The sequence below is a fragment of the Carya illinoinensis genome, chromosome 16 (genome assembly GCF_018687715.1).
Source record: "Carya illinoinensis cultivar Pawnee chromosome 16, C.illinoinensisPawnee_v1, whole genome shotgun sequence".
Taxonomy (NCBI): Eukaryota; Viridiplantae; Streptophyta; class Magnoliopsida; order Fagales; family Juglandaceae; genus Carya; species Carya illinoinensis.
The window spans coordinates 28,340,001-28,400,855 of NC_056767.1; the positions used below are offsets into that span (position 1 = coordinate 28,340,001).

The 60,855-nt window shown below is 35.5% G+C and overlaps 2 protein-coding genes, 1 long non-coding RNA gene and 1 pseudogene across 7 annotated transcripts; 1 reads left to right on the top strand and 3 right to left on the bottom strand.

Annotated features, from left to right (window-relative positions):
• Positions 1-7,254: 7,254 nt before the first annotated feature.
• LOC122299526 (gamma-glutamyl peptidase 5-like) lies at positions 7,255-8,468 on the top strand. Its single transcript, XM_043109883.1, has 3 exons — positions 7,255-7,624; positions 7,732-8,064; positions 8,188-8,468. Exons 1-3 carry the CDS (start codon positions 7,304-7,306, stop codon positions 8,281-8,283), a joined length of 750 nt encoding a protein of 249 aa, XP_042965817.1. The 5' UTR covers positions 7,255-7,303; the 3' UTR covers positions 8,284-8,468.
• A 122-nt stretch (positions 8,469-8,590) lies between these two features.
• Positions 8,591-10,722, bottom strand: LOC122298998. The gene has a single exon (XM_043108839.1). The coding sequence runs from the start codon at positions 10,720-10,722 to the stop codon at positions 8,716-8,718; it is 2,007 nt and encodes a 668-aa protein (XP_042964773.1). The 3' UTR covers positions 8,591-8,715.
• Positions 10,723-24,727: 14,005 nt separating this feature from the next.
• On the bottom strand, positions 24,728-27,482 carry LOC122298999 (annotated as a pseudogene).
• Positions 27,483-37,378: 9,896 nt separating this feature from the next.
• LOC122298375 lies at positions 37,379-46,243 on the bottom strand. Of its 5 annotated transcripts, XR_006239400.1 has the most exons (8): positions 41,749-46,243; positions 40,252-41,639; positions 39,899-40,174; positions 39,651-39,786; positions 39,302-39,358; positions 38,621-39,185; positions 38,148-38,243; positions 37,379-38,021 (listed from the first exon to the last, which is right to left on the bottom strand). It is a non-coding gene; the product is annotated as an uncharacterized LOC122298375 (long non-coding RNA). The 5 variants fall into 5 exon arrangements; XR_006239402.1 differs by having other exon boundaries at positions 39,899-40,165; positions 40,252-46,243; XR_006239403.1 differs by having other exon boundaries at positions 39,657-39,786; positions 40,252-46,243.
• Positions 46,244-60,855: the final 14,612 nt, after the last annotated feature.

Here is a 60,855-nt window from a genome sequence, read left to right on the forward strand (position 1 = left end):
AGAACAAAGCAACATTCATTGATGGTACAATTCTTACTCCTGTTACTCAGCGTGTTCTTCACACTGCTTGGTTACGTGCCAATAACTTGGTTCTCTCATGGTTAATGAATTCTATTTCGAAAGAAATAAGAAATAGTCTTCTTTATGTTGCATCTGCTGTTGATCTTTGGAAAGAACTGAAAACCAGATACTTAAGAAGCGATGGTCCTAGAGTTTTTCATCTTGAAAAATCTCTAAGTTCTATTACTCAGGGTTCTTTGTCTATCACTGAGTATTTCAGTTCTTTCAAGACCTTATGGGATGAGTATGTGAATTACAGACCATTTCCAACTTGTAGCTGTGGAAAGATGGCAACCTGTACATGCAACTTGTTTGATTTTCTGCTTGCCAGACAGCAGTCTGATTATGTGCTAAAATTCTTGGTTGGCTTAAATGACTCTTATGCCTCAATTCGAAGTCAGTTACTTATGGCTTCACCATTGCCATGTATGGCAAAAGTATTCTCTTTACTACTTCAAGAGGAAAGCTAGAGACAACTCAACAATTCTGTTAGCAATGAAACTCATGCCTTTCTTGCAAAACAGAATAGTCAGCCATCTATTCCATCGAAGTTTCTCAAAGATAAACAGAAGAGATCATCTTTATATTGCACTCATTGTGGGTACAATGGACATACAATAGAGAAATGCTTCCAACTTCATGGTTACCCTCCTGGCTGGACTGGACCAAAAGGGAAGAGAAGTTCACCCACTGCTCATGCTGCTATATCAACCTCTGAGGTCTATATTCAAAACAGTAATGAGGATCAAAAGTTTTCTTTAACCTCTGAGGAATTCAATAAATTGCTAGCACTTGCAAATTCTAACTCATATCCAATACCTACTCAAACATCTCCACCAGCTGTAAACATTGTTACTTCTGAATTTTCTGGTAAACCCTTAAACCTTTGCTATTCTGTTTCTTCATCCTTACAATCAGCTTCTTCATGGATTCTAGATACAGGTGCAACAGATCATATGATCTGTTCACCACTATTATATTCCTCACCACCTAAGTCCATAAATACTTCTATAAATTTGCCAAATGGAAACTCTGTTCCAGCTTCACACATTGGCAATATTTGTCTCACAAACACACTATATTTGCATGATGTGTTATGTGTTCCCAGTTTCTCATTCAACCTACTTTCAGTTTCTAAACTAACAAAGCAGTCTAATGTTTGTGTCTCTTTCTTTGACTCCTATTGCCTTTTACAGGACCAATCAACAAAGAAGATGATTGGGATTGCCTTTGAGAAGCATGGACTGTACCACCTACCTCAAGCTACTTCAAAAGATGTTACCTGCAATAAACCCAAGTTTAATTCTTCATCTTTTGTCTCAGCTATTACTCAAAATCAATTAGATACTTGGCATTACAGATTAGGTCATGTATCTAACTCAAGATTACCTTTTCTTAGACGACTAGAATCCTCTATATCTTTCAATTCTACCAATATCTGTGATGTATGTCAGTTAGCAAAACAAAGAAAGCTTTCATTTCCTGTATCTCAAACTAGTTCAAATAAAATGTTCGACTTGATCCATTGTGACATATGGGGTCCCTTTAATGTTGTTTCCTACTCAGGTTTTAAATACTTCCTTACTATAGTTGATGACTATACACGTTGTACTTGGGTATACATGCTCAAACTGAAATCTGAAGTTCCTTCTATCCTCAAGAATTTCTGTAAAATGATAGAAACTCAGTTTAGTATTCCTATCAAAACAGTAAGGTCAGACAATGGACCTGAATTCTTTTTGACCCAATTCTATAATGATAAAGGAATCATACATCAAAGAAGTTGTGTGGAAACTCCACAACAAAATGGAGTTGTGGAAAGGAAACATCAACATTTATTAAACACTGCAAGTGCTTTAATGTTTCAGTCAAACTTGCCTCTAACTTTTTGGAGTGAATGTGTGTTAACTGCAGCACACATTATAAACAGAATTCCTACTCCCCTTCTAAAAAACAAAACACCATTCGAAATGTTATTTGGTAAACCACCTGATCTTTCCCACCTCAAAGTATTTGGCTGTCTTTGTTTTGCATCAACTCTCACAAATCACAGACATAAATTTGATCCAAGAGCTACAAAATGTATATTCTTAGGTTATCCTTCTGCATAAAAGGCTACAAATTAATGGATCTTAATACAAATAAGGTATTAATTTCCAGAAATGTAGTCTTTTCTGAAAATGTTTTTCCTTTCAAGGCTTTTCCATCCAATCCTGAAACACATACATTCCTATTTCCACCAACAAATTCTGTTTCAGGTTCCTATTCTCATTCTTTTGATATTCATTCTGATCAAAACCTTAATTCAGATCAGACTCACCTCACCTCAGATCCTAATCTCACCTCAGATCCTAATCTCATCTCAGATCCCAACCTCACCTCAGATCCTAACCTCAACTCAGATCAGAATCATACAAACCCTCAACTATCTTCAGACCAGACTCTTACAAATACTCAACTATCTTTGGAAAATGAATCTGTTCCTCAGATAGCTTCACAAACTCTTAGAAAATCCTCAAGAATTAAACAAATGCCAATTTACTTATAGGATTATTATTGTGGTACTGCTTCAGAAGCTCCAAATGCAACTCACTCATCTTCTATTGATGGTTGCTCTCATAATAAAGGTATTCTATATCCCATATCTGATTTCCTTTCTGTACATCGATTGTCCAGTTCTCATAAAGCTTTTCTAGTATCTCTTTCAGCCTTTCAAGAGCCTAAAAGTTATAAATTGGCTGCTAAAATTCCTGAATGGCAAGCTGCAATGCAAAATGAAATAAATGCCTTAGAGTTAAATAAAACTTGGGAACTTGTTACTCTTCCCAAAAATAAACAGACCATAGGTTGTAAGTGGGTATTTCGAATCAAGTATAAGGCAGATGGAACTATAGAAAGACACAAAGCAAGATTGGTAGCTAAAGGCTACACTCAACAGGAGGGATTAGACTTCTTTGATACTTTCTCTCCAGTAGCAAAGATCACTTCCATTTGGCTACTGCTTGCTGTAGTTGCTATCAAAAATTTGCATATTCACCAATTGGATGTTAATAATGCATTTTTACATGGTGAATTGCATGAAGAAGTTTACATGGAGTTGCCTCCTGGTTTGGTTGTCAAAGGAGAAAATAAAGTTTGTAAGCTTTTAAAAAGTCTCTATGGTTTGAAGCAAGCATCTAGGCAATGGTTTGCTAAACTGTCCACAGCATTGCTTGATTATGGCTTTACTCAAAGTACTTCAGATTGCTCTTTGTTTATCAAGAAATCTGAATCATCCTTCATAGCCTTACTAGTCTATGTAGATGACATTCTTTTAGCAAGTGACAGCTTACTTGAAATACAATTACTCAAGACTTTTCTACATGATAAGTTTACAATTAAAGACTTGGGGGAACTCAAGTATTTTCTCGGATTGGAGGTGGCAAGATCCAAAACTGGCATATCAATTTGCCAAAGGAAGTATGCTCTAGACATACTTGAACAAGCTGGAGTTCTTGCTGCAAAACCTGCAGCTTTCCCAATGGAATCGAACTTGAAGCTCACTGCTTCAGATGCTGATTTATATGAAGATCCTTCAGCCTACAGAAGATTAGTTGGGAGGTTGTTATACTTAACAATAACTCGACCTGACCTTGCCTATTCAGTCCAAGTTCTTAGTCAATTTCTAGCAAAACCAGCTGTTAGTCATTACCAAGCAGCCATTCGAGTTCTCAGATATTTAAAGGCAACTCCTGGACAAGGTTTATTCTTCCCAGTTTCATCAGAATTGCAGCTCAAGGCTTTCTCAGACAGTGATTGGGCAGGGTGTGTTGACACTCGAAGGAGTGTAACAGGTTTTGCCATTTTTGTGGGTGATTCACTAATTTCATGGAAGAGTAAAAAGCAAGCTACAATAAGCAGATCCTCTACAGAAGCAGAATATAGGGCCCTTGCCTCAACAGCTTGTGAGATTCAATGGCTCCTTTATGCACTACAGGACCTAAATGTTACCCATAAGCAGCCAACTTTGGTTTATACAGACAGCAAATCGGCATTATCCATTGCAACAAATCTAGTCCAACATGAGAGAACAAAGCACATACAGATAGACTGTCATCTTATTCGAGAAAAGCTGCAACAAAACATCATCAAGCTCTTTCATGTTCCTTCAAGACTACAACTAGCAGATATCTTTACAAAGCCTTTAGGCTCTCTTCCATTTCATCATACTCTCCGCAAGATGAACATCCTAAATATACATGTTCATCTTAAGGGGGGGTGTTGGAATATAGCCTCAAGAATTGAACAAATGGAGTTAAAATCTAAAGCTACACGTGTACTGGAAGAAGGAAAGAAAAGTTAGTTAAAACAGTTAGTCTATTATTTCCTACTTTGCCTTGTATAAATAGATGGTAGTACTCTGTAATAATTAATTCATTCAAGCATTTTTTTCATCTCTTTTTCATCTCAATAGTTCTGCTTTCATCTTCAATTCTTTGCTCACAAATCAGAACCTCAATTCATCTAAGATTTGACAGCTATATATACATCTCTGAAATTTTCTCTTCCTGGATAAATCCCAGTACTACTGCATGCCTATCGGAATATGTTCTGTTTCCAATATATAAACTAGCCCATCAACGGTGGCCTTTTTCATCCGATGAAATAATATCAATATTATGTGCAAGTTCAGTTCGAACTTCTCAGCCTCTCATCATCAGGCCAACTAGCCAACCTCCAAAAAGAAGTTTATAATTAAATTGGAAAAAGAGAAGGGTAGAGATCAAAGGCAAGAAAATTAAAGTATACTGTTCATGTAAACTTGTGGGACCAAAAAAGCCATTAACGATATATAGCAAGTTCTTGTAACCTGCATGCACACCATTAATTTACCTGGATGAAAAATAAGACTTTTGTTGCTTTCATGTTTATATTGCACATGATCTAGATCTAGATCAAGGTAGCTAGGAACATTCATGATCTCAGAACAAGAATTAAAGCTTAACTGCTATTTCCTTGGAGAATGATCCAAACATGATTTTGGCTGATTTTCCATGCATGTTCACGATGAGCATTTTGACACTTGCATAAAGACGTATATCTGTTACTTTGCAACAATTGTTCAATATCAAACTGCCCACTAATTGTCTCTCCCATCCTTTAAAGATGCTCTAAGCTAGTTATTCTCCCTTTTATTTTTTATGCTCTCTGATCGTGCCTAAGGATTCCAGCACTTCACAGCTGGGAGAATAATTTCCCCTTACGGCAGCTTACATGATATTTTTTTGTCAAATGAAAATCTGGGAATGTATGTATCGAAGGGCTACAAATACATAAAAATTAATTTTGCATACCAAAATTAAAAAAAAAAAAAAAAAAAAAAAACGTTATATATACACTTGATATTATACCCACATTAACAGAACTTATATGTTTCTTCTCAACAATTGACCCTCTTTTAATCTTTTTTATTTCAGCTGGAGTGTACCAATTCGAATTTTGTAAGAGATAATTAGCAAGGTTGTTTTGAAAATTATGTGGATTAAAATGCAAACAATATTGTGTACGTGAATCCCATGCATGCAGTACAGCTAGGCCAATACAAGTAATGTTTCATATTATCCATCTTAGTGGAAAAGCAAGGCAAGGAAGCATATATGCAGCAGGCTTGGTGGGTATTAAGTTGATTTCAGACGGACAATAGATCATGATCAGCGTAAACATATATAGCTAGAGGTATATATATATATATATGTGTGTGTGTGTGTGTGTGTGATAGAAATGATCATTAAAATGAGATAAGAGAATGAAACAGAACAAAATATTTATACATGAATGAAATGAACATGAGGTCTTCTAAATATGTCGAGTCATTGTAGCAAGAAGGCAAATTATTATTATTATTTTTTAACGTAAACAATATATCATAGAAAACATATTTTCAACCATTTAGATCAAACTATATATATATACGACTCAGTTTTGCTTGAGGAAATACCCATGTAAGGAACCCTGAACTGCTTATGTTCAGTACCAACCAGTTAAGTATGGTTCTACATCATGATACACGTTGTTACGGGACTTCAATCTTAGGTCGTCTATTTTTTCCACTACTTTCCTTTACCCTTAATGGATCATCTCTTATTAATAAATAAATACATAAATACTGATAGGCAATGCCAGTACCTTATGATCATAGTGAGATAAGATTGTGATGATGATGTAGTATGTAAAATTTTCCTAATATGGAAGAGGAGGATGTGAAAAATAAAAGATATTCTCTATGTATAATTAGTTTCAAACTTAATATATTCTCCATTTTGTAATGTGAATTTTTCCCACTTTCTAGGGAAAGTTCATAGTTACGACAAATTGATGATAAGAAGCGAATATAAACAAGAACCAAAAAGAAAATCCTTACGATATCATCCGCAGATGCAATTAAGAGGATCAGTGGAACAAATTGCTTAAAGAACTAGCATATTCCAGTGGCAAAATCCTAAGATCATCATCTACTTTCCCCACTACGAATTGGAATAATCCTAATTCATCAACAAGGAAACAGAACCTAATACTTCGAACTTGCTCGAATCAGACCCAACAATTTCTTGCACCACAAACACTGTCTTGGTACTTTATGATCTGCATATATATTCTAACAAAAAATTAAGCATCGAAGGATGGATGGAGAAATTTGTTTCCAATTAATGGGGCCGAAATGATTCGAATTTATCCTGGGATTTCCCAAGACGTCATTGATTACCCAACTGTGTTAGAATCCTAATCTCTAGTGAGAGGCACATAACGTTACATTTCAAGTACTATGCATAAAAGTCTTATGTTAGGGGAAGATTCTGCACTAGCAGCCGAAATATTGCTGCCCCAAATATTTAAAGAATGAAGTAAATCTCTCAAGACATACGTCTCATGCATGGGATGTTAATTAAGAATCATTCTCCAAAGTGAAACCATCGCGGAATCCGTCAAATCAGATAGGGGACGTACGTGGACTTGTCCAAAGAAAAGTAGTGTATACGGTATACGGTCTCACTTTTGATTAGCATTATCAGGTCCCAGATGCCTGATCTACAGAATATGTTACAATGGCTATCCCAGATGCCTCTGCGTAATTCAATTTTCCATCACATGATGTAAATGGGTTTTGCTTCTATAAAAGGGGGCCACTCCCTCTGCAAACTCCAACACCCTAAATATTCCTGAATTTCTTGATAACGAAAGAAAATTCTAATTAAGTTTCTAGGAGATGAAGGTCGACGGAGGAGAGAGGAGATATGCTCTTCTTCTAGCTGCAAAGGACTCCGACTATGTCAAGAAAGTGTATGATGGGTACTTCAACGTGTTTGTTGCAGCTTTTGGGGAAGAAGGAGAGAGTTGGGACCTGTACAGAGTCATAGAGGGGGAGTTCCCACACATGAATGAACTCCGAAACTATGATGGGTTTGTGGTAAGTGGCAGCCCTAGTGATGCTTATGGGAATGATTCCTGGATCCTCAAGCTTTGCTTGCTTCTCCAAACTTTGTATGCCATGCAGAAAAAAGTCCTTGGGATTTGCTTCGGTCATCAGGTAATTAATGTACCTTAACCTAAATTTTTTGGTGATTTCATACGATAATGTTAGAAAATTTTAAAACTTATTATTATTATTATTATTATTATTATTATTGGTTCTAGGTCTTGTGCAGAGCCTTGGGTGGAAAGGTGGGCAAAGCCTATACAGGGTGGGATGTGGGGCTGAGGAAAGTGAACATAGTGAAGGACTTGGCACCATGCTGCTTCCTTGATGACTTGGGTGAAATGCCAACTTCACTTTCCATTATTGAGTGCCACCAAGATGAGGTTTTTGAGGTTCCTCCAGGAGGTGAAGTGATTGCATTCTCAGACAAAACAGGTGTGGAAATGTTCACTATTGGAGACCATATTTTAGGCATTCAAGGCCATCCTGAGTACACCCAAGACATTCTTCATAATCTCATTGATCGCCTTCTCAATATGGATGCCTTCGAGGTAGTCAACCAAGTTCTTCTATTTTGGGATCTTTTCTTTTTAGGTCTTTTTCATAGACGGTCTAACTTCTTTTTCCACTACATATATTCACACTTATGTTTGAGAAAATTTTAATAATTGCAGAGAGGTTTTGCCGACAAAGTAAGGTTTATTTTACAAACAGCTGAACCGGATAGAAAGTACTGGGAAAGAATATGCAGGAACTTTCTCAAGGGATGATAGTTTCGCCTCCTTTCTGAAGATCAACTTGGGCGTTCTCAATTATCTGTTCTGCTCACTGTTTCTTATCCGGTTTCTTTCTCTGTCGACTAACCTAACATGGTTAGCATAAACATGTCGTAGCCTGTGTACTTAAACTTTTGTCCATATGTTGAGGGAATATATACCAATATATGATTTTCAAAGAGGAATATTTATTCTTGTTGAGTCACATCATTCGTTTCGCTCTTAAATAAACATAATACTTGCATGTCATTTAGCTATAACTTCATCTCCTAAAAATAAACATAAACATAGACACATTAATCCATTGATCATTTGAAAGTTTTTAACTAAAAAACTTTCATGGCCATTTATTTTGCTGCAATATATATATAGGATAATCGACCTGATCATAACATAGAGATGAGTAGTTAGTCACTGGTATAAAATTTATGTCTTCATGTGGGCAAGAAGAAGCCAGATATGAGTAATCAACCCTCCCCCTCGCCTGAGCTGCTCTGCGTGGCACTCCAACGGGCAGTTGCTTGCCGCATAGCACAGCATCTCCACCCACACGCTACTCATGAGTTCCCATTTGTTCTCCAGTTTCATCAAACTCCTGGTTAGTCTTTCCACATCCTGCAACAGGTGCCAGTTGGATGTTACCACAGTTTCCATCCTTTTACTGGAGTCCGATTCCTTGGGAATTTCTTCATTCATCCAAATCCAACAGAACTCGCCTTCATCCTCTCTCGTTACCGATAGTCCAGTAGACGTTGTTGATAAGAATGTTTTGAGTTTAGTAAGAGCATGCTCGAATATTATGTCAGCTGTTGTGGCGCATAACATTTGAGGGCGCAATGCTAGAAGATACATCATGTAATTTGAGAGTGTTTTGCTCATTTCCATATGCCTATTTGCAGTACTCATGCATTGAACATCTGCACGATAGCAGATGTCTGTTGCAAGATGCCATATGGTAATGCTCTTATCGAAATCTCTCATAACACTCCATCTGAAATCATGGCTAGGGCATCCATACCTTTCAAGTGCCCAGTGACCTCTTTTCGTGATAGGCTTGGAATTTCTCACATTATCCACCTTTTTCAACTCTTCCACAATCAGTTCTTTCAATTCGTTGGAAAAGTCCAAGCGGCTCCTACTCATGCTCTTTTTGAACTCCATTTCCTTGCCAAAAAACTTCATTATTTTACTACAGTACTTGAACTGCTTGTCATGAAGGCTGAAGCTTAATAAATTGAATTGTCCCAATGAATGGGACCACCGTTTCCACTTTCTTGACTTTGGGCCAAGAACTCGCAAACAATGCATCACAACAGGAGAAGAATTATGGTGCTTGATCATTTGAATTATAGCCCAGTCCGAGAAAGGTAGAAGTATGATCTGATAAACCTCTAAAATCATGGCTGCAACTATTAGTACCACCAAGATACAGAAATGAGAATGACCATCTTTTAAAGACTTTGTCAAGTACAAGATCACGAGGCCACATAAAGTAGATGCTAAACTCAAGAAATAAAGGATACGGAGAATACAGCCTGTCCTCGAATATATGATAGGAGACTTTGTGTAGAGCACATCATACATGAAGCCAAGTTCAACATCTGTGATTTTGAAGATGTCCTCAGGCGAATATGCATCAATGGACATCCAGGGAAGAGATTCATAAAAAGGCTTGTAAAGCCAGTTCTCAAGGTGAGGCTTCAAGCAATCAAAGCGGCAATAAGCCTTTAAGATTAGTTCTAGACCAGGAATGCCCCAGCTGGTTAGTTGTCGGAATAAAGAAGGAACGTGATCATCTGCTTCTTGGTGAATTTCCTTGATGCTTAGACCAGAGTTCTTCAGTGATGAATTGAGAGCCCATATGAACTCTTCATACTTGATTATTCCAGCCAGAAACAAGAGCATGTATAGGAATGAGAACCAATTTATAATACTCTCGAAACTGAGAATGATAGAAGCTGTAACACCCACTTGAATTACTAGGTTATGAAACTGCCCCAATCCCAACTTATCATCTTCTATTGAGTATGCAGTAATGGTATCCGGGTTTCCAGCCTGAGCTAAAATTAAAGGTGCCAACAGTAATTTTAGCTCCCAATTGGCAGCATGCTTAAAACTTTCGAGTTCGGTTGCAGCGAGTTTGCAGAGTGTTTCTGCATCCATTGCATCAACCTTGCCAAGGTTATAATCTCTGACTGAGATTGCAGCGAGCTTGCCAATAACAATCTTTGCAACAGAACCTGACAGCAAGTAGGCGGACAAAACTGTGAATCTTATCCACAATCCTGGGATATATTTTCTGCGACTGCCATAGAACGTGAGGACAATTTGCAAGGCCAAGTTCACAAAAAATAGCACTTCAATCTCAGGCCATGAATCCCACGGTAGCTTCTCATGTATTACTAGATCGTCGTCCAAAATGAATGGGGCCATATATATTTTCTCTATCAAAACAATGTAATTTTCCTTCATTTATTTATTTTGTGTAACTAGAGGAAAAGTGGAGGAATTAATTAAACAGCCAAATTGAAGTTAAAAGACAGAAAAATGGGCATGCACATAACTAATTATATTACAAATAGCTAGCCAGTGCTAGCTGGAACTCAAGCTTATAATTAATTTAATGTTGAAAGAGTAATGCTATATACAATTTTGAATTGTGCAAGTATCATGTAACCATTTTAAAAAATTAATTTTCTTTTTATGAAAGTTATGTATTTATTTATTTTTTTAAGTAATTACGTAATGCTTGCATACTCACAACTGCAAGTATCATTTCTAATATTGAAAATTAAACTTGACTTTATTGCTCAAATTGAAGGGTTATTTTCGGTCAGGATTTGAAGGGGCTACAGTTATTCAACTTATCAATTGGATTTTTATTCATAAAGTTATGGCCAATTAAGAAATCGTGAAAACCGAAAAGTGCGTCTTTTATTAGCATGTGGTTGTCATGTAAATTAAAACATCCAGAGGACTTGAATAGCTAGCATTAGATGTCATTAATTTAGACTCTAGAATTTTCTTTTGAATTTTTATAGCCATGTACTACTCAAGCTAGCTAGCTATGATTCGGTGAATAGAATTGAGTGTTGTATTCCTCTTCCATTTTCCTCTTTCCTTGTGTGTTTTGTCCCCACCTTGTTTCCAACAAAGTGGTATAAGAACATTGGTTCAAGAGAATGTCTTCTAAAGAAGCAAGTCTTTCTTTCCATGTACCCACAACTCACCAAGCTCAATTATGAGAATTGGGCAATTCGAATGAAGGCTATCCTTGGTTCCCAAGGATTATGGGAGATTGTTGAGAAAGATTTTGTTGAACCTCAAAATGAGGAGTCTTTGAATTGAATCGAGCCAAAAAGGAAGCCTTGGAGAAAGAAAGGAAAAAAGATCAATGCGCGCTCACTGTTATTCATCAAGGCTTAGATGATGACATGTTTGAGAAGGTTGCCAACGAAACAAACTCCAAGCAAGCATGGGATACTCTTCAAAATTCTGTCATGGGAGTTGGAAAAGTGAAGAAAGTGTGTCTTCAAACTCTAAGGGTTGTGTGATACCCCATATGATAAGAATAAGGGTAAATAGTGTATGGGATCCCACAGTACTTGAGAATGAGATGTTCTTGTTCTTTATAAGATTCCAATAGAATTATAACGTCTCAATGGAAAACCCAAACTATATGGCATATGCTCCAAAAGTACTAATCAATAATACAATTGAAGCTCATTAGAAACTTATAAAAAGCAAAAATTTCTCATTCCTAAGTAATGTATGATCTCATGCACCACTTAATCTTATTCTTATCATATAGGGTATCACAGGCTGAGTTTGAATCTCTTTTGATGAAAGAGAGTGAATCCATTTCAGATCACTAGGTCTTGGTGGTGGTGAATAAACTAAAGAGGCTTGCAGAAAAATTAGAAGATGCAGTTCGTGTTGCTGAAAAGATTCTTTGCTATCTTAACTTCAAATTTGACCATGTAGTGGTAGCCATTGAAAAACCTAAAGATTTGAAAGTCATGTCCATCGATGAGTTAAATGCATCCTTATGGGCTCATGAAGAAAAAATGAACTGAGGCAAGCAAGAGCAAGTGGAGCAAACCTTGCAAGCAAAGCTTTCATTGAAAGCTACAGGAGAAGCTTATGAAAACAGTAGAAGAGGCCAAGGACACAGAAGAGGTGGAGGCCATGGATGAGGATATGATTGTGGAAGAGGAAAAGTTGAGCAACATTATTAAGAGGGAATAAATCAAAATTCTTTAAGAGGTCGTGGAAGAGGAAGAGGCAATCATAAAAAGATACAATGAGGTAAAGAATGACAAAAGTCAAATTACATGTTATTCTTGTGGAAAATATGGGCATTATTTTTGGGAGTGTCAAACCAAGAAAGTAGAAGAGGAGACAAAGCTCATTTTGCACAAGGAAGATGTGGAGGAGCCGGCATTATTATTCCTTATGCTTAAGGAAGAACCCAATAGTGAGAAGAGTATGTGGTACCTAAATAATGGAGCTAGCAACCACATGACGGGTGATATAAGCAAATTCGTGGAACTTGACACGAAAGTGATGGGCCATGTATGCTTTGGTGATGAATCAAAGGTGGAGATTAAAGGCAAAGGCACAATTTTGTTTGAGGTAAAGAACGGGAGCCATAAGATTCTACCTAATGTTTATTACATTCCTAAGATGAAAAATAATGTTTTGAGTATTGGGCAATTTATGGAGAATGGTTACAAAATAAACATGAAAGATTGCTTTCTTTAGCTTAGATATAAAGAAGGGAATCTTATTGCTAAGGTTTCTATTAAAATCACATGTTATTGTTGGATATGAAGACCATCGGAGCCATGTGTTTAAAGACTTGTGTTAAAGATCCATCATGGATTTGGCACATGAGATATGGAATCTAAATTTTAGGGGGTTAGAGATTTGGGAGCAAGGAAGATAGTGAAAGGTATTCCAACAATTGATCACCCCAATCATTTATGTGAAGCTTGCTTACTAGGCAAGCATTCAAGAAAGAGTTTTCCCAAGCAATCCAATTCAAGAGCTACTGAGCCACTTCAACTTATTCATGCAAATGTTTGTGGTCTAATCAAGCCCTCATCTCTTGGTAAAAGCTCTTTTTTTTGCTTTTTATTGATAACTATGCACGAAAAACATAGGTTTATTTCTTGAAGCAAAAGAGTGAGGCTTTTGAGGCATTAAAAAAGTTCAATGCTTGTGTTGAAAAAGAAAGTGGCTACAAGATCAAATCTTTAAGAACCTATAGAGGTGGAGAGTTCACTTCCAACGAATTCAAGGCCTTTTGTGAGACATGGAATTCATTGTCCCTTGACCGTTCCTAGATCGTCACAACAAAATAGAGTTGTTAAAAGGAAGAACCGAACAATCCTCAATATAGCAAGAACCATGTTGAAAAGCAAGTCGATGCCAAAAGAGTTTTGGGTTGAAGCAATTGCATGTGCAGTTTATCTCTCTAACTATTCACCTACCAAAAATTTAAAAGATGTGACACCCAAAAAGCATGAAGTGGAGGGAAGCCAAATGTGGCATGCTTGCAAGTCTTTGGGTCTATTGCCTATGTTCAAGTTCCGGAGCAAGAGAGGTCAAAGCTTGATGATAGGAGTAAGAAGTTTGTGTTTCTCAACTATGATGAGAACTCTAAAGGCTATAAGTTCTTCAATCCAAGCAACAACAAATTAGTCATAATTAGTAGAGATGTTGAATTTAAAAAAGATGTAACATGGGATTGGAGTTCATAGAATGAAATTGCTTATGATTTTCTCCCCTATTTTAATGAAGAAGAAACTCCAATACAAGGAGCCCAAGGCGAAATTGTATCTCCAACAACGCCAACATTGTCCTTCGTCCTCTATAGCATCATCATCATCATCTTCTCCTTCATTTACCTCAAGTGAAGGTCCTCATAGATATCAAAGCCTCATGGATCTCTATGAAGACACTGAAAGTCTAGAAGATGAGAATATATCATACTTATACTCTAGTGACGAGCCTTTGAGTTTTGAAGAAGCTATGAAAGATAAGAAATGTCATGTAGGAGGAAATCCGACTATGCAGAGTTCTTTTTTTTTTTTTTTTTTTGCCCCTTTGGAGAGAATCCGATTACTACTATCACTTGCAACACAAAATCAATGGAAGATTCATCATATGGATGTTAAGTCCGCTTTCTTGAACAGTCATCTTGAGGAAGAGGTTTATATTGATCAAAGGTTATGAAGACAAGGTGCTTAGGTTAAAGAAGGCCTTATATGGATTAAAGCAAACTCTAAAAGCTTGGAACAGTCGTCTTGATTATAAGTATTTTAAAGAGAATGGCTTCACTAGATGCATTCACGAATATTCACTCTATGTGAAAAAGGAACATGAAGATCTATTATTTGTTTGTGTCTATGTGGATGATCTTATATTCACAGGAAACAATCAAATGATGTTTGAAGGTTTTAAGAAGGCTATGGCTCAAGAGTTTCATGAGATGAGTGATATGGGACTCATGTCCTATTATTTGAGAATTGAAATCAAGCAAAGCATGACCGAATATATTATATATTATATATATATATATATACACACACACGCACGCTTTTGTATTTTTCATTGTACGTGTTAATTTGCTGTTTAAGTTACCTACCTAGCTTTGATATCAAAGCAACCTTTATGCAGCTTCTCTTTTAATTCAGTGTCATTTTTAGTTCTGATAACATTATTGTCGGCATATATACGAAGGGTAAGAAATTTAAATGAAAAATACGATGACTCTAAATTTAAATTAGCTCCTGGCCGGGGATCCAGTGCGGACTGTTTGCACAGGACGACATGCATGCATAGACGCAAGCTAGATAGCTAGCTAGAAGCATCATGAGTTGGGTCTCATATTGAGTGACCATGTGACAGTACCACTTGAAACACTGAAATTGGGTTATCTAAAATGATAATAAGACACTAGCTTTAACAATGATTCCCTTTTGGGTACTGTAGCAAAATAGTTCTATCTAGCTAGCTAGGGTTACAATTAAGTTTGAACCCTTGTTCCGTACGGTTCCTTTTTGGTGTTTCGAGCTAGATCTAGGTTAGCAAAATGTACTAAGCTCTCACATGAGTAAAATGTGATGAAGCTTAATTCCACAAATATGCAATATATAATTAAATGTGATCAGATATAGAAAATAAAGCAAGTTCATGATGATCATACGTGTATATAGCTATATATATATATAATATACTTAACGATGATATTCATGATATATACTTGTAAAATGAAAGCCCTAAGCAAACCTGAATATGTATATATAGCTGAGTTAATGCTCCAAGCCTCCAACTGCGTACCGAATTGAATATTGGCGTTTGGAGATCAAGATCGAACTAGCTCTAAACAAAGGAGTAGTGTAATTAATTACTAGTACTCCTTTGTTTAGGGTTTCGGATATATATATATATATATATATATATGGATGTTGCAGATCAAAGACTCATCAGTATTGCAGTGCTTGGCCAAGAGTCCAGGACCGTGATATAAAAATGATCATCAAAGTGAGCTCAAAACCCAATAAATAAAACAAAGTAAGAATAAAATATTAAATTTTTGACCCCATAAAGTCTTCATAGTAATTCTTCGGAAAAGAAATCATCATGATCTGGCAAGCACTATGTTGGCCTTTGTATTAAAAAATGGATACGGTCAGTCCTCGGATCTGAGTTTGCTAAAAAGACAATCTTGATGAGACCTTTTTCCTAATTTATAATTAAGTGCATGCATTAATGTACTGTTCTACAGCTAGTTATTATAAGCTAATTAAATTAGAGTCTTTTTGGATAGTGAGATAAGATAAGATGGTTTTAGATTATAAAAGTTGAATAAAATATTATTAAAATATTATTTTTTAATATTATTATTGTTTTAAAATTTAAAAAAGTTAAATTATTTATTATATGTTATGTGAGAATTTAAAAAAATTATAATAATAAGATGAGATGAGATGATTTCTGAATCCAAATAACCTGGCCTCTTAGTGTTCCTCAACAGCTAGCTTAATTAATATTAACTTTTTAGGTAGGAATTAATGAATCAAATGTAATTTCTTTAGATGACGAGGATTCAATTAATAATAATAATTAACATATATATTTGTAATTTATTTAATTAGATTATAATTAACAAATTAGAGAACCTTGATTAGCTAGGCTTGGGCCAGTACTACATGCGCATGCAAGTACTTCCTCATAGTATCTGCATGGTCTATCCATTTGTTGTCTTGTTTCTTTGTTTGTTTTTTTATTTATTTATTTTTTCTTTTTGAGTTTGCATTCTAAATTACCTAGCTATTTGGAGGAGGAAAATTTTGATATCCTTGTAATGCCTAGGGAAAAACTAGGTATCAAAAGAGTGATCAGAGGGAAATATTCTCGCATCAAAAGAGTACGTCATCATGATAATATAAATATATATATATATATATATATATTTATATCATGTATAAGATCTCCTATATGTAAGGGTTGACTGATCATCACTTTCTAGATCGACCACATGCATCAAATGCAAAGTACATGACCCAAATGCCCAAAAGCTATATGTATATATATATATATATATATATTAATTAAACAACGGTCGGTTACCCTAATTAGTACTCATGGTGCCTTAAACAAGACGGCCTGATAAAACAAATAAAGAGCTTCTTCTTTCGTAAAAAGGGAATCAGGTATACTAGAGTCATGAAGATCAACCAATTAGCTTCATGATGCATTGGCTGAAACATGACCAATATTTTCTTGTCAAAAGTTACATCCTGTAATCTCCTTTTATTTATAGTACCACTAGCTAGGTATCTATATATAAAACTTAATTATGAAGGCAGTGGGCTCGGTGTCGAACCACGTTAATATTTATCTATTATTTATTATGATGTGATATTTTTGGCTCCTCAACGATACCCAAAACCATTTAGTCATATATAGGTTTATAATTTTGTTTTAAAAGATCAGGACTATACATATCTTATGTGCTACAAAAATGCGAAGATCTAAGATTTAGGAAGCGTTTAGATGTTGGATTAAGTTGAGCTAAGACGAGTTAAGTTTTTTATGAATATTAGTGAGATGAGATGATGAAATAATTTTTGTGAGGCCTATCTAAAATGAGTTTAAATATATTTAGATGTTAAGATAAGTTTAGATTTATTTATAAGAAATTGAAAAATATTGTAGATCCTGCTTGTAAAGAGGTATTAAGTTAAAAAAAGATATGGGTACGTATCATATATAAGAAAGTTTTGAATTAAAATAAGTTTAATAATTTGAGAATTATGTATTTGGATATTAGACTCAGCTTAAAATTAGACTGAACTGACATACATGAGTTGATCTCAATGCAGTACTCCAACAACCAAATGGGGCCTGAAAAATGATATTTAATTACAAACTTCACAATATATATATGTACAAAACCAACGTATATACTCTATTACTATGAAAAAGAGTTTACACATTAATTGATCTATTGCCTTATATGCCTAAACTACTGCCTTTGACAAATCATGAGAAGACTCGTGAAAGACAGTACTAGTGGTTGAATTAGTACCCCGGGCACCAGATCGTTTAGCAAGACGATCGGCTAGCTAGCCACTGTACGCGCGTATTCCATAATTGGTCTATCATCATGTGTATATATATCTACACACATACGCGTACATATATTAATAACGTACAAATGTGTGTATGTGTGTGTTGAGTACTGATGAAAAGATAACGTACACATGTTGAAAAGTTATAAAATGTCCTAGCTAGCTACCTAGCTCCCAGATATCATATATACTAGTAATATTGCTAATTAAGATGCATGATCAGTCAGTTTCAAATTCTTCTGCCATATATATAAATATATATATATATATATATATATATATATATTTATATATATAAGCAGCCCAGCTGCTTGCTTGGTTTAAATTCGACATATATCATAATCACTGCAAATGAATTTGTCCCATGCATATGCATGCATGTCCCAATCAAGGGAAATTTTGGATTAGTTTTCTGTCATGATCATGTTAGTAAAACGTACAAATTAAATACTAAAAAAATAATTAAAAAAGCCGATGTTATTGTCAATGGGAGGCAGCGCATCATGTGTGCAGTCCCTACTAATACTCCAATAAGAAAAGAATAATTTACAGGGTGTAAAGAACAGGCAATTTTCACTGTCTTCTTATCAACTCAGAATGAATTATTAAGCGTATAAAGCAACTCGTGAAACATTAGAAAATTATAGTCTTTCCTTCTCACTCCATTAACGTCTTCATTTTCTTTAAAGCAATATTATCCTTTTGTTTTGTGATTAGTTCAAGATTCATAGTGCTGATATCTAATAATATTCAGTTGGTTCGACTTTAATTCGGCCATGATTAAAACAGTCATCCAATTCAACCTAGAAAGTAACCGTAAGCATAAAATTAATTATAGAATTCAGGTGCTAATCATCGATCAATGGCTTAAAGGCAAGGCAACTGATGCACCTCAATTGAGGCTGGCCCCGGCCACTCCCCAAGCCTCATGTTGTCTCCTCCTCTATTCTCTCTCGCCCTCCACCATTCAACTTTGACACCCCATCTCTCAATCTCTTCTCTCTTCTTTATATCCTCCTTTGTCACCTCCCCAACCGCGCAACACTAGGTAACATGTCTTGATCTCCTCCCCCTCCTCTTTTTCTTCTTTCTCTTCTCTTGTCCTCCTTCTTCTCCACTTTTTCTTCTTCAAGGTTGTGAGACACTCACAGGTTACAGCATGACCATGGGTCAGAGGCCACAAATGGCGTGGATTTGTAAAGAGACTCACGGCCACTTGTGCCCATGGTTCTCTACCTTGAGCCACAAGCCACAACGTGGCCATGGATTTGCTATGAGAACCATAGCGTGGCCATGGGTCTCTCTACAAACCCACAACCACTTGTGGCCAAGGTTAATATTTGCTTAGACCCACGACCACGTTGTGGTCTTGCATCGCAATGCTTTTTTTAATATGATATTTTTGGATCTACGTTTGTATAGTTGTGGTTTGATGATTGATTTGTGAGGGCTCAAGTTTATCTTGTGTGTGTGTGTGTGTTTTTTTTTTATCCTTTTAGTGTGTGAGGCCCAAGTTTGATTTTAAGTGGGTTCTTTTTTTAGTTGTTGTGCTGGTATATGTGAATTGTGGGCCCAGCCCGTCAGACTAGGCCCCTTGTTGCAAATAGAGCCCTTTTTGGGCTTGAGGGGTGAAAACCCTAGTTCTTTTCTTTTCTTCTTCTCCCCCCCGCACCGCCCACTCCTTCTTCCTTTTTTTTTCATTTTCCTTTTCCCCTAGCAGGCAACAGTTATGCCACCACCCATATCCACCCCCATGCCAACTCCACATATCGGCATGGTTTGTGCCTTCTATACCACAGTTAGACCACTGCCCGTCGTCCCCAATCACTATCGAGTTCGCCACACTCTGCGCATGGCTTCTTTCAACATGTGAGCACTGCTGATCACACCCATCTTTCTCTCTCTCTCTCTCTCTCTCTCTCTCTCTCTCTCACACACACACACACACACACAGAGACCCACATCTGGTCACTGCGAGCCCCTTCTCTATGGTCTGCACACTGCCTGGTGTGCCCAATGGCCGCCGAAGATGGGTTTTATTGTGGGTGGGTCTCTCAGCCTATAAATAGGCAAAACCTCTCCCTCTATGAAACCATTCCAAAAACACCATCTCCGTCTCTAAAAAATTGTCTCATCACCTTCCTCCCCCTCTGATCTTCATTTCTATTGCCTTTAAAAGATTTTTTTTTTTTTTTCTTCAAGCTCCATTGTGCGCAGCCACCACTCTCAGGCACGTTCCAGTGGTCGTTCAACCACTTCCTAATCTTCCCCTTCCCATTCCTAACCTCCTTCTTCCTTGATTTCACCCAACCTATGAGCTAAGGCTCACTTTAGACACTGCTCCACCATACTTTACCACTTTCCATCACAAAAATCCCCTCATCCACCCTATATCACAACAGATCTGCCTCCCTTTAATTTTCCTATTCGTAGATCCCCTTTAATCTATCCAGATCCACCTCTACCTCTGTTGCGCCTCCACTACTACCATAGTGCTTTGCCCCTCTAGACGCCACCACAGTAAGCCACATGCCACTCACCTAATATATTAATCTTTAGGTAGCGCTAGATTTGAATAACTATTTTTCTTCCATTTGTGTAGTGACATGCTCACATGCACGCTCACAGTATACTTAAATTCATCTCACTTAATCATCCAGAAATTGCCCTTCTGCTGTTGTAAGTAAATTTTCAGATTGACCCTTGAAATACTAATGTGGAATAAATTATTATCTGAATGTTGTTTTAATCTGGTTGTGAATGAGAAGTGGCTGAGGACCTTGTGGAGCGTTGGGTTATATTATTGTAGTTGGTGATGAGTGTCAACCTAGGGCCGGGTGGAGCGTTGAGAATCACGTGTAGTTTGAAAAATTATGAGATTGTTGGAACTGTGACAACTGTGATGTCTATATGATGAATTGTATGTTGTTTGTTTGTACTATACCATGCCATCTAATAACTTTCATGCATTTGCATTTTTATTCTTATTGATTGTCATGATTTTATTAATTGTGCACAACCCTATGGTTAGGGGTGTAAAAAAAAAACTAGTGAACGGGTAAACTAGACCAAACCGGTAGGTTAGGTCAGGTACAGATTTTATTTTTCTTAAAACTAGTTAAAATTGGTCCAGTTCTGATTTTTCTTTTCTAAAACCAGACTAGACCTATTCATAGATAAATCTTAATTTTTTATATTTTATATAATTTTATTTAAAATATATAATTATATATAAAATAGTTTTATATTATATGATAAATTATTAATTAATATAATATTAAATTTTAAAATCTTATATAAGTATATATTATAATATACTATAAAATATCACTAGATTATATATTATAATATATCACTATAGTCTATAATATACTTATAATATATATTATAACATACTACAATATATTATCACTATAGTATTATATACTATAATATATTATATTATATATTATATAGTATATAGTATATTAAAATTAGAAAAATGGACCAAATCGGAAGAATTGGTTTAGAGGTGTAACTAATGAGAAATTGATTCTTAAAAATGTAAAACCGATTCACACTGGTTCAGTCCCAAATGTTATCCAAAACCGGACCAAACTGGACAGGTTACATCCCTACCTATGGTTATGCTATAAAACTAAAAAATTGGGATTTTTAGTATTATAACCAAAATAATGATTTTGTGGGTATGTGCGTATCACGAACCTAAGCCGAGATGAGGTATTATCTTGGTGGAGTTCCTCTGGTCATTTGGGAGCGTGTAAAACTGTGTGACGACAGCAAGCTCGGCCAAGATGGTAACGCTTTTGGTACGACTCTATAGCCCATTTGCTAGTGGGGACTAGAGAATGTCTGGTTATGTATGCACCGAACGCGGAGCTGGACATTACTCGTATGAAGTGACACACACAGTCGTTATCCATGGTGTGACGAAGAGAGTCAGAGTGTGCGAATGGTCCCTAGGGGAGACTATGGTGCACATTGTAATAAATGAATGTCATCTGTGTATAAATGTGATTTTTGGCATGAGTGACTATAATTGGAACACTTTTGGTACTGGTTACAAAAAAGGGTATTTTGGATAATCTCTTATGATTGTTGTATGTGTTTTTTTGTATGCTTCCATATTTGAAATTCCTAGTTGTTGATATGTGGATGTACTTGTTGAGATTACAGGTCTCATTATGATATTCCCATCTACGGTTCACGAAACCATAGACTTTGATGCAGAGGATGGATTTGAGCATGAAGGACTGACCTTACCTGAGGAGTGATGACCTGAGGTTTATTTCTGTTGTAGTTGATGGACTTTTATTTTATTTTTTTAATCAACTGAATAACTGTAATAACCTTATGGAAACTTTTTGTTGGGTTGTATTTTAATTTTTCTGGTACTTTGTTTTGGACTGCCTTATTTTTTTTCCTCTGCGTTTATAAACTGTACACATATTGTATGTCCGCACACACTTGCACTTGGTGTTGGAGTGTATGACCCAAGTTGCTATCACTCCGATGTTGCGACTCCTACCAAATCAAACATAGGGTTAAGGGCGCCACATGATCTATAGATTTGATAGATATATCTATAGAAAATTTCAAATAGTTTGCACGATAATCCGTTTACCCAAAAGCCAAATGGGATCACCCACCCATGAGGACGTGATTAGGTGTCAAGGTCCATATGTAGCCCCCCGCCCGTGTGTGGGGGTTAGGGTGGCCGGCTACATCCTATCCACTGGGGAAGGGTAGCAAGCTTACCTACTTGAGTCTTCCAATCCCCAAGCGTCAACCAAAGAGTCCCTGTAAGTGCTTTATTCAAAAAAAAAAAAAAAATGAAATTGAAAATAGAACTTGTTTTGCTCAAAAAATTGAAGCCAACCATTTATATTCTATAAAAGAATAAAATTTGCATAGAAGAGATATTAAAAAAAAAAAAAGTTAGTATTGTAATGAACACACTTTGTATATTCTTTAATATTCTCATCAGTTCTAAATAAATTAAAGCAATATATCCATTTAGAAGTCTCTGGTAATATAGAAAGTGTGTAGTTATATAATGAGGAGATACTGCACTAAATGATGAGGAGTACAAAATCTCGGAATTTAAAAAATCAAAACTTTAGATCGATAATATGATGATTTGGAAAAGAAAGGTTTTCTGATTTGAAACTTCAATAAAACAAAATTGCATACATGCATTAATAGAATCAGGATCATGTTTGTTTTATTTTTCTTATACTTAGTTGGAAAATTTAATGAATTATTATATTATAATCTTGGGAGGCTACAACGACCGGAAAGGTTTCCTTTGTTGAGTGTTTGTGCACTCTCAAGATTAGTCGGAAATTTGGAATTACCCCGTAACAATAAAAAAAAAAAACATCAAATCAGTCGTGACACTACTTTTTTTAACATGCAGAGCTAATTATCTCCAATCAAATGGTTAGGGCTTCTGAGATACGTACACAAAAAGCAAACATAGAGAAAATAATATGGAACAAAGCTTTTCTCTAAATTAGGTTTATAAATTTGTCACGTCTTTTAAGATCTTGTACGAAGCATTTTTTTTTTTTAATGAAATTGAAAACAGTCGTTCTCGCTTGCATATTCAAGGAATATTAATACAAGAGTACGTACAATTTGATCTTAAATTAGACTTTTAAAGTAGTATGTGCTTCCCATATGTTTTAAGAGTTCTGCTATGTATTAATATACATACGTAATGTCACTTTTATGTACACTTTATGTATTCTATTAATGTGATTGATCAAAACAGTTATTTTATATTAAAAAATATGACGCAGCCAATCATATTAATCGAGTGTGTAAAAAATACATAAAAGTAATTGCACATAGAATTTTTGATGTTTTAATATGGACACATGCATGACAAATTTATTGAATAAGTACGTAGTACGTATAAAAGCATGCAGCTGGCAGGCCAGAGCTAGCAAATCTCTATGGATCCAATAGTTTACGACCTTTTTTTTTTAATTATTATTGAAAATTCTTTGGAGCAAATAGAGAAACCATTTTCCACAAGAATTTTTTGGTCATGAAGAAGAACGTCTTTTGTACTATATATGGAGATACTTCGTGAAAGAGGAGGGTAACTAATGTCATCAGGCTGAAAAATCAATACATATAATATGCATGTGAATCAATTAATGACGGTCAATATCGTCAATATCATCAATAAGAATACCCCAGCTTAGACTTGTTATCCAGAAACTTGTTCAGAAATACTGCAATGAAAAGAACATAGGAGTTTTCCGCTAGGTATTTGACCAAATAGGATTGTTCAATTCCTACAGAACCTATCACTAAAATACTCCTAGAGAGGGATAGGGCTAAGCGGATCATCAAAGCGAAAAGGGTTTTCCATGAGATGGGAAATGATCAAAACGATTAGCCCCACATGGGGCCATTTGTGAATAAGTGATTGTCTGATAATGAGTAAGGAATTGATTATAATTAATTCATATAGTGTTTTTCTACTCAAGGCTGATGATGAGAAAAAAAAAAACCATGCAAAAGCTTCATTATTCTTGGAATTAACAATATCTACGTACAAGGAACGAACCCAATAATAAAGTTAGCGGCCTACTTCTGGAAAATTACCCCATTTAGTATTAGCCATCAACATCTGAAATTCATAATTAACCAGAAAAATTCAAAATAATATATATCGCATGCATGCAAGAATTAATTAGTTGCTCCTTCGATCGCTAGCTAGCTGATCCCTGGCCAGCCAGCTTCATTAATGTGATCTCTTCCAGCTCTAAGCGTCAAGATCATATATAGTTAAATATGGAAGGCACCATTGAGTTTAGCTCATCGAAGATAGTATCGTCTCCTTCAGCATAAACAGTACTAGAATCCTGCAGACAATCGAAATATGTTTGGATGTCATCGATCAGGAAAGGCCATGCACTGTGGCAGGTCAAACTCCGATGGCATTGAAGGAGTGTACTCATCAGCCGTTGATGTCATCTCCATCATTTCTCTAAACTTTGATGATTGAAGAAGAAGCCCTAGGGCTGATGTGGCATTAGTACTAGTACTACTGGATGGCTGTGGCTGATGAGTCAGCTGCAAATTATTTTCTTCTGGTGTACTGATATTATATGTTGGGTTGTTCAACAAACTTATGAATCCAAGACGTTCTTCATTAGGGTTTGGGGATAAATTAATATCGGCATTAGGTCGATTATCCACACATGGAATATAGTTGTCATTGTTATTACTATTTTGAATGTTGGGTTTGAGCCATCTGATATAACGACTGAGATCAAAGTTGGTGACTGCATTGAGTCCACGGTATTGATATATGGCTGCCATATCATATGCAGTGGCAGCTTCTTCTTGGGTGGCCGCAAAAATTCAAGATGATATTAATTATGAGATTAATATTTCATGAAATATCACATATATAACAAATTAAACGTACATGAAATAAAAGGATATAGTTATTTTTGCACATTCTTTGCGTACTCTACTAATGTGATTGGTCAAAATAATTATTTTATATTAAAAAAATATGAGGCAGCCAATCAAATCAATAGATCAATATATAAAAAATACGCAAAAATAACTATATATTTATAATTTTTATATTCTTGTTCAGGATGATTTCGACATGCCCAAACTGAAAAAGAGTGGTTCCAGCTCAAGAAGCAAATATTATTAACATAACATAATGGGAATCTGAAAGTTGTCTTTTTCTCTCGTAATTAGTAGTAGCTTGCTTGTCCATTATTGCAGGAACTTCGGATCAAAGTAAATAATTTAAATAATTTTCAAGGGGATGTCTTTTTCTAGCTATAGGTAAATGACAATACTGCATTATGTCATTATAATTTGCAAATTAAGGCCTAGAAATTATACAATTACTGAACAAATTTATTATTATTTTCTTACATTTATTTTTTTAAAATTAGTTGATTAATTAATAAAATTAGGGGGGATATTGAGGAGGAATATGTATACCATATGTCCCTAGATAGAGATATTTGTTTCCAAAGACTCTGCCAATCCGAGCTTCCCATCTTCCATTGTGATGATGTCTGCGATCATCATCATTGACAAAGAAGAAAAATGACATTTCAGATTAAATATTAGGTAAAAATAAAATAAAATTGCGGTATATAATATTAATATTGTGCGTGCTTATGCATGCATTTTTGATCGATCAATCTTATGACATCTGTTAAATTCTGTAAAAAAAGGTTTAAATAGATATATATTATAAAGAGATATCATTAATGGTTTATCTTGTTGATCTTCATGAAGTAAACTTCAAGAAAGAAATGGAAACTACATGAATAATCAGCTTGAATAGAGCAAGCAGTATATAATTTTCAATAGCAATTCATCATGAGATTTGAATAATTACCTTGCAACACCTCTATATTTCGAGACTCCTCGAGAAAAACCACTGCTTTTCCTGCAAATTCGACATATATTATATATTATACAATATTGAACGTGTATATATATATATATATATTATACGTACGTAGATGTTGAATGATACTGATCGAATTACCTTCTCAATGATCCAATATATTCTTCTCTTGACAGGCCATCCATTTCTTTCAGTTCTTTCTCGTACGTGGATAACTGTAATATTAATTACTGTGGATTAGTATATGTACATCTTCCTAGATAAAATGATCTTCCAGTGATTTATTATTGATCAAAGAAAATGAAGCATGATTAATTACAGGAAAGTTGAGAATGGTTTCTTGACCCCAATACTTCAGAGCAGCTAGGTCATGATATGCATGTGCTGCTGCGTCTTCATCGACATAGGCACCTGAAAATTAATCCAACATGATCGGAAAAGAATCAGAAACATTTATATATATATATATATATATATATATATACACATATGTTTATATAGTTCTTGTTTTTATTTTCGATGATAATATTGCATGCATGTAGCAGAAGAAGTCATAAATTCATACATACCAAGGTAAACTGCATTCAAGCAAGTTTTCCCCCCGATCGCAAGACGTTAACAGGCCACAACCGAGAACGGAAAGACAAACCCCATCAGTAATAGCACCATGTAAATATATATAAATATATATGATTATTAACGAGGAAAGAAGAGATCATTTCTATATATATATATATATATATATATGGATCCGACTATGAATTAAGTACCTTGCCATCCTTTCTTACTTTGTGATTCATTCCAACAATTCTTATCCCATAAATGAGCTTCATATCGGCCTGTCCATCGATGTCTGAAATGATCACGAGGCACCCAGTACACTTCAGAAAAGAAAAAAATAAAGCAAATCCAGAAAATAAAAACTATCTAATATTTCGATGAATGAAACAAAAAGTTTGAGTGGTTGTTGACCTAGTAACCCCTCGATATATTGAGCTACGTTGAGGAGGAGAGTCTCTTGGAACACTTCTCCTAGTCCGTTTCACCTTTTTCACAGTAGAACTGTTATTGACATTAGTATTAATAGTACTGCTGCTGTTTCCTGCATTGTTTTTCTGGTTTTGTGCTGACAATTTAGCCATGAAAATACAGCACGTACAGAACAAGCTAGCTAGAAGGGGAATGCGAGTTGAAAATATCGATATATGACTGAAGTCCTACAACGGGAATGGCTTTTTATATAAAGGGGATTAGATCGAAGAGGATGATGGAGAGGGAAATTAAAGGATGAGAGCACGTACTATGGGTTGGCATATTAGATATCATAGCCGGCAGAAGAGATAGTTTGTGACCGTCTCGAACCGGCTTATATGGCCATTTTCTTCTTGTCCTCGCCTAAGTTCTTTGTGCCATGCGCTGTTTCAATCAATCAAAATATTGCTTTCTTGATTAATCATCGATCTACCCTTTTATGCCATTGCAATTTAATTTTAAAGGCTAATTAATTAAGCCCTTTTATCGGCCTCTACATTAATATATATATAAGATCGATCTTTTGGTAATAAAATATGGATATAGTAATTCCATCGATCGTTGGATAATATACATGAACACATACATACAAATATAAATACATGATTCATATATATATATATATATACATATTTATGGTGGATCACGGAGACACTACAAGAAAAACGTTTATTTCTATTTTATTTGTAATAAAAATCATGACAATTTTCTTCACAAAATAAATCAATTCTTGTCATGATTAATAATCCATCACAAATAATCGCATATGAGAGAGATGAAAATAGAAAGGTTAATTCGAGTTCGATCTCTGTGTTTTTCATTTTTTTCTTTTTTGCATGTGATGTATAATTTCTTCTTCTTTATATGAGTTTTTAAACGTTATAGAAATGCATGGCTAAACTAGTGGTTACCAAAATGAGGATCAGGTAATTTTAGGGTTTAGTCGTTGATCGAGGCTGCCTAGCTACCAACTAAACCACCATATCATCATCATGTTCATGGAGATCAAAATAGGCAATACCACCTCATATATCCTGGCCTATCTAGCTAGCTAGCTAGCGTAGAAATATATATATTATTATAAGAAAAATGATCTATAATTTGTGACGGATTATATATGAAGAATTAGAATGATTATTTACGATCAACATAGATTCATTTTGACAAAAAATAATTATTTTTATAAAAAATAACGTAATTAGCAATAATTGAGCAGCTTTCTTATAGTATACATATGGGTGTGTGTCCTTAATTAGTTTTGGGAAAGAAAGCTGCCGACCTTTGCGACATATAAATAAGTAGTATAATATTAGTAGAAAGAAATAATTCAATTATGGATTAGGTATATACTATATATATAGGTATATACTATATATATATCTAAGTACTCAAGAAAATGCGCCTTTTACAGCGCTAAAAATAGTCACAAAAGACCCCAAAAATCGCTGGGAATGAATATTATCATGAGCGATTTTTGGTGCGCCGGACGTTAGTCACAATTGTATACTCACTTATAAATTAATCTAATGATAGACCAAAATCGCTGGAAATATTCGAATATTTTCAACAATTTTTACTGCTGTAAATAGAAAAAAAATCGCCACCATTATGCTTCCGATGTTGGTTATAAATCGCTGAGAAAAAAATTTGCAACGTAATACAATTGTCGAAAATAACTATAAATTCACTGCAAATAAACTTAATTATTTGCAGCACATTGTGAGAACGCTGCAAATATTACTATATTATTTGCAGCGTTTTAAGATTACGTTGAAAATAAGATTATTCCCAGCATTTTATAATGCTGGTAATACTATTGCTACATATGCCAAAATATTACTCTCAGCGGTGAGCAGTTCACTACAAATAACTTTTCAACATCAATTTTTTTCCCAGTGAGTGATGCAGCACCGATAATTGTCTTTTTGTAAACATGCCCAGTACGTAAATGTTACAAACTTTTGGGTACCTAATTCAAATCCAACTCAAATCACAACATATATTTCCAAAATATATTTACAAACATTCCATTCATCCAAATACTTGCCATTTAACAACCATATCATTTTCAAATAATATAAATTCAATCATCCAATACAACATTGTGCTGATTCTTTCACTACAAGAAATTGTTCCATTTCCGGCGGCAAAAGTCGCCGGAAATAATACCTAAGTTAGCCGCTATTAGTTATTAGCCGCTATTTCTAATTGCCAACAGATAGTCGCTATTATAGAGCCAAGTAAAAGTTTTTCCGGCTACTTTGAGAATAGCCAGAAATACACATTATTTCCGACAATAATAATAGCCGCAAATGAATAAAATTTTGTCACAATAATTTTTGCCAAGATCCATCATCTATGGCCAAAATTATTTCCGGCTATATTTTTTAGCCGGAAATATATATTTGCGGCTACTTTTTTAAAGCCGCAAATAAATGCTGGCTTGGTTGACCTGGCCAATTTTTTTTCCGGCTATATGTTTTTTTATTCATACGTTTTTTTTTTATCTGAAACGTAAAGGTACTTGTTCTTAATAAACAAAAAAATACTATATTTGAAAAAATTCAGTTTTTGCTTGAAACATCATTCATATAACCTCAAAGTACATATTTGAAATTCACCACTGCACTGCCATTGTTTTTAAGTTTTACATAAAACCATCCAACATATCACAATGGAATATAAATTTACAAGTGAAATTTTTTCTATATGGGTTTAACTTTAATTCCATCAATCTTTGACAGCTTCTGAAATGTTTTTGCTCTATATTTCTTCATATCTTGGTTCAATCCTGTGAGAAATAAGAACAAAAAATAGATCATAAGATTTTAGAGATGTCATCAAACACAAGCTAGCTAGCATGCACAAGCAACCAGATAGAATGCAAAATGCAATAAATCAAAGTATAAGTATTCAACAATGTTGTTCATTTTTGTCGCACATATTTTCTATACCAACTATGCATGCAGATTTTCTAATCATATTTAAATCATAATTTGTAAAGGAAGCAATTGGGAGTTAAATTGCTCCTTCCAAGTGTGCGAATTGCATGAATTTATATCTAAAACATTGTTCAGTCCGCTAGCTGTTTCTTAGAGAAAACTGACATGAAACAAGCTGCCAGCAACTCTCATCATCACTTCAATCTTCTGCACGTTTTATTATTATATTATTATAGATATCTAGGTGCAATGCTACCAAATCCTCTAATATTCATGACGGTTTGCTTAAAAACAGACGAAAAAGACATTAATACTCTGTCGATCTCTGAAGTTTCAACGTCATTAAACCAGATATTGTAACTCTAATTATATAATGGGTTATTGTAACTCTAATTGGGCACATGTGCAGTGCACGTTGTGCCCTTCCTAGTGTACATCTCGGCTGAAAAGCATTGTGGGGTGTCCAAATGGATAGATAAACTTCCAAGCCTGGGATCCACAGTGGACCAAGCAGGAATGCTTACTTGAGGTGATGAAATTTATAGCTTAAACTATCAGAATTGTCAAGGTAAAACTACAATGACTCTAATATTAGCTATATTAGAAAAATTATACCATCTCAAATAGCTCTTCCTTTTTCTCCTCAAAAGACACCTGAAACATTAAGAATAAAAAACATGAATGATTATGGTGTTCACCCAAAGCAAAATTTACTGATTAGTAATATATAAATAATTTTCAACAAGTAACTAGTACAATTACAGGCCCTTGTGCAAGCATTAGTGGCATGTCAACAGTAATATCTTTCTAATCATACACAAGTACATAGAAAAAGAACAAATGAAACCTTCCCATATATTATCATCTTGTAAAGCCAATTGCAGAATGGGGTGTTCCCCTGTGCAGAGCAAAAGACTCTCTCTCTTTGCCAAGTCTGTCAAGTATAACTGAATATACAAACAGAATTGGGCATAAAAAAGATGAGCACCAAAGCTAAATAGGATAAGACATTTAACAAAAGGAAGACAATGCAAGAGGATTTGCATCAGTTAATTTACAAGAAAACTTTACTCACAGAAAGATCTCTCCCACCACTATAAACATGACTAAATGTTGGAGTGCTGGCAAGAGTCCAAACAGAATCTGTATGGACATCATAGGAGTGCACACAGCGCTGCTGACCAAGATCCCAGAGTCTATATATGAGAGCTCAAATAATTAGTTAACAACCAAAGAATATTGTGACACTCTTATATACATAAGTGCTTGTATGTTTACTTATGATGCATGATTATTTTACAGTAAGAAGATAGGTGTGATATGTACCTGATCATAGAATCAGAAGATCCTGATAGGCAAAGTCTGCAATAATGACATTTACCAGAACCATCAAAAACTTGCAAGAGAGCACAAAGTTATACTAGTGCCCATTTGCCGAGATCACTCATCATTCAACCAGTTAAGATATTCAACTCATCACTCAAGCACACCATCTGCAAAATCTTCATGTCATCGCAACAGATCTGCTTTGGAAGAAAAAAAACTAATAGTTTTAAAAAGACTTGTAAATAGATTCATTTTTAAAACAATGCATCCAATGTATCCATCTTTTTGTAACTTATCAAACTGCTAAGACAGTGCCAAAACAGAACCAAATTAATTAATCCCCATCCAAAAAATAAATGAAACAATGAAAAGACAGCATCATTCATTTTCTTAACTATATATACAAAGAAGATATACATACACAATATGGCTAAATAACACAAGTACACTATGGTTAAATTAATTCTAAGAATATGACACTTACTTTGAGAATAGATATCCTTCAACGACAAAGATGACATCTGCAATCTCTATCTCTAAGGAATTAGTTTCCTGATCCTCATAGATTAGGAGCAATATACTTCTACTACATTCTAATCAAGAAAATTGTTTGCATCAGACAGAAACAAATGAACTGCACAGACCTGATGAAAAACTATAGAAAAGAATAGTTCTATAGAAGCAATCTATAGAAAACATTGGGGACTGAACCAATCGTGAGGGCATTCCATTTAACAATCTTTGAGGCTTTCAAAAGTCGCACAGGACCACAATAATAACAATCAGCAGGGGAAGTAATATGTTGAATTCATATGTCATTTGAAATATCCAAGTTTAGGTTGCTAGCAAACATCTTGTTTTTATCCATATTGAAGAAGGCCATACAACCACTGCGAGGTAATATTAATTAATGTTATCAAGAAGAATGATCCCCACCTAAGGCGAGCAAGCAATAGACTAAATAAATAAGAACTGCAGAAAAAAAAATAGAAAACTACTGCATGGAGAGGAGAGCCCCCATAGAAAAGTACTATGTAGAAGTACACGAGACCAAAGCTACTGCATGGAGAGGAGAGCCCCCATTATGGGGATAAAGAACATATGAAAGTTGGCAGCATCTTCTTGGTTAACTCCCACTGCAAGAATTGCACCATATGTTAGAAAATGAGCTAAGAGAATTGTTGGGGACCCAATTCGTGGGTAAAAACAAATATTTCCATTTCAAAGATACGGGCAAAGCTGCCCCTGTTATTTATTTTTGGGCCCTGACCATCTTATCTTTTCTTCTTATTCTTCTTCTTATTCTTCCTTATCTATTATTAGTTTTGAGCTTATAATAATCTTGCTTTCTAGACATAAAACTATTGGGTACGTACTTATAGAATATGAATAATATGGTTGCTGGATTTATACATAGATTTTATAAACAAGTGTCAGTTCTAGGACTGTTAGCACAGATGACTTTTCTCATATTACCTTTACTTTTCTCATTTTGATTTTTCAAGCATACACAACACAAAAAACTAAATCAGTTAGAATATATTACACATTAAGGTATTTGTTTGGATGAATCATATATACAAAGTTAAGACAAAATCAACTTTCACATGTACAGAATTTTGCTATTACATTTTAAGTATTTTGATTTTTTTTTCCCCTTCCCACCAAACATTTCTACTGACAAAGATATATACCACAATCCTCTGCATCAATAGGCAGTGCATACATCTAAATGTAAAGGGCTTTGCTAGAAGAACGCTCTGTTTTGGGGGAGTTTAATGGAGTGGTTGAATTGTGTGAATAAGGAGAGGGTATTGACAAAATCAAAACTTTCAGACAAAAATTTCAGGGCCTAGCTAGCTTTTCTGTTTCATCTAAAATTCCAAGCTCACCAACACTACTGAAAGAGTTATTGTTGCTTTGATTTAAAGAACCATTCAAAGTTGGACAGATTTTTTGTTATATGTTAAGGTCTTGGCATAGAACACAGGAAGTTAAAAGTTTATCCTGGTAACACAATTTCATTTGCACATTTATATTTTAAATCTCCTAAACTGCCCATCCACTAGAAACCAAGCAAAGAGGACAAACATTTTCCAGAATAATGTAATAATGCCACAGAAAACATTACAACCTGAGTTCGCCAGAAAATAGCATATTTAGGCATTGCATATGCATTTACATGTGTATTTGTAGGAATGAAGCACCATAGTCGCAGGCCAATCGTACAGGATTCGAACCAAATCCTTGAATACCTTCTGCGATTTTTTCCCCTTAGTTAAGCAAACAAGACAATCCATATGGCAAAATCACGAGACTACATTTTCAAATCAAAGACAAAAAAGCAAAACAACTAAACTCTTTACATCTATCAACCCCAAAGTTACAACCGAATCGAGCGAGAGTAATGTGCGGCACAGAGAAACGAATGAGAGTTAGAGAGAGAGAGAGAGAGAGAGAGTGATGGAGCATAAAAGAAACTCACCGGCGAGAAGACGGTGGCGACAACACGGCGAGAAGACGGCGGCGCTAGCAAGGAACAGAAACCCCTGTGTAGAACCGGGGAGAGAGAGAGAGAGAGAGAGAGAGAGAGAGAGAGAGAGAGAGAGAGAGGGAAAATGGGGTCCCGCGTGGGAAAAGGGAAAATAAGAAGCGGAAGGATTTAAGGGTAGAAAAGTTATTAAGGCGAATTAAAGTCGCCTTAATAAATCAAAAAGTCGCCGTAACATATATATGTAACGGCAAGAAAGTTATTATGACGATATTGAATTATAAAAACGACTTATTTGCGGCTATACTTATTCCGGCGCACTAAACTCGCCGAAAATAACTGATTTTCCCAGCTACTTTCAAAGTTGACACAAACATTTTTTCCAAATTTAAAAACAGGCTTTTTGCGACCATAATTCCATCGCCGGAAATAAAAATAGCCGCAAATAGTGTTTTTTCTTGTAGTGTTTTAGTAATCAATACATTGGCTTGGTGCATTAATGGAAGGGAATTTTAAGTAGTATAAATCGGAGCAACTAATCTCTTACAGGAAATACATATGTAAATTTTCTCTAAGTTATTCTCTCAATAAACACACAATGGCCAGCAGGTTCAGGGTGTTCATGGAAGTGGAGATCATGAAGCTTCAACACCTTGTTGGCTGGAACATCTACAGCACAGCTGCACCCATGCGACTATACAAAGGTTACGTACCCCTTCAATCAGTGCTGTGCAAACAAAGATCCAGCTAGTAGGAACAAAATAATTTTTTCAGTACATCAACATTTTGCCTTCACAGCCTCTGCATATTATATATATGCACCTAAAAATGTATGGATACACTGACAGCATTACACCAATGTTTTCTACGTGGGTTAAACATTTGTCTACTTAATTACTTTGCATTTAAGATCTAATTAAAAACTTCCTGACTCTATATAGACACATTTCAAACTTATTAATAAAAGCATAAACAGATTTCAACCTCTTCTAACTGGCAATAATACTTAGAGATTAAGGCCTTTATTGCATGTATGTTTCGGGCATGAATGGCATTCTAGGTGGGTAGTGCATATAATGAATATTTTTAACCAAACTGTCCTGTGTGCATGTTTAGAAAACCCATAAAAAAAAATTATTGCATATGATAAAGACCAAATTATGCAATGCTTGTAAAATTAAGATTATATGGAGTTGTGGTAACTGGATTTAAGCAACCTTAAACAGTTTTTTGGGTTTGATTGTCCAAGAAAATCTATAGCATCTTGGATTTGTGTTCAAGTATGAACTTTTCTGCCTGGTTAATTGACTTCCTATAAGTCATACTTTTAGAAGGAAATATCACAACAGAAACACCAATGCATTATGACTAGTAACTCCCTTATTGTTCTTTTCATCTAGCCAATAAAACTGGTCGTGCGTGTGTGTTTCCCACTATGATTTTATAAGCTTTGATCATTTGATATCTTGAAACACCTTAGAATTACAAATTGATCCTAGGATTTATGCAGCAACTCAATGAAATAATAATAGGATCACTGGATTAAAGGTGGGCAACAAATAATAACTTCTACAGCAATATATCCCTTCTGAAAACTTTAGCAAGTGATTCGTTCATTATATTCATTAATGAATATATACTGGAATTGGGTTTTATAAGTGCCATATAGCTTTAATACATATCCTGAAAGTCAGCAACTATTCTAGGGGTTATGAGAACAGGAATCCTTTGTGCGGATTCCGCATGGCACATCTCATCCACACTTTTATACTGTCCTTAGTGGACACGACCAATCATCACTACAAATTCTATGGACAGTTATGAACAAGTGACTGTCAAGTTAGAATTATTTTGAGGTTTTGCTGCCTAAAATGAATTGAAAAAGTGAATATTCTTGATATAAGGCAAATATTTGTGTATTGAAATTTGTGGGACCTAGAAGTGGAGTTTCTTTAATAGTTCAGCTAAAGAAATCTGACCACAGGGAATAACCATGTATCATATTCCATGCCAGCAAGCCATTATGTAATACCTCTCTCAGATACGGCAGACTCTTTGAACCCTCTTCCATACACTTAAAAAGTACCCCCTTTTTTATTTTTAACCTGCTCTGCCTATATTATCATGAAAGTTGGACTAGTTTTAGAAAACAAAACTGCCTACAAACTTTTCTGATCGTACCAACAGAAGTATACAATTAATGCAATGGAAAACTAGTTCCCTTTCCTTTCCATTACATGTAGCAACAAGTGTTTTAACTTGATAACTCAAATGATGTGGCATGAACTTTGTCTGAATCTTTTATTCATATATTTATTTTTTAATGTAGGTATTCTCCATCCTTATAAAAGGGCTCCAACATTCCCAAACTTCCCAATCATATCAAGTTACAATCTTATTTGATGGTATAATTTATGCCTCCACACTATTCTCCCATAAATGTTAATTGTTATGAAGTAACTATTATTGAACAAGAGTACGGGAGATCTCTAGCTTAAGACAGACTAACAGATTAAAAATATCATGTCAGATTCGGATATTTACCAGCGTAATCACTCGAGGTATTTTCAGTAGCACCCCAAACCCAGCAAGCCATTCTGCAACATCTGAACCATGTGCTCTAGAGTCTTATAAGCAAAAGTTAAAAAAAACATTACCAGAATTTATGCATGTGGTTTTAACAAAAAATCAATAAGCCCCATTAATTTTAATCACAAATTTATTCATAAGATATTGAAATCAAAGTGAGCATGATGCGCAGTCTAAGATGGGGACAGGTATCAGTAAATAATTTTACTAGCCCAGAATATTCGTTTTTGGTGAAATATGAGTTGTTTCATATTCTTGTATATGATATATATCAAATATATATGATATCCTTTCCACACCATAATAATCACCCTATAATGATAACTTACTTCCTATTAAATAAATTTTTTCACAAGTTCACGTCTTTCATGCTTGCTTCTCATCAAGAAAATATGGGGAATGATGACATCACCTGTTCGTTCAGTCACTTAAGGAATTTCTGCAAATGAGACATACACATACACATCACACAGTCCCATACTCTGATAGTTTATATAAACAAGCATCCTTAGAAAGTATCCCAACCAGTTGCGTAAGGTGACCCATCCCATTCATACCACGTACATACATGGTATTAGTTATCTTGTACAACAAGTTCTCAAGTCTATAAGTTTACCATTAGTAGGATGAGAATACAACAAATAGTAAAGTCCGTAAGCATGCCAAGAAAATATGTTATAAGTAATAAGATAGTGGTGGCTTAGATATTTACCTGTTTGATATTACCACATAGCTTAATATCATCCCATGTAGGTTGCCTAAACTATCATATATAATTAAGGATATCTCAAAGAGCCCAAAAATTAAGCTTTGCCCAACCCAGCGTGCTCCTACAAAACATATACATCTAACCTTCCATCGGATATATATATTGTCTATCCACCATTGGAACGACAAAATATGCACCCAAAAAGCCACAAAAAACCTTTTCATATCTTCTCACAAAAACCCGCTCATTGAGTCTCTCGAAGAGACTCACTAAGGGACGGGTTAGCAGTGAAGAAAGCCCTCAATAGGCAGTCTGTTTCCTCTTGTCTCTCCAACAGCTTCTGCATGTTTGCCTTCATTGCCTCCATCTCACTCTTAGAAGATTCAGCCTCTTTCTTATATTTTTCAATCAAAGCTATGTACTCTTTCTCTCGTGCCAATGAGCGTTGTCTCGTAAACTCTGGGATTACCATCTCTCCTAATCCTCTTGCATAACGTGGTCTATGACCAAGTACCTCTCTGAAGACACCCGCTGCTGCTTCATCAGTTCGTTGCTCTGGTACTAGACTATCTAGCTTTCCAACCATATCTTTCTGAAATACGACATTATGAATCGATTAACTACAAAAATGGAGGGGTAATGCTCTTTTTTTTTTCAATTAGATAAGTAGAACTAGCATTGCGGTTAGCAAATATTTGTTTTGCTGGAATATACTCACATATTTGTCTTCGGTGGTAGGTGTTACAAATTTTGAATTCTTCTTGGACCAGTGGGTTTCCTTGAAGAAGTCTACCAAATTCGCCGATTCAGCCCTCTACATGTGTGTGGAATGTGTATATATAACACATAGTCAGGAATCTGGCACAACATAAAAGTCTTCCACTGGGATTGGTAGCTTAATTCTAGTATTTATTAGACTAACCAATAAATGCTATGTTATGAAAATGAAAATGTGAAGTATAAGCTATATTGGGCAAAATAATGCCTAAACCTTATACCATTTCTTCAAGAATCCGCACAAAAGATTTGCTACCTGTTGTGTGGTTAATAACCAACCTCTTCATATTCTTCCGATTTTTAGTAGGCCATGACTTAAGAAAAACATCGAAAAAAGTTACCATTCATCCAATCAGGCCATGACTTATTAACCACCAGAATGTTACTTTGTATTGACCACAAAATATTGCATACCTTGAAGGCCTCGCTACCCCATCTTGTACATAGCTTAACCCAAACAAGGGGGCTGACTCATTTAGTCCCACTAGTTAATGCTTCATCGTGGCTGCCATAGGATAAATATATGTTATGCAATTCATGGTGGAATGCATTAAATCTCTACCGAAACTGTTTCGTTACTGTCAATCGATGGTTCTTCAATTCCCAATTAAGTTCAAAATCACCCTACATATATAATCAAATGTATGTGATGTCATCAATATTTACTACAACCACTTTCAACCCACCAACATGAAAGTGAAAAGTCTTACCTGAACACGATCGATTAACGCATCCTTATGTGCTTGGGGTACATCACTCCATCTTGTATAACTCATGTCACAGTGATGTTTAACTATCCACGTAACTCGTGTTGTAAACATGTTGGCGTTTGAACATCATGGTGCGGTTTCTCCATTATTTATCTTCAATAGCACATTTCCATACTTCTGCAATTTTTCAAATTCAGTGCACTTGGCTGGCCCACGTCCACATCTCCTTTGTGCCTAGTTTTGTACAGGCTTTGTGGGGGTGTCCTCACCTGTATGACATAATTAACAATGTCTTGTTAGAGGTCTAATGGAATTTAAAAATTTATTGTAACACCATCATATTAACTCATTTTGTATTAATAACTCCCGCAGATGTGAACTATACCGATTTGAACTCCAGCAGACTCTAGCTCTATATTGGGTGAGGTCACTCTGTTAGGCTCTATGGCGGCATCCACACATGTATGACATAATAACAATAATGTATGGTCAGAATCTTTTAGCATTTACAAATATATTGTAACACCATGATATGTATATTTTGAATATGAAAATTATTCCATAGATGTATACTACAAGAAATCAAGTTATTTACAGCGCTTAAAATCGTTGCAAAAAACTATCTAAAATGCTGCATATACTCATTTTCAGCGATTTTAAATTCCTTGCATGTTCGCCGTATTATCGCGTATTTTTTGCTCAAAGTAGCAATAAAAAAAATTTCGCAAAAATACCTTTACCAGCAAATTTTTTTCCTTGCTAATACTCTCAACATCGTTGTAACTGTCCTCATGCCAACACCATCTCCAACAAGCTTTGGTGGAATGTCGAGTGAGGTCACTCTGTGTGGCTCCGTGGGGGCATCCACTACTGTATGGCATAATAATAATGAAAAATTATCAGGGTCTGACCGAACTATCAAACCTATTATACATTCTGAATTATGTAATTGTCAATAATATGAAAATGGTCTGAACTCTACCGATTTGATCTCTATCAAGCTCCAACCTTATACTGGGTGAGGTGACTCTGTTAGGCTCGGGCTCCAGTGGTGTGGTCGCACATGGTGGCTCCCATGGATGACTTGGGAGTTGGGTAGAGTCATCAGAGCTAGCCTCGTCCACATCTCCTGGACTATGGTATGAACTAATCCGAACACTGCGTGGCCGGCGAGCTTGGCATGAATAAGGCACAAGTCTTCTACCACAGAATCCTCGGCCTCTGGGCCGACCTTGACCATTGGCTCCCACTGGGTCACCTACATTCCACATTTCATTTGTGTTAGGATCATATCTAACAAAAAGTCTAGTTGCCAAAGCATGTCAGAATATCTACCTGGGCCCATGCTCCTCGTGAACGACTAATTTTGAGATACGATTGCAATGGATTTTTTAAGAACACGACATCAAACTTGTTCTTCTTTCGAACCCAACCAGAGATGGATTAATAATGTCTGTCATCAATGTACCTCAAGAGACATGTAATACAAATATAAGCTCACCTTCTAATAAGATAATGCATTAAATTAATAAGACTTGTCGAGTATGGCTGAATATGCAGTACCCAAATATGTGGTTTATAAATGCTGGTATGGTTTAAATAATAATCAAGTCAAATGCAAGTTCATGCTTCTAACAAATTGGCAGCCGATTATTCAAATGTTAGCGTTTATAATATAGATATTCATATGTTTTGATTATGAGAATTCACCCTTACCGAATTATGTTGGCAGTTGCCTATTTTGAGTCAGACTCTTCCTCAGTGGATGGGTTCTCATTATCTGAATACTCCCAATCACCATAAGTATCTCCAGAACCAGATGGAACCATGCCATCATCAATAAAATCTGGTGAATTTCTGCGTGCACCACCCGACTCCATGTGGTCTCGTGCATCAATATGGGTAGGTTCTATATCAGTCCTACTAAGTGGAGTTGACACTGGACATGCATCACAATGCAAAAGTGGTTAATCATATGATGACTCAATCTCTTGATAGGCATCATCGTCACTTGATTCGCCATCATTACCGTCTAAAACCCTGTGCACTGGTGGAATGTCATACACATTCCTATTATTATATTTCTGCACAAAAAACCAGTTCCCTTTCGCCCTTATATCCCTAATGTAAAAACACTGGGAAGCCTGGCATGTCAGCACATATGGTTCATCCTTATACCAAGTCCTATTCATATTAACACTAGTTAAATGATCATCTACTCGTACCCCTCATTTTTTATCACCAACATCAAACCAATCACAACTGAACAAGTACACTCTACTACCTCCCATGTAGTGTAATTCCACAACATCTTTTATAACACTATAAAAATCTACATTATTAGTATCTTGGTCACCAGTTACCAACACCCTGGAATTTTGTGAACGCCGGTGAAGTTCACGAGGCTTCGTATGGAACCGTTTACCATTTATAATACAGGCAGCATATGTTGCAACCCAACGATCAGGACCGCAAGCTAACGCATACAAATTTGGGGACACATCAAGTGGATTGTTGTTACGCTGGTCCACCACCTATATGAATATCGGGGCAAATCGTGAACTTATAGTTTCACTATACATTGTCATATGCGGGTCGGGTATATTCTAAGTAGATAACTAACAAGCTAACTTACATGTTGCTTGAACCAATTTGGAAACTCAGTTTATTGCGTGCAATCAATAGAATTTGAGTTTGACACCTTGCATTTGTAGTAGTGTTCACTGCATTTATAGAACACAATGGGAGAAACAAAATTAGTCAGTGACGTCAATTAAATGGTAAGGTAGTAGGTTGTTTCGAGAAAGCACGAAGAAAGTAATGATTGCTTACTCCAAATAGGGTCCAATCTCAATGCAGTTGTTAAGCACGTACCAAATGGCTGTTGTATGGAGTTTATCGTCTAATTGCACACTATTAGCTATACCCAAGGGACGAAGTTTCTGGTTGAAAATTTTCAACCCATCTAGAGTCTCCTCTTCTACACCATCAATGTTACGGTCCGGTCGATTAAACTTCGTCTCAACATCTTAGAGATACATCGAGCAAAATGGCAAACACTCAATGTGAACCCAGGCTTCCGCTATTGAACCTTTTGGACGCGCTTTGTTCTTAACATACCGCTTAAACTTACCAAGATACCTCTCAAACGGGTACATCTACCGATATTGAACTGGACCTCCAAGAATAGCCTCACGGGATAAATGAACAGCTAGGTGGACCATAACATCGAAAAAAGATTGAGGGAAAATCATCTCCAGTTTACATAGAATGGTGACGATATCAAGCTGAAGCTTTGATAGGCGATTCACATCTAGTGTTCAGGCGCACAACTCTTTGAAGAAACTACTAAGTTCAGTCAAAGCTATCCCTCCTTAAGAACCCCCCCCCAACAGCAATAGGAAGTAATGTTTGCAAGAAAACATGATGGTCATGGCTTTTGAGCCCAAAGATCTTGGAATCACGTACATATACACAGTGTGTGATATTAGCAGCAAACCCATCTGGAAATTTAACCTCAGCAAGCCACTCACAAAATTTATTCCTTTCATCTCCATGTAATGTGTATGATGCATATGGCATTCTAGTTCGTTCACCTTTACGTTTCAAATGTAATTCCTTTCTAAAGCCCAAGATCTCTAGATCATGCTGTGAATTAGTGTTATCTTTTGTCTTACCGGGAATGTTTATTAAAGTGCCCAATATGTTTTCGAAAATATTCTTCTCAATATGCATAACATCTAAATTATATCTAAGCCGCATTGTTGACCAATAAAGTAGTTTGAAGAAGATGCTTTTCTTTGTCTAGTTCAACTCTTTTGCAGTGTGTTTTCTCTTCCTACAAAATTTTCCAAATTGAATATCTCCAAGCATTTGTAACTAAGTTAAAAGATCCGCTCCTTCAACCAATGTTAGTGGCATGCGAAGATCTTCTTTACCGTTGAATAATCATTTTCTCGTTCGCCAAATGTGATAGCTGGATAGAGATGTCGATGTCCCATATAACAATGTTTTCTACCATACTTCAACCAATTGGAATCTATACTTGCATTGCAAGACAGACATGCCAATTTCTCTTTTGTTGACCACCCAGACAGATTTTCATAGACAGGAAAGTCATTGATTGTCCACAACAAGGCAGAATGTAACATGAATATTTCCTTAGTGGATGCATCATATGTAGGTACCCCATGTTCCTAAAGTTCAAGTAACTCATCAATTAACGGTTGCAAATAAATATCAATGTTATTCTTGGTGATTTTGGGCCAAGGATAATGAGGGATGTCATGAAAAACAAATCTTTCATGCATAACCACAGCGGTAAGTTATACGGGACAAGAATCACTGGCCAAATGCTATAAGGTTTAGCCAGATTGTTAAAGGGATTGAACCCATCGCTTGCCAAACCGAGCCTCACATTGCGAGCATCTCTTGCAAACCAACTATGAGCTTGATCAAATGTCTTCCAAGACTCAGAATCAGTAGGATGTCTCATACTAGTCTCATCGGTGACCCGCTGCTCTTTATGCCATCTCATGTCACCCGCTATCTTGCTTGACACAAAGAGACGCTGCAATCTTGGCTTCAAAGGAAAATACAGAAGCGCTTTTTGAGGGATCACTCGTGACAGTGTGTATTTGGCATCCATCACAACGCCTTACAGATAGGACACTCATTAAGATTAGAATTTTTGTTTCAGAATAAGATGCAATCATTAGGGCATGCATGTATTTTGTGGTACGTGAAACCCAAACCTTGCTCCAATGTCATTGTCTCTTTATATGATTGTAGCAATTCAGCATCAGGAAAGGCTAACCGCAAAAGGCTTAGGAGCATATCAAAAGACTTGATTGACCACCCACCAAATGTTTTAATGTGTAACAACTTCACAACGAAAGAGATCTTTGAGAAATTTGTGTAGCCCTCGAAAAGAGGACATCGGGCATCCTCTAATAGTTGGTCAAAAGTTGAGTTTGGGGAGGCCTGTCGTATTGCTGAGTGAGTTGGTGATGTAGTGTTGTCTTGAGGAGCATCTCCGAATGTGGCTGCCTGTATGTCATCTAACATACGGTCCATGTTATCAATGTACACATCTCCACTTTCAACCACGGGATTGCCATCATCGTCAATGGTGGGGAGTATTTCCTCCTCCCCATGAAATATCCAGTGGGTGTAATTTGGATCTATCTCTTTTATGAACAAGTGAGACTCCACCTCAAGTATAGGCAATAAGAGATTATTTCAGCATATACGACAGGGATACTGAATGCAATCACTTCCCATGGCATGGTTTTGTGCCATTGTAAGTAAATTGTTAACCCCTTCAGCGTAAGCAGGTGATAGAAGTCTATCACCCAAAGTCATCCAGCTTTTGTCCATCTAATAAAAAGAATAATGAATGAGTGGTTTTGATATTGAAGTTATAATTATCATAAGGCAAGGCAAAGAAGTAACTAGCATGTGGAGCACGATAAGATTTGGGGGAAAATAGCACTCACCGATGTTGGAATGTAGTTAAATGTCTCTTGATGTCGGGGGATTGATATGGCTTGATGTCTATTATAAATTCTCAGCATTATATAATATATGTTTCATATTCAAACATCGTGTTATAATTCATTACTATAAATAGTTCAGCCAAACAATCACACACACACACACTCAATAAATACATATAAGTATGGACGGGTTATTATTTTTCTGTTATGTTTAAACTATGAAGTACTATCAGGAGGAGGTTCTGAAATACATTCAACCACAAAATTGGTTAAGAGAAATCTCCCAAGTGTACCTTTCAATTTTAAAAGATTGAAAGGTAAATCAAGTCTAAAAGAGGTAGATGGAATATAAAGTCGACAACAAAAGCCTACAACAATAGATAGTCCGTATTCATATCACATGCTCGGCTAGAATGTGAATTGTTGGCCATGGTTGCAATTGGAAACTTACATGAAAATCAAATAAAATGTCACAGTGTTGGTTTCTCGGGCTAAAATGTTTTTTAGCACATCCAGTACAATTGAAAAAACCCTCTTCAAGACCTTACACAGAAACTTCCGCATACAAAATTCTTCCTATTTACATATGCATGGCCATATTTAATGGCTAAAATGGGTATACTCCGTTCATATTGTAATAAAACCAAAATTAAAACAAACACTCATCAGAAAAATTAAAAACTATGACACAAACTCAGTCACTTGTGGTCCCCTTGTGTATGTACAACAAAAAATGTACATACAAATACAATGCAGAGCGATATGTAGGCAATAACCTCTATTGAAATACAATATATTTCTGTTACACTCAAACAGCCAAATAAATTTTTGACTTGAAAGCAAGCAACAGAATATAACAATAATCACTCAGCATTTATGCCTCCAAATTCAAAGGTTGAACCAGGTCATGAATATGAAGATGAAGATCAGTAAATAGGCATCTAAATAAGTAGTAGTAATTGAGAAGAAGCACAGTCATAATGTCGAAGTGAATTGACTCTGACTCAATAGAATTATTAAATGCTCTGGCAATCAGCTTTTGAAAATTAACCTTCCCATATTAAAAGGCAAGAATCTCATAGAATGGCCTAACTCGTATAAACTCATTAATCTACAAATATTGGGTGATCAAATGGAGGCATCACAGACTTGTCTGTTTGTTCAAGGAAAAACTGTTTCAGAAAACATGGATTTGCCTTCATCTTCTTTAAGAACAGAGAAAGGGGAAACTGAAAAAATGACTGAGAAGGGTCCAGTTAGTCTAATGGACAAATATATTTAGTCCACAAGCTGAGATTTGTGGTAGAGATGGTGCATCTCAGGTTTGTGGGATTTTGTGAGATATTTATATAAATTAGTACCAAAAATTTGGTGAAAAATTAACACATTCTTCAAACCTTGATCTTGAAAGCCAGTATGGCTGTCTAAATTATTAAAGTTATTCTATCGAATCCCACTCAAACAACAAAAAGCATTAATTTTTATCAAAGTGGAGGACCAACCTGGTTTTAGAGAGTGAAAATCATGCTTACAGATAGCTTACTACTGTCATACACTTCCAGTTTTTAGACATTTGGTAATGTTTTTCCTTTTTGAGAAACACAACACCTATACTCTTTTTTGTATCCCTTATTGGCATGCTATTACAAGTGAATCTACATCATAAAAAACATGCTATGTTATGATGAAATGACTTACAGTATTCTAGATAAAAAAGTGGCTTTGTGCATGTTTTTTTAAATGATTATTCTAACACATAGAGTCGGATATTTATTATTGTTAGTTACTGCACCCATCCATGACAACCCTCACATGTTTAAATATTCTATATACATTTTAACAGCACGAGTATATTTCATAACGAGCCTATAGCCCTCAATAGGTGGACCATTCTTCATGCTGCATTACGTCTCATGTAAATAGTAGGATTATACATACTCACTACTAGAACAAGCCCACAAAGATGTATATCAAATATATCATAAAATGGAGCACTAGTATATAAACTCATATCACTAACCCTACATGAAAGTAATAATCATTTGGCAGGAACATCAAAGTATAACTAAGAAATGAATTAAGGAAATGCACCCAAAAATACACCACCAGCCAATCTCATGGAAGTCGTGTCACCTTCAATATATTTTCAAGGATAAGGGAGAAAGAGAGGTGATGGTATAGCTAGATTTTTGGAGATTCAAAAATCTGTGCATTATTTAAAGAAAAGAATATGATAAATTTGCAATGCTTGAGAAAAATAAAACAGTTTTTAATAAAAAGAACAAAGAGAAATAATAATAAGTAATAAATGCATGGGGGGTTTGTGGAAAGTATTAATTTAACACAACTCAATGAAAAACTGAAACATTGAGATTAAACCAGCTTTATGAAATGGATCCCAAAGCAACATCTGAACCAGCAAAGCAAGTGACCATGTACAAAATGAATCGCCCTATCACTGCATTAGTATTAGTTAGCAAGCTAGGATTCAAAGCTTTGATAAACTGATTTGAAGAAGCATGGTGGTGAGTAATAATTGAGTTCTAAATCAATTGTGGAGTCCCTTGTCTGTTCGATGAAATAAATAATTTTTATAGCATTGACAGCCTTCTAGTGAATAACCAGCACAATTGCAGCCATTGTACACACTCGAGCAGCTGCCAACTAAAAATCTATCATATCCAAAAATATGTAGTGGTAGCCAGCCCTCGATCGATCCTAAGGGATCATGACTATCTAAGCACATAGCATGTATATGAAAACAGCAAACCATGCCTAAACCAGGTATTCTTGCAGTTTGGTTTTGCTGGATGGATGTTCTCTCTAAGACTACCCTAATCCAGGGGATGAGCAAAATTATGTAAGCTTTGTCAAGCTAATGTTGGGCAATGTAGGTTGTCATTGCCCCTTTTGCATAAGACAAGTTCACTCTCTCTCTCTCTCTCTCTCTCTCTCTCTGGATTATATATATATATATATATCATTTGTTATTAACTTTTGTGGGGTATGAATCTAAATTTACTATAGTATTTAAAGAATTATCTAAAGTCATTAAAGAATTTAATGACTTTCTCAATATAATGGATGGGGCTTAGTTGTATAGTTTCCCCCATAGAGTATTGTTATTATCTAGTAAATATACATATATAAGTATGAATTTGACGTGATTCAATGTGGGACCTAAGCTTTTCTTTAGGTATATGCTAGCAAGTCTGGTTGCAAGGAAAGAGAATGAGATATCAATGTGTATAACAATAGAAGTAACTATCACCCTTTGGCTTTCCAAGGAGTCATGCAAACAATAGTACCCAGTAATGGGAAAAACCTTTGCACAGAGCTACATGTGTATATCTTAACATGAACAAAATATTTTCTTTGGGTAGAGCATCAATTATAAGGTAACTACAGAATTTATAAATTAATATGATCATGATGCAGAATCAGTTATTAACTCATTTGTGAATGAGAAATAACAAATGCAACATGATCTCTAGCTTTGCGAATTGTGAGCTTCGTTCAATGGTCATTGTATGTGTACAAGGGGTAAGGGATTGAGTGTTATGCTGAGTTGTGCTACTTGTTTACAGGAAAGTAAGACCAAAGATGACACTTCCAATCTTCACCAAACTAATAGTGCTCAGCATACCCAAAAAATAAATTTTCTACTATACTTATAAACAAGTACTACCTCTAATAAACAAGTAAAACTATACTTATATGTGATTGGTTAGACTAAGCTGAAAAAAAATATATTTATTTTGGTTTTCCATATCACTGTGCCTGTATGAGAACTTTGGACACAGGAAAATGAAGGGGAGGGAGGTTTCCGTGGATGATAGTCTATAAGCATACCTAACATTTGGCCGTTGTTTAACAATAATAAAATGAGTGAGCTTCCATGCAATGGATATTTTTAATTTTATTCCAGAGTTCATTGTTTTCTGTTGATGTGATTTCCTTCACTGGTTTCGGATGTCACTATTCTTGAAACTATCCATTATCTGAAGACCTCTTCAAATATTCATAAGCAGACTTTAGGAATTGATTTCCAAAAGCATGAACTTTTCTAGAATGATCAGCGTCATTATTTTTTACAGAATATTACTGATTCTAATCCATCATTGTAATGTTTGTTGTCTCCAATCTCTTTCACAAAAATATATTTAATCTTTTGTTGCATAAAGATGTGTTCAATTTGGACTTGAACGATGACAAAGACCCAACAAAAGGCCCTGAAAGTAGTTTCCAGATTATAGGTATAGACTATTAACAGATTTCCAGCTGCCTGTGTTTTGTTAATGAAAAAGACAATGAAACATATTGGTCTTCTCTGCTTCAAGCTTTCTAAAAACATTAATCGAATGCAACTTTTGTCAAACTATTAAGTTATATATGAGTTGTTATTCCTGCATATATCTGCGACCAATTGGAACTATCAAACCCATATCAAAGTTCTCAAATTTGATTGAAAAAACAAACCTAAATAAACTAATTCACTTTCTACCCGTAACTTATCAAATAGTTATTCTGATCAACAACATTTGCAGGCATTGATTCAATTCATATGACCATGAAGAATAACAAATTGACAGTCATATGGTTGTGGTAGACCCAATGGATGTTGTGAGGAAGGTGAGGAAATTCTTATAATTTCCATTGACAGGCCAGTAATCGATTAGAACGTTTAGTTTTTGGGGATGAAGTATAGAAAATATCAAATGCTTGCAGCTGCTATAACCAATATTGGTACTTTATATAGAAATCGATTAACTACATATAACATAGCTACGGAAAAGGGCCATGCATTTTACCCAAAAAAGGCTCTGTTTTTCCAAGAATAGGTCACACAAATTTTTAATTATGCTAATACCCAAAACTTAGACCACCACGTACACAACAAAAATTAAAATTGGTGCGAAAGGAAGAAGATGGGAATCGGATTGACAGTGACAAAAATTTATTGTGCAAACAAATAGGCAAGCTTCGAAAAACAAAAATTTAGGCATAAAGAGGGAGCTTTTATGCGAATTAAAGGGAGAAGAAAACATTATACCTTCACAACAAAAAAAAAAAAAAAAAATTGTCCTTGAAAATACGCCTCGGTCGATTCCCCAAAATGAGCCCAACACCGTGAGTTCCCAGCCGAATATAGAGGCACTCTCTCTTCCAAACTCGCGAAGGGTCTGAACTAATTGAAATTGAAATGAGAAAGCCGCCGAGAAACACGAACTAGGGGGAGAAGGGGGTGAGAAAATGAGACTCCAAAAAGGCTAAGAACTACATGAACGTGTGTGCGTTGTGAAACCTTCAAGCCGAACATTAATTGCTAGAAAATGCTGGGGATTTGCATATGGTTTTGCCAAAGGTTTTGCATATGCTAGGTAGGGAGAAAAGGTTTTGCCGAAGAAGAGTCAGGGGAATGATTTGGGAAGTAAAGGTACTATTTGGGGGAAAAGTGTTGGGGGGAAATAAAGGAAAATCTTTGCATTTTGGCGCCCAATAGTGCTACAGGTACACGGCGATGCGTACTCGTTGGGGAATCGTCAGCCGACATATTAAAAAAAAAAAAAAAGAGGGCGGAAATCGTTTCCATTTTAGGAAGATTTGAAACCTATTCTGTTTTCGGAAACCCAGAAGCCGAGAGGAGATATACTCCACGAACTCGAAACCCATTTTGAGACCACGCTAACGTTGCTGTCGCCGTCGCCGTCGATTCCGGAAAGGCACTAGATTTCTCAGGTATTCTGTTTTCAGTTTCAGTTTAATCTTCCTCTTGCAAGTTTCCGGAAACCCATTTTGCAGTGATATTCTGTTTTTAACTTATTTTTTGGATAACTTCCGAAAATCGTGTATTATATAGTGCTGGGGGTGCTGTTCGTGTAGGCAAGAACAATGTGTGTGGGTATGTTGCAGTTCCAAAAGATTTTCCAGTGATGGTTTAGGAAAAGGATTTTCGTGTGGGCAAGAACAATGTAGTGGGTGAGTCTGTTGTAAGTTTGTTTGTTTGGAAGAACAATGTAGGAATGGAAAAATGGAAATCTTTTCAATTTAGACCCCATGCAGGAAATATATGCTGCTGGGGTGTGTAACACGCATTTTTTGGTTGTGCAACGTGCATCCATGTCTCTGATTATTCACTGTGTTGTAACATGTTATTAAATCAGGCACTTGGAGCGGGGGTGTTGTCTGGGATCAGTGAATGTGTGTTGCATGTGTGGTGCGTTTTCCTGTGGTTTTTGATACAAAATTATGAGGAACCCTTGCCTAAAGTGATGGTGAAATCTAGAAGTAACTCTGTTGGTGCTTTGTGTTTGGACACGAGAGCATCGAGTCTGTTTATAATTTGAAGATAAGCAAGCAAACTAATGAAGTGAAGTCTGAGGGTGAAAAGACAGACTATTGGCTTTAGTAAGTCCAATTTCTGATAAAATTTATTGGTTTGCCCTCTAATAAGTTATTCTCGGTCTTGAATAATTTAGAATCTCATTTTAGAATCTGAATTTAGAATCATTAGAACTTTGAAAACCCTCCTCCTAATGATTAAATTGGTTCAAAAATATTTTCAGAGATGCTATGGGAACTAGCTCGGCAATAATGCAAACAAGAAAAGTGAAGTGATCTTTGTCGTCCATCTTGTAATTGTAATACATACCATATAAGTTATATCAGCATTTTGGTTGAGAATATAACTTATCAAAAAAATGCTAAAGCTCGAGAATATAAAGATTTGTCATTGAACAATTACCATAATAGACCCACAACTGGAGTTACTTTTGCTCTAAAAAATCATGATTACACTTAGGAGAGGAAGTTCGGGAAGTGTGTTCTTTCTTTTTCTTTTTATTTTATTCTTCTATTTTACAAAACCCATCAAAAGAAACTTATAATTTATAAAGTATTTTTGTAGTGTGATGAAATAAGAGGGACAATATTGACCTCAACTTCTGTAGTGAATGAGAGTCGTGTTTTTGGCATGGACATGGATAAAAAGACTATACTTGATTTATTGCAGACTCAAGAATCATGGAAAAAGGGGAAGAACACTCAACTCCGCTAACACCATCTAGCTCAAATCTCCCAACCACGGTGTGTTATATTTTTTTAAAATTTGTATGACAACGTTGGGTTGATATCTATGCATTACAGTACATGAATAACTTGTGTAATAACATGTTAGGGCATACCGTCAACTTCTGTAAGCTTCAAAAATTACATGCACATGGGTGGTTACTATGGGGAACTTCCGACGTGGTCACCTCTAACGCAACAGCCAGATGGCTACCAATACCCATGCAATATTCAAGAGGTGATACAATTGTATTGTTGAATTTTTTATAAATTTTATGTTTTATTTTTAAGATTAATGTCATGTGCTTTTTTAAATATTTAACTTCTTCTTTTTAGCCCAATGATGGTTATCCAACTCCTGTTATGACTACTGCATCCGCCGTAAGCGAAAGAGGTGATATAGAAGACTTGTCTCCCAATTGGGCTGAAATTGATTGTCCATCTACCTCCGCTAGAGTTGAAGAAAGCAACAAATATATACCCAAGGATTCGATTGAAACTGAAGATGGAATAAACGAGACAAGTCAGTTAGATGATGAGGTTAGTGGTGACACGATTGAGGAGCCCAAGTCGAAAATGGAGGTTAACTCTTTTGAAGAAGTAATGACTTATTACAAGCAATATGCTAAGAATATTGGGTTTGGGGTGATGACAAGAAGGACTGAGAAGGGAGATGATGGGATTGTCAGATATGCCACACTCGGTTGTGCCCGTGGTGGGAAAGCCCGTAATAGAATGTTGAATGTTGTCAGGCCACGGCCGACAGGCAAAACGGAGTGTAAGTCGAAGATTAATGTCTTAAAGGTAGATGGAAAGTATCAGTTGACAACAGTTAATAACATTCATAACCACGGGCTCAGTCCAAAAATATTCTGTTTCTTTCGATATAACAGAGAAGTTAGTGACTCTGTAAAAAGAGTCTTAGATACAAATGATCTGGCCGGAATCCGAATGAATAAGAGTTTCGGATCTCTTGTCGTTGGCGCGGGAGGTTTCGAAAACCTACCGTTTTTGGAAAAGGATTGTCAGAATTACATCGATAAGGCAAGACATTTACGACTTGGCGCTGGTGGTGCTGGTGCGCTTCAGGAATATTTTTTACGGATGCAATACAAGAATGGTGGGTTCTTTGCGTCGATGGATTTAGATGACGACGGGAGGTTAAAGAATGTCTTCTGGGCAGACCCCCGTAGTAGAGCAGCCTATGAATCTTTCGGTGATGTGGTTACATTCGACACCACATATCTGACGAATAGATATGGGATGCCATTCGCACCATTTGTTGGTGTAAACCACCACGGTCAATCAATTCTTCTGGGAGCAGGATTGATATCCTGTGAGGATACAACAACATTTGTGTGGTTATTCAAGACCTAGTTACAGTGTATGGATGGTATAGCTCCCAGAGCTATTATCACAGATCAGGACAGAGCAATGAAGAATGCTATTGCTATTGTCTTTCCACAGAGTCGACATCGATTTTGTTTGTGGCATATACTGAAAAAAGTTCCTGAAAAGCTTTCCTCCTATTCTGCCTACAAAAGTGGGATGAAAAATGCTTTGATGAAATGCGTGTATGACACCCAAAATATTGCAGAGTTTGAAAGCTCTTGGGAGCAATTAATCAGCACTTACAAGTTGGAGGAGAATGCTTGGCTGAAAAGTTTATACACTGAGCGTGAGCATTGGGTACCGACATTCTTGAAAGATACTTTTTGGGCGGGGATGAGTACAACGCAGCGGAGCGAGAGCATGAATGCTTTTTTTGATGGTTATGTTCACGCGAAGACAAACTTGAAAGAGTTTGTCGACCAGTTTGACAACGCATTGAAGAAGAAAATTGAGAATGAAAATAACGCTGACTTTCACTCATTTAGTGTGACCATTCCCTGTATATCTAGATCTCTGATCGAAAAGAAGTTTCAAGAATTATACACGAATGCAAAATTCAGGGAAGTCCAGCGAGAACTGCAATGTCTAATAGATTTGGCTCCAGAATTACTTAAGAGAGATGGTGGTGTCAAGACGTATCTTGTTGAGGATGAAGTTCATGTGGAAGACTTCACTAAGCTAGTTACATATTCAGTGGACTTTAGTGATGTAGATATAGCTGCAAACTGTTCTTGTGGGCTATTTCAGATGAGGGGTATACTGTGTAGGCATATTTTGGTTGTATTTAAATGTAATGGTATAAAAGTTTTGCCAAAACAGTATATTTTAGACAGATGGAGGAAGGACATTTAGAGGAGGTACATGTTAATCGACAACAGCTATGACCAAGGGGCTTAGCGAGCAGATGCTAACAGATATTCTACTTTGTTGAATATATGTTATAAGATGATTACTCACGCTGCGGGTTCAAAAAAACATACTGAGGATGCTACACAGAAGTTGTATTCAATGATTGAGTTATATAGTGACAACCAAGAACCTCCATCAAGAACATGCACGGGTTCCAATGTTGTTCCTTCGATATCGGATGTTTCTGCATGTGTGGGTTCAGATAAAGTACTCAGTCCATTGATAGTAAGAGGGAAAGGCAGACCACCATCTCTGAGGAGAGCATCGACCATGGAAAAAGAGATAAGGAAAGTACAGGCGAAGGCCAAGAATGCAACAGTCAAGGAAAACGTAAACAGGTACTTCACTATGGTTATGTTACTTGTTAAATATACTTGTGTGGTTATTTGGTTTTATAAGTTATTAATGCATTGTTTCTACATGTGTTATGTTACTTGTTTTATTTTAGAGAGATGGAGGAGATACACCATTGCCGGACACTTGCAGGAATTTATTTGGCCCGTCAGATAAAGATATTTGTGATGCTGGATTGTCGCAGGTATATGAGCTTGTAGATCAACGTACTGTTTAATGTGCTAGGTTATTTGATAAAAATCAGACTTGGGCCTCCAATTTCTAAACGTTTGTTATACTGTTTTTGACCAGCTTGTTGAAGAAAGCTCAATTCTTGAAAAATGTCGAATCCAGCACCAAGAATCAATGATCGGGAGTCAAGAAATGGTAAAAATTCAATCTTTTATTTAAGAAGTAGTAATATTGATGTAATATGGTTACTTAAGACCCGGGAACACATATTACTCCTTGCAGGTGTTCTTTCCGTTGGATGGATCACAACCTGTGGATGGATCACAACCGGTGGATGGTGGGTGATGCATTATGATATTATTGGTAACACAATTAGTTGGTACTTAGCATGCTTCTAAACACTTGAAAGAGTTTGAATAGGTTTAATATACATGTACAAATAAATTGTTGGATCGTGTTTCCTGTTGTGGTTAACATTACATTTTTTTGGATCCATTTACATATACAAGGCGTTAGCAATGGTTATGGTTGGAGAATAGCAAATTATACGTGCAGATTTTTCGTGCTTGGGAGCCATTATAGTGTTTATTATAGTCAAGACAATTTGGATGTGTAATTTTTCTAAGATGTAATTTGGATGTGCAGGTACTGATTCATGACCCCACCACGAAAAGAAGTATATAGCATGCTCGTCCCACACAAATGCCCACGCCCAGCATTCACTAAGTTAATCCGAATGATGTAATTTGTTATTATTGTTGCTTGTGAGAAATGTCTTTGGAAAATCTTTTTGGCCTAAAAGGTTGTAATGGTAACACATCTATTAGAAGGATACGGCAATTGCTCAATGTTAGAATGAGGTTAAATATTCTAATAGATTATTGTTGCACCAATATTTCCAGCCAAGATAAAAAATTTCTTTCCAGGATGCATTTTCGGGTTCTAAATATTCCATCATTCTATATAAATTCTTGAAAAATGGACAGGGAATATTGCATGTAACTAGATATTAAATTCCCATTGATGAGATGAATCATTTCCCAATACAAGATTCCATCAACATTTACATCACTAAAACACCCAAGGATTCTATCTTTTCTATCCCATGAATCATTACCATATACAAGAAATGACCTACTTTACCATATTCTATCATCCCATCCATTCAATGTATCATTTCCATTCCAACGAGCAAAACAGTTTTGAAAATGCAAAAGAGGGCATGGTAAGGGTAGCCGTTTCAAGTTCCCTTGTACATGATTCACAAGTTTCACTTACATATACTTAACATTACATACACAGCTAGAATTCAAGAATTCTAACACTAATCTGAAATTACTTATGCACCACCAAGATATACGCTACAACAAATGCTAAAGCCCAAAACACACAGACTAATGTGCGTGCACGTCTAACTTCAGCTTCACGTACAACAGCCACCAACTCCTTCAATAACTCCTCATTTCTGTTGGATAGTACGAACTCGAATTCGTCTACTCTTTTACGCAAATCAATAATGAGCTTTTCAATCTCATTGACTAACATCTTCAGCTCTATTTCCTTGCTGCAAAATTCAGCATCAGTTTCTGGACGGACCGCCATCTTGTATTCATGGCCCTCTACCCATTTGAAATACTTACAATATGGTAAGCCCTGTGATTTTATACACAAGAATACTGAAAAATGTTAGATGAACATCACATCAAACACAATAATTTAATTTAAAACTGAATTTAGTTACCTCTTTGTTGTACTTTGGACAACTTAAAAAAGGACGTCCTGGATTATTTTGAGTATTTGAGAATCTCAGTTGGGCTTCTATCTCACAGAAGCATAATGGATGAGGTGGATTTTGTTTGGCAAAAGAGGAAGAAGACGTTGTCGTGGATGATGACATATTCTTATATTAATCCAATGCCACGAAAACTGTTGTCAGAAAAATACAACACCCTCTGCCCTTATGATTAGCTGAAAAGTACATGCATATACTGAAAGAAGCTTTCGGGAAGTGTATCTCTTTACCACTTATGAACTAAAACTTATGGAAGCTAAAAGCTGGAATTTTCCAGTTAATAGCAAAGGCTTTACATGTAACAAAAAACAATGAATGAATTAATGCCATGCATTTTAGAGAAATGGGCTTCACAATCTTACTAGTTGGGAAAAAATAAAAATTCTTCTACCAAAAAATCATTTCGTCTAAATGAGACTTGGGTTAAGTTTCATTTAGAAGATCTTAAACTTGTGTCAAAATTGCAATAAGTAATTTTGATTTCATACCATGATTCCATTCTATTTCCAACTGAAAATGACAAAAGAAAAAATTAGATAGCAAGATTTGACAAAACAATGTCATTAATTACTATTGCCTTAAATGGGAGAGACCAATTCAATGAAGATTCCAAATTGAATAGGTTATTTTAAGAAAGCTTCTGTTTGTCAAAATGGATCATTAATATTGGAGGAAAGTTTTGGTTTATTAGTTACTTGTGTCCAAAGCTGGGGCCTCCAAGATGGCAACTAATTATGCTAATATTTCAGAAATAATCCCATAAAATAAAATCTATTTAAAAAAAATTTAACAAAAAAGAAAAAAGAAAACCTTAAATGCCATTGTGCTGCAAACTGCAGAGCTGGGAACCAATAACAAACAATTTGTACCTTATGGTTCATTTTTTCCCCTTATTCTTCTCACTCCACCCACTTCCTCCATATGTATAACATAATAATGTAATGCTCATAACATATATTATAATTTATCTTCTTATAAATTAAATTACGTGACAAGGGTATAGAGTTTACCAATATTTTTTTGAGGATTTAAACCAAAACTCCATTGAACTTTGTTTTTTTAACATTTTAACACAATTTTGCCACCTTAGCATCCATTACATCATAACAAGGTTACATATTCTATTGGCAATTTCATGCTTGACTCCTTTTAAATATACTTTCTGTTAGAATATGTAAGCACTTACTCAAAATAAATGACCCAAAAGTCCACAATGTAGAAAAATCTCCCAATCTTCAGACTTCCCAGCCCATGACTTAATATTTCATTCTTTACGGTGTTCATATCTACCTAGGTTTCTTTCCCAAAACAATTACCATCAAATCAAGACATGATGTATTCTAGTGCAAAGAATACCTCTAGAATAGAAGAGCCACAACAAGAGACACATGCTTTCCTGAACATTTATAAATGAAGGGAAAAAACAGTAGGCATTCTTATACCAATATGTCAAGACTCAGCCGGATGTTTCCTAACACCAAAGCAGGACAAAATGAATCCGGCCACTTTGTATAATTTTCCAGGTCCCAAAAGATTTTTTTTTTCTTTTATACGTATCCAGGTTCGACAAGAAATTATAAGATCGAACATTTAAACTCGAACAAACCCATTTCAAAGCATGCAGCAAACACTTGAGTCCTCCTTTAAATCAGCCAAAAAATCTAATATCAGGCTATAAGATTTATGAATTCTAGATAATTCTTCAGCACAAATCAAACACCAGAAAAGAAAAATTACATCGACCAGCTTATCTTTCGATAGAGAGACAACAAAGAATACGCATATATGTGTTAGTGTATATATGAGAGAGACTCACCGTGAGGGTTTCCGATCTGAAATTACGACGGAAATGGTTGAAAGACCTTCCCAAGATCGTTCGTCTAGCTACGATTTTGATTTCGATTTCGATTTCGATTTTGAAAGACCTAATCCCTGCCCTAATTTCATCCGGGTTCTGTACGTGAAGGTGAAATCTGGCACGATGAGAAAGGGGGAAGCACACGGAAAGGCAAAATCGAAGGAACTCAAAACAATAATCGATTTTCTCTACTACGATGGCCTTATCCCTGCCCTAAATTCATCTAGGTGGGTTCTGTGCGTGAAGGGGGGAAGGCAGGATGAGGAAAGGGGATCAAGCCGTGTGAAAAATCGAGGGAAGGTTCCAGCCTAACGATGCGCACCGTTTCATTAAAACAGACACGTGGACTCGTGTACGTGGCGGGTACCCGAAACCGTGTGCAAATAGCATTTTTCTTTGGCGCCTCACTTGTATCCCGAAGTAATTCCTAGCACCGTAACAATTTTTTTTTTGTAGCTCCATTAGTTACCGCTACTATAGGAAAAATCGTTACAATAAAAATTATAACCTTCCTCTTTACAAAACTTTCAATTTATCATAGAATATATTGAGTGATGTAAAAATCGCTGTAAATAACAATCATATGCAGCGTATTTATTTGCAGCAATTAAAAAAGTGCTGAAAAAAACATATTTTCTTGTAGTGAACGTACTATATCATGATGGCTAATGACTCAATACTCCTTAATTTTCAGTTAATTCGATGATCTTGTAGCAAGCTAGCTAGCTAGTGATCATGTAATTAATTAAAAACCACGTGAATGGTATTGATCAAAATATTAATGCTGATATTTACTTAAGCATTTATTGTTTTTAGTGTTTTAATTAATCTTAGTCTTCTACTGGCTTCATATATATATATATATATATAATGTTTTTTATTTATTTATTTACACATATTTATATGTGTGTATATATACACACACACAACGTCACTTTCTACAATATTTTACACAACAATGATTTAAAAAGAGTGGTATTTTTATAAAATACCTTATAAAGATAATATCATTTTACAAAATACTCACATTTTATAACATGTGTTGTAAAATAATATGTTGTAAAATGTGTTGTAGGTGTGGATCGGATATCATTACTCACATATATATTCCTATGGCAATTGATCATTTACGTACGTGGATGAAAAGCCATGCATAAGTTATAATTATTAATGTGTAATATTAATTAACCCACAAAAATAAATATTTCAAATATAAAACGATCTCATAAAATATAAATATAAATTAACGTGATTTGATATAATATATTAAATTATAAATTAATTTTATGATAAATAAAAATTCATCTAAACATATCATATAAAATCATATTAATTTATAACTTTACGTTGCAACCATTTTCAATTCACAGTAGATAAGTATATATCAAAGGACGGAGAAATCATTCACATTTACAAAAGACATATTCTACGAATCATTGACGTCAGGCCGAGTACTTATGCTTTGGATATACATCCTCGTGGTTGAAACAATGCAACATATCATATGTATATACTGAACACTAATTTGTAAAAAAGAATTTTTCAGAATTCTTCCATCCAGAATATTGTAGCAATTAAAATAACATTAATTATTGGTGAGGCCAAGCTCTGGGCTTCAAAATCTAGACCAATATACGTAGTCCCAGTGTACTCCAGCAATATCATGTAGAACAGTATATTAATGCAGCTTGAGCACTACAAAAATAATAGTATTTTCCAACGCCTTTAATCGCTGCAAGCTATCCAGCGCCATTAATCGCTGAAAAAAATGGCCTTTTACCTCGAGGTAAAAGACACAGAACATCAATTAATTAGCAGTTGGACCAAAGCCCCCAAGTTATCACACTCATATGTGAGCCATATTACTTTAATTAGGAACAAAATCCACGTCCCAGAAAAATATAAAAACACAAAAACAAAAACAAAAGAAGATCAGGTTGGAGTAGTACTGATATTGAAGTACTACCCTTCCAAGTTCCAACTTTCTCCTCCCCACATTCAAATGAAAAATACCATAACGTTGAACGGTCTCAAACTCATTTCAAACTAGAAACTTATGTTCGAACTAGGTGCAACTCTCCCGGCCCTATCATAATTGTATAAAATTTCTTGCCAAAAATTTTGTTCAAATTCTTATCGCAACATTCAAATATAAAATGCATTACTATTCAAACTATTTCCTCTTTTGAGACGCTATGTTTCGTCTAAAAAATTATAGTTCGAACGGATAAAAAACGGCTTTAATTTGTTTGTTTATACATATACATACATATATATGTGTGTGTGAACATGATTGAGTTTCTAAACATATAGACACATGGTCTATTATTTCATGACAACCTTAAGTTTCCATGAGCTTGAGCTTTTTTCAGAGAAGGGATCAGGGTCTTTAAACTGACAACCTTGTTTTTTTAGAACACACAAATCTTGCATGTGGTATAACAAGTACAGGAAAGCTTTCAGACTCTGATCACTCAACAATATATATTCTCATGCTCTTTAAACTTGGGAGTATGGGGACCTTATTATTCATATATACGTGAGTGTGTGAGAGAGAAAGGTTAGGTACTATAAATTTTAGGCATGCAAGGTGCAAATCTTTTCGATCTAAATAAATGGGTCCACAAACAAATGACATTTTTTTTATAATTTTTACTTTTTTTCAAAGAGCATGTACGAAATATATAGTTACATCATCGATCACTATTGCATAAATATTGTATGGGTAGGGACAATGCCCATTTCTTGCTTGCTTAAATTTGGTAATTAGATGCATTCATTCCAAACTTAAATGTTATTTTTTGTGAAAAATTCTATGCACTGTCACTTTTACGTATTTTTTATGCACTTCATTAATGTGATTGGCTACGTCACTTTTTTTATAATATAAAATAACT

Bases quoted from the DNA above. Each gene is read 5' to 3' on its own strand.
- LOC122299526 (XM_043109883.1), top strand. From the start codon at position 7,304: ATGAAGGTCGACGGAGGAGAGAGGAGATATGCTCTTCTTCTAGCTGCA. The intron at 7,625-7,731 runs GTAATTAATGTA...TATTGGTTCTAG, and splicing joins GGATTTGCTTCGGTCATCAG to GTCTTGTGCAGAGCCTTGGG. The intron at 8,065-8,187 runs GTAGTCAACCAA...TAATAATTGCAG, and splicing joins TCAATATGGATGCCTTCGAG to AGAGGTTTTGCCGACAAAGT.
- LOC122298998 (XM_043108839.1), bottom strand. From the start codon at position 10,722: ATGGCCCCATTCATTTTGGACGACGATCTAGTAATACATGAGAAGCTA.